Source organism: Camelina sativa, chromosome 17, assembly GCF_030686135.1.
Source record: "Camelina sativa cultivar CO46 ecotype springtype chromosome 17, ASM3068613v1".
Lineage (NCBI taxonomy): Eukaryota > Viridiplantae > Streptophyta > Magnoliopsida > Brassicales > Brassicaceae > Camelina > Camelina sativa.
In genome coordinates, this window is record NC_141896.1 from 16,277,788 (window position 1) to 16,346,588 (window position 68,801).

General features: G+C 38.9%; 8 protein-coding genes and 2 pseudogenes across 12 annotated transcripts; 5 read left to right on the plus strand and 5 right to left on the minus strand.

Moving 5' to 3' along the window:
- Positions 1–5,991: 5,991 nt before the first annotated feature.
- On the minus strand, positions 5,992–14,208 carry LOC147923866 (uncharacterized). The gene is made up of 5 exons (XM_087496555.1): positions 13,600–14,208; positions 13,272–13,470; positions 13,069–13,187; positions 12,775–12,955; positions 5,992–7,805 (listed from the first exon to the last, which is right to left on the minus strand). Exons 1-5 carry the CDS (start codon positions 14,206–14,208, stop codon positions 5,992–5,994), a joined length of 2,922 nt encoding a protein of 973 aa, XP_087352681.1.
- Positions 14,209–17,796: 3,588 nt separating this feature from the next.
- Positions 17,797–22,602, plus strand: LOC147923867 (protein BREVIS RADIX-like). Its single transcript, XM_087494043.1, has 7 exons — positions 17,797–18,016; positions 18,622–18,770; positions 20,161–20,326; positions 21,122–21,513; positions 21,716–21,845; positions 21,953–22,275; positions 22,377–22,602. Exons 3-7 carry the CDS (start codon positions 20,213–20,215, stop codon positions 22,453–22,455), a joined length of 1,038 nt encoding a protein of 345 aa, XP_087350169.1. The 5' UTR covers positions 17,797–18,016; positions 18,622–18,770; positions 20,161–20,212; the 3' UTR covers positions 22,456–22,602.
- Positions 22,603–23,920: 1,318 nt separating this feature from the next.
- LOC147923868 (aquaporin NIP3-1-like) lies at positions 23,921–33,167 on the plus strand. Of its 3 annotated transcripts, XM_087493552.1 has the most exons (4): positions 23,921–24,117; positions 31,921–32,145; positions 32,306–32,586; positions 32,688–33,167. In XM_087493552.1, exons 1-4 carry the CDS (start codon positions 23,983–23,985, stop codon positions 33,019–33,021), a joined length of 975 nt encoding a protein of 324 aa, XP_087349678.1. In that variant the 5' UTR covers positions 23,921–23,982; the 3' UTR covers positions 33,022–33,167. The 3 variants fall into 3 exon arrangements, with proteins under 3 accessions (XP_087349678.1, XP_019095051.1, XP_087349679.1); XM_019239506.2 differs by lacking the exon at positions 32,306–32,586 and having other exon boundaries at positions 32,688–33,149; XM_087493553.1 differs by lacking the exon at positions 32,688–33,167 and having other exon boundaries at positions 32,306–32,590.
- Positions 24,614–27,296, plus strand: LOC147923869 (uncharacterized). The gene has a single exon (XM_087493551.1). It carries the CDS (start codon positions 24,742–24,744, stop codon positions 27,031–27,033), a length of 2,292 nt encoding a protein of 763 aa, XP_087349677.1. The 5' UTR covers positions 24,614–24,741; the 3' UTR covers positions 27,034–27,296.
- Positions 33,168–34,919: 1,752 nt separating the features above from the next.
- On the plus strand, positions 34,920–38,217 carry LOC104757559 (phosphomevalonate kinase, peroxisomal). The gene is made up of 11 exons (XM_010480310.3): positions 34,920–35,120; positions 35,339–35,393; positions 35,562–35,712; positions 35,840–35,937; positions 36,092–36,198; positions 36,292–36,344; positions 36,464–36,841; positions 36,916–37,020; positions 37,142–37,369; positions 37,459–37,581; positions 37,772–38,217. Exons 2-11 carry the CDS (start codon positions 35,386–35,388, stop codon positions 38,036–38,038), a joined length of 1,518 nt encoding a protein of 505 aa, XP_010478612.2. The 5' UTR covers positions 34,920–35,120; positions 35,339–35,385; the 3' UTR covers positions 38,039–38,217.
- Positions 38,218–38,299: 82 nt separating this feature from the next.
- On the minus strand, positions 38,300–40,348 carry LOC104757560 (pentatricopeptide repeat-containing protein At1g31920 pseudogene; annotated as a pseudogene). Its single transcript, XR_015586951.1, has one exon. The product of XR_015586951.1 is annotated as a pentatricopeptide repeat-containing protein At1g31920 pseudogene (transcript).
- Positions 40,349–42,884: 2,536 nt separating this feature from the next.
- LOC104757561 (extra-large guanine nucleotide-binding protein 3) lies at positions 42,885–47,206 on the plus strand. Of its 2 annotated transcripts, none has more exons than XM_010480313.3 (9): positions 42,885–43,238; positions 43,727–44,799; positions 44,896–45,033; positions 45,137–45,241; positions 45,334–45,513; positions 45,593–45,767; positions 45,859–46,115; positions 46,204–46,376; positions 46,463–47,206. In XM_010480313.3, the coding sequence occupies exons 2-9, from the start codon at positions 43,858–43,860 to the stop codon at positions 47,067–47,069; spliced, it is 2,577 nt and encodes an 858-aa protein (XP_010478615.1). In that variant the 5' UTR covers positions 42,885–43,238; positions 43,727–43,857; the 3' UTR covers positions 47,070–47,206. The 2 variants fall into 2 exon arrangements, with proteins under 2 accessions (XP_010478615.1, XP_010478616.1); XM_010480314.3 differs by having other exon boundaries at positions 42,971–43,466.
- Positions 47,207–48,139: 933 nt separating this feature from the next.
- LOC104757562 (uncharacterized) lies at positions 48,140–49,618 on the minus strand. The gene is made up of 3 exons (XM_010480315.3): positions 49,127–49,618; positions 48,650–48,829; positions 48,140–48,554 (listed from the first exon to the last, which is right to left on the minus strand). Exons 1-3 carry the CDS (start codon positions 49,190–49,192, stop codon positions 48,324–48,326), a joined length of 477 nt encoding a protein of 158 aa, XP_010478617.1. The 5' UTR covers positions 49,193–49,618; the 3' UTR covers positions 48,140–48,323.
- Positions 49,619–52,067: 2,449 nt separating this feature from the next.
- On the minus strand, positions 52,068–54,074 carry LOC104757563 (GDSL esterase/lipase At1g31550). The gene is made up of 5 exons (XM_010480316.3): positions 53,740–54,074; positions 53,223–53,435; positions 52,999–53,147; positions 52,601–52,874; positions 52,068–52,504 (listed from the first exon to the last, which is right to left on the minus strand). The coding sequence occupies exons 1-5, from the start codon at positions 54,011–54,013 to the stop codon at positions 52,224–52,226; spliced, it is 1,191 nt and encodes a 396-aa protein (XP_010478618.2). The 5' UTR covers positions 54,014–54,074; the 3' UTR covers positions 52,068–52,223.
- A 13,420-nt stretch (positions 54,075–67,494) lies between these two features.
- LOC104759602 (ACT domain-containing protein ACR5-like) overlaps positions 67,495–68,801 on the minus strand; it is a 1,663-nt pseudogene continuing 356 nt past the window's right edge.

Here is a 68,801-nt window from a genome sequence, read left to right on the forward strand (position 1 = left end):
GGAAGCGGAGAAGGGAGCAGGGGGTGGGCACAAGCCACCAAAACCACAGAATCATAAATGAGGATTTTAAGCTGGAATTGTCAAGGGTTAGGGAATAAAGCAACTATTGGCTATCTCAGGGATTTGTGGGGGAAGCACAGGCCAGAGTTTTTGTTTCTTTCTGAGACAAGGCAATCTTTTTCTGTTTTAGAACCTTTTGTTGGTCATTTTGGTTTTTCTGATTTAAAAACGGTTGAACCCATTGGTTGTAGTGGGGGTCTTGCACTTCTTTATAATAATAATAAGAATAAAATTAATAATGTTTCAATTTTATCTGCTTCAAACAGACTAATTGATGTTGAGTTATTGTACAAAGGGAAATTAATTTATCTTACTTTTGTTTATGGTGATCCGGTTCCCAAGAACCGGGAGCTGGTTTGGGAACGGTTAACACGGATTGGTTTAAACAGGGATTCCCCTTGGTTTTTAATTGGAGATTTTAATGAACTAAAAGGAAATCATGAGAAGAGAGGTGGCAAATTGCGACATGCTTCTTCATTTGTACCTTTTAACACCATGATTCGACATTGCGGTCTCCTAGAATTCCCTTCTCTTGGGGATAATCTTTCGTGGCGCGGATGGCGCGACAAGAAACCAATACGATGCCGGTTAGATCGGGCCCTCGCCAATGAGGAATGGCATGATATGTTTAAGGATTCTTTTACCGAATACTTAACAATGATTGCATCGGATCACAAACCCATAATTGCGGTTATTGAAGATAAGGTACATAGGGGGCGAAGCGGTTTTCATTTTGATAGACGTTGGCTTGATAAAGAAGGTTTTTATGATGTAATAGCTGACGGGTGGGACACAAATAAGTCTGCTACTCCCACTTTGATAGATAAGATTACCACATGTCGGAGGGCGATCTCTCGTTGGAGAAAGGCACAAGTACCTTATGGGAGAGAGACAATTGAGGATCTAAAAGCTAAATTAGCGGCAGCACAGGAAAATGATGCCACTACGGTGGATGAACTTGCGGAACTCACTTGGAAATTGCGGGAGGCGTACAGGGATGAGGAAGTGTATTGGTATCAGAAAAGTAGAAGCCGGTGGATGAAACTTGGGGATCATAATACCGGGTACTTTCATGCTCAAACGAAGCAACGGAGAGCTCAGAATCGTATTGTGGGTCTTCATGACCAGCAGGGTGTTTGGACGACGGAGGAGAGTGGTGTCCAAAATATTGCGGAATCTTATTTTCAGGAGTTATTTACCTCATCGGATCCATCGGATTTTCAGGACATGTTAGAGGAAGTTCCTTCCTCAATTACTCCCGCGACAAATGATTTTTTGACACGTGAGGTTACTGAACAGGAAGTTAAACAAGCACTTTTTATGATGCATCCGGATAAGGCCCCGGGACCTGATGGTATGACTGCCCTTTTCTACCAGAAAGCATGGGCTACGGTTAAATCTGATCTGGTTTTACTGGTTAATTCTTTCATGAGGAATGGGGAATTTGACAACAGACTGAATATGACTAATATCTGTCTTATTCCAAAAGTGGATAAACCGACGAGGATGACGGAATTAAGGCCCATAAGCCTATGTAATGTTGGTTATAAGATTATATCCAAGGTTCTGTGTCAGCGCCTCCGCACCATTTTACCATCCCTGATTTTGGAAACACAATCAGCATTTGTTGCGGGCCGCTTAATTTCTGATAATATCTTGATTGCTCAGGAGATGTTCCATGGCCTGCGGACAAACCCGTCTTGCAAGGGCAAGTTTATGGCTATCAAAACAGATATGAGTAAGGCCTATGACCGGGTGGAGTGGTCTTTTGTTGAACATATGCTCCGGCAATTTGGTTTCTGTGATAAATGGATATCATGGATAATGTTTTGTGTTCGGTCGGTCCAGTATAAGGTATTGATTAATGGTCAGGCTTACGGTTCTATTATTCCGTGTAGGGGATTGCGTAAGGGGGACCCGTTGTCCCCCTACCTTTTTATTCTCTGCACGGAGGTACTTATTGCTCATTTCCGTAAGGCAGAACGTATGAAGTTACTTACTGGGATTAAGGTTTCGACTGCCAGTCCCGCCATATCCCATCTTTTATTCGCGGATGACAGCCTGTTTTTCTGTCGAGCTACAAAAGAACAGTGTGAGGTGGTTCTGGAGATTCTTAGGAAGTATGAAAGGGTCTCAGGTCAACAAATAAATTTTCAGAAATCCTCGGTTCAATTTGGACATACGGTGGTTACTGATCTACGGGAGGAGTTGAAAGGGGTCTTAGGTATCACGAACCTAGGTGGGATGGGTTCCTACCTAGGTATCCCGGAAAGCTTAGGGGGTGCTAAGACGAAAATTTTTTCGTTTGTACAGGACAAGCTTCAGGCTCGGGCAAGCGGGTGGCCAGCAAGACTTTTGTCCAAGGGCGGTAAAGAGGTAATGATCAAATCCGTTGCTACGGCTGTTCCTACCTTTGTAATGTCATGCTTCCGGCTGCCAAAGACGGTTACGAGGAAATTGACTAGCGCGATCTCCAATTTTTGGTGGAGCTCGTCTGATCAATCACGCGGGTTACATTGGGTGGCCTGGGATAAACTTTGTCATGGTAAAGATATAGGGGGTCTTGGTTTTCGTTGTTTGGATGATTATAACACCGCCCTGTTGGCAAAACAGCTATGGCGGTTGATCACGGTACCGGATTCACTTTTTGCACGAGTTTTTAAAGGACGTTATTACCGACACTCCGATCCTTTGGATCCAATAAAATCTTACTCTCCATCCTACGGGTGGCGGAGTATGATTTCTGCTCGCTCTCTGGTTAATAAAGGACTTATTAAACGGGTAGGATCTGGTGATTCCATCTCTGTATGGACTGACCCATGGATACCTGCTCAATCCCCGAGACCAGCACTAAGCACAGGGTTACCTTTTGATCCCTTGCTCAGAGTTACAAAATTTATTAACAGGAATTCCAATTCCTGGGATATGGCTCAACTTACGGCTACTTTTGTACCGGAAGATGTTGCTATAATTTCTGCCTTGCCGTTACGACAATCGGATGCCCCAGATCTCTTGGGCTGGCACTTTACTAAGTCTGGTAAATATTCGGTTAAGTCAGGATATCATGCCCTTCGCTCCAGTAAAATGACATCTTCTGGGTCGAAGGTCTTTGGACCCGATATAGTGCCACTGCAGGCTTTCGTTTGGAAAATCAAATGCCCACCAAAGCTCCGTCATTTCATGTGGCAAGTGCTTTCTGGTTGTGTTGCGGTTACGGCGAACCTCCGCAAACGTGGTATGAGCTGTGATGCTACGTGTGGTCTGTGTGGTTTTCAAGAGGAGACGATAAATCATACTCTCTTTACTTGTCCACCTGCTCAGCAAGTCTGGGCCTTGTCGCGCTTTCCGACTGGCCCGGGCTCATTTCCTTCGGAATCAGTGTTCACAAACCTGGACTTTCTTTTTTGGCGGTTTAACAAAATTCCGGACTATGAATTTTTCCCTTGGATTCTATGATATATCTGGAAAGCGCGTAATGATAAACTCTTTAGTAATCTCGACTCTAATCCCCTAGCTATCTTGCGTTTAGCAGAGGATGAGGCAAGAGCCTGGGCATTGGCCCAAATGGATGATATGGTATGCCCCCCGGAGACCCCGGGGGTGCAGGGACATAATGCCAGTGGAGGTTTAGGATTACCTAGATCTCCATCGAGCTATATGTGTTTTGTAGATGGCTCTTGGAAAGCAACAGATTGTTATGTGGGTAGAGGATGGTTCTGTATTTCGCCCTGGGGTGAGGCCCCTACTAAAGGTGCTGCTAACCATCGCCGTAGTCTATCTCCTCTTCATGCTGAGGTTGAGGCCCTTATTTGGGCTATGCGCTGTATGATTGGAGCGGATAATCAATCAGTAGTTTTCCTCACCGACTGCTCTGATTTAGTGAAGATGGTGTCTTCACCCGCTGAGTGGCCAGCTTTCGCACCATATTTAGAGGACATACAGATGGATAAGGAGGAGTTTACTTCCTTTTCTTTGGTCTACGTCCCACGCTCCCAGAATGGTAACGCGGATAATCTTGCACGGCGTGCTCGTACTTCACCGCAGTTAATTACCTTTGTTAACGATTTTCCTTCACATTGGCTCGTTTGAGCCAATCTTGTATTTGTTGTCAAAAAAAAAAAAAAAATATTGTTTTAGATAAACCTATATTAACACAAGTGCATTGTAATATATTGTTGGAAATTTGAAGATTTTGATGGTAGTTTAAAACAAAATTAAAAAGATGGTAGTTTAGGAATTTAATTTACATGAATATTATGATATTCAAATGTTTTCTTATACATAAATGGAATCTGATCTAATTAACTATATATGTAGTGAAAAATGAAAAGATGTCTAAAACGGAACGTAAAAAATAAAATAAAAGCCCTAAAGCTGAAAAACATGTTAGTAATTTTTATAAGTAAAACAAATCTAAAAGACAAAATATGATGTAAGACAAGATGGGAAACGTTTTTGGGGACATTGACTATACTTTTCTTGCAAATTAATCAAATCTCTCAAGTCTCAACTATAATAAACGTTAAAACAATTTGTATTTTACCATATAATATATTATTTTTCAAATGTTTGTCTATAGTCTATTTGTTTGCAAAACCTTTCGATCTCTCGTACATCTCTTCTTCATTGAAAGATTAATTAAAAAATTATATATATTCAAAGTTGATGCAGTTCTTTAATAAAAAATAGATATTTTCGACTTAAACTATTATGTTATAGTAATAACCAAAAATATAAGCTTTGAACCCAAGATGTCATAAAAATTTAGGTTTTGATAGAATTTCTTAAAATGATTAACATATATATATATGTATATATAGAGCTTAAATCACAGAAATTTTGTATTACAATTACTACACACATATATATATATATATATGGCATTAATATTATTTTTCTCACTCATGCTCATATATGTATTGGATATTTTATTTGGAGTTTTGCTGTCCCTCTGTTCGAAGCATTCTTTGCTTAAAGACAGGTTAGCCCCAGGAATAAAGCCAAGTTCCCACCCCCAACGTTTTGGGTTAAAGAGATGCATTTTATATTGATGTCTGATTTTATTTCTTTTTAAGAAAGTTTAGCATCGTCGAACATGCTTAAACTAAATTGCTTTTATACACTGCACCTTAGATCAAGTTTCCATGTTTATGATAACAGATCAAACGACAGTTCGATCAATAAAAAAAAAATTAGTTAGATGCTTGTAGTAAAATATACTACTGGATGTTTGATCAGAAGAAAAGTTGAACAACAAAATAAATCATAAATATTTACTGTAATTTTTTACTATTTATAGTATAGTAATATTCAGTATATAAATTTTCATTTTGTTTCACATACAAAACTTCAGTGATTAGGACAAACTAACAAACTTTGGTATTGATCATAAAATTTGATAAACGATCCATCCTAAAAGAACTTCGTCTTAATTTTACTGATGTAATATCATCCACAAACTAAAATAATAATTTTAAAATTTATTAAACTGATTTATATATATACATATTTTTTCATTAAAGTGTATTAGTTTATGACTTTATGTAGGTATTGACAAATTTATTTTGGTTTATGTAAGAATTTAGAGGAATTGACTACGATGTTTTTTTTTTATAGTGATGTTAAATCATTGTTTGCTTAATTCAAAATTTGTTATAAAAGGATTAACTAATTAGCTTACTTAGTGTACGGATTTACACAACTAGTTAGTTCATGTACAACTTTAACGTGATCATAAATCATATATTATGACAGAGAAGTCTAATGCCTATTACTTAACCGCGAATTAACGTTAACGATATTATAAGCCTATGAAACTTAGGAGAAGGATCTCCTAATGCCTACTAATATTTAGTAATTTTATAATCAAAAGTTTGTGTTTTAGTTTACCATGCATTTTTTTTTTTTTTTTTTTCAACCAGACTATAATAGTTAAAATAGAACTCCAAGATTGGTTGCCCAAACAGGAGGATACGAGTTTACAAAGTCAGATTCTGAAGATAGAGATCGTGAAGATCGAGCTAGGCAATCAGCTCGGGCATTTGCATCTCGTGGAATCTTGGTGAGGCTGAAGGAGGAATAGGAACTTCGAAGCAAAAAGAAATCCTCCAGCAGATTAGAAAAAGCCGGCCAGTCTTCCGGCGTCTGCACCATCGCTACTAACTCGACACTATCCGTCTCAAAAGCCTGACAATCTACTCCCGCCACCAGTAAGGACTCCATTGCCCAGATCAGCGCTTGTAATTCTGCATGAAGAGGGGATATACTCCGACGGTGGCTCCGTGCTCCCAAAAGGATCGTTTTAAGATCTCCATTACAACACCACCATCCCAAACCCTGGTAGGGGTCTGTACCTTTCCAAGAACCATCGAATTGGCATCGGGGAGAGTTACCCCTGTCCTCCGAAAAGGACGGAGGATCCAGAAAATTCACCGAGAAAGACTTGGCCTCTTCCCACAATAGTTTATCCGTAGCCGCTTGATTCAAGATCTCAAGAGGTTCTACCTCAACTCCCTGGAACACTTTCTTATTCCTATCTTTCCAAATTGACCAAATAATCCAAGGTAGTTGAAGTCCTATATCCGAAACCCCAGAATGCAATGACGCCCGCCAAAAAATAAAATCTAAATTTGCATAAATCGATGTGTATGGAAAACCCCCCGGGTCCAACCGGATAGGGGACAACTCCCAAATACATCGAGACCTAGGGCACTCAAAGAGCGTGTGATTTATAGTTTCCACTGCAGACCCACATCTCTTACACACGGTGTCACACCGAACCCCCCGATGTGCAAGACGCTCTAACACAGGTAAAGTACCTGAACCAATCTGCCAAAAAAAGTGTTGGATTTTGGAGGGTACATCAAGTTTCCACGATTGGGGCCGCAAAGCCGTACACGTCGGCCCATACTCTACATCCGTAATCAATTCCCGAGCTATCCGGTATCCTGATTTGACGGAATATTTCCCAGATTTAGTATAATGCCATATTAATCTATCCGGTTGATGCGTTCTACTAACCGGCATACTCCGAATTAGTTGTATATCCCCCGGATCAAAAAACTCCTCCAAAGTAGGTAAATGCCAATCCTTAGTCGCCGGATTAATTAAATGATTAACCATTAAACTCGGAAGCCACATCTTCCCTCGACCATTCGCTGGTCTAGGACAAGTATCCGGAATCCATGGATCACGCCAAACCGAGATGGATTTACCGGTGCCTACCGCCCATCGCGCCCCCTGATCCACCAAACCCTTGGTGGAATAAATATTTCTCCAAGCAAAAGACGGGTTATATGGTTTTTTTGCCATAAGAGGATGTTTGTTCCTAAAATATCGACTTTTCATCACCTTAGCCATTAAAGACGTTGGATAGTGGATTAGACGCCAAAACTGTTTGGCCAACATAGCCTCATTAAATTGTTCCAGAGCTCGGAAGCCAAGTCCCCCTTCAACTTTATCTTTACATAATTTGTCCCACGCAACCCAATGCATACCACGAGCTTTATTATTGGATTTCCACCAAAAGGTGGAAATTGCACTTGTCAACTTAGAAGTCAATTCCTGAGGTAGTTTATAGCACGACATAACATGGGTCGGTAATGCCAAAGCCACTGATTTAATCATAATTTCCTTTCCGCCCTTCGACAGACACTTTGCAGACCAGCCATTTACACGATCATCAAGCCGATCCTTAACGTAGCTAAAAACCTTAGTTTTTGAACCTTGAAGATTCTCAGGGATACCTGATATATCATGGTTTTTGTGGTTTTTAACCATGATATAAGGAGTCTTTTAGTGTCTTTTCATTTGTTTCTAGATTGTTTTTGAGTCTTTACAGGTTTTTAGCATGGATGGAGCAAAGTGGAGCGATTTGGATCAATTTGGAGCAATAATTTGGAGGAAAGGAACTTGGAGTCAGAACAGAGAGGGAGTGTCGATCGACACTGCCTTAGCATCGATCGACACCCTCTTTAGGCGATGAAGAATCACAAATTTGGAAGTTTTACAAATCTGCCCCAAAGTTTTCCATAATTGCAAAACAAGTCCCTGACGTGTTTTAGGACATATAAATAGTGTTTTTAGGTTTTCCAAACCCTCAAGTTTCATTCTATCAAATTTTGGCGCCGTTGTCGGGGACTCTCTGATCTACCATTAGATTTAAGTTTTTAATTTCGTCTAAACTTTTCTTTTTATTTTCTGCTTACACGTTTTTGTTTTTCTTCTCTTTGGTGTTTCAGGTGCATGCCTCCTAGACCTCACACAAGGAGCAACAAATCTGGTCCTACTTTGAATTTGACAAACAAAGAGTTGGGAAAACTGGAACGTGAGAACAGAAAGGCAGCTAAATCTCTGAAGATGGTTAATACAATCATTCTTATGCGTGATGAGGCTGGTGTTTTGAGGGATCAAGAGGGCCACTTGCGCAATGAGCATGGCCAAAAGCTTGATGCAGAAAGGAACGTGATCCCTGAACCTGTTGTCAACGAGCAGGCTGTTGTGAACCAGCAAGCTGGTGTCGTTGATAATCCGGATCTGGGTGTCGATCGACACCAACCAGGTGGCATCGATCGACACCAACCTGCAGACGTGCGTGGAGCTGCCAACCACGTACATAACCCAGTTCGACGACAGGAGAACAACCGGGATCTGATCAGGACCATTGCTGACTACAATCAGACTGATCTGGTGTATGAGAACCGGTCTGCTATTGTTCCTCCCCCTTTTCAGAGGAATGATTTTGAGTTGAAACCTGCGTACTTTCAACTAGTTGGGCAGAGACCTTTCTCTGCTTTGCCCAATGAGAAGCCTCTAGACCATATTGAGCATTTTGAGGATCTTGTGACCAGTATCAAGGCTAGTGGAGTGACTGAGGACTTCATATTCTGCAAGCTCTTCCCATACTCACTTGCAGGAGAGGCATCTCAGTGGTTGAAGCAGTTGCCAGCTGGATCTTTGACATCTTGGCAACAAGTCAAAGTGGCTTTCCTCAACCATTTCTATGATTATGCAATGTCAGATAAGTTGAGAGTCAAGCTATCCACTTTCAAGCAAAGACCAGATGAAGCTTTCAAGGCAGCTTGGGTGAGATTCAAAGCTTATCAGAGGGACTGTCCACACCATGGTTTTTCAAGGGTACAACTGTTGAGTATCTTCTTCAGAGGGTGTGACTGAAAGTATCAGTTAGCTTTGGATGCTGCAAGTCATGGAAACTTCAAAACAAGATTTCCAGAAGACGCTGAAGTTTTGATTGAGAATTTAGCTTCTAGCAATAGCACTAAGGGAGCAGATGCTGAAAGGAAGAGATTGCATGGAGGATTTGATTCAAACCAGTTAGCTTCTGTTAATGCTAAGCTGGATTCAGTGCATAATCTCCTTTTGGGTAAGAAATCTGTTCATTTTGCTGCTGAGGTTGAGACATATGAGCCAGAACCTGATCAAGGACACCAAGAGGAAGATGTGAACTATGTCTATGGGAATCAGGGACAGAGATTCGGTAATCAGCAAGGAAACAGACCTTACAATGGTGACCAGAAGCAGCAACAAAACAATGGCTATACAAGGACCTATGGGAACTCATCTTATCAGTCTCCACCTCCTAAGAATTCTTCAGAGAGTAGAATGGAAGCCATGCTTGAGCAGCTTTTGCAAGGACAAGAGAATTTGACAGTGACATTCAATGGAAAGATTGACAATGTCTACACTGAGCTGAATGGAAAGATAGAAGCATTGAATGTTCATGTTAAGAAGCTGGAGGTTCAAGTTGCACAGACTGCTGGGTCTGTAAAACGGCAAGAGAATTATCTTCCAGCAAGAACTGAGTCAAACCCCAGACATGCTTGCAGTGCCATATCAGTGAGAGATGAAGATGATGGTGAAATTTTTTTCTGCAGAACAAGGAGAAAAATCGGCCAATCTCTCGGTTTCAGATGATGGCATCGATCGACACCACCTGGGTGTCGATCGACACTCATCTCAGATGGAACCAAAAGCTGCGAAATCTCAGGTTCCAACAGTTGAAAGGGTCTACAAGCCTAAGGTTCCTTTTCCCAAGCCAATAAAGTCTAAGCAAGAGATGGAGGAAGCTAGATGCAAAGCAATGATGGACAAGGTGATGATTGAGATGCCTTTAATTGATGCAGTAAAGCTTTCACCACCTCTTAAGCGGTATGTGAGGAGAATGGTATCCAATGGTTTGAGCCCTGAAGAAGGAGCACTTCTTACAAAAGATGTCAGTGCAATTCTGTTGAACCAGCCTGTACAGAAGAAGAAAGAGAAGAAGCAGGAGGTGGTTGTCTCTAAGGAAGTGAGTGCAATCATTCAATGTAAGACTGCTAAGAAGTTACCAGATCCTGGAAGCTTTGTACTTGATCGCTCTATCTCTACAGGAAGGTTTGCACACTCACTTTGTGACCTTGGTTCTAGCATCAACTTGATGCCACATTCTGTTGCTGTGAGACTTGGGATGACAGAATTCAAGCCAACTCAGATTTCTCTTATCTTGGCTGATCGCTCCCGAAGAACTCCTGAAGGTGTTTTAGAGGATATTCCAGTTAAGGTTGGAAATTTCTTGATACCTACTGACTTTGTGGTGCTGAAGTATGACCAAGAGCCTAAAGATCCTCTCATCGTAGGAAGATCTTTCTTGGCTACAGCTGGTGCAGTCATTGATGTGAAGAAGGGACACATAGCACTGGATGTGGATGGTTTGAGTATGAGTTTTGAGATGGATACATTGAGGAGGGCTCCTACTATTGATGGACAGACTTTTTCTGTTGAAAAAGTTTCTGCAATACGAGCATCAGGCTCAGTGTCGATCGATGCCACCAAGAGAGTATCGATCGACACCCCTCCACGACCGCGACAAAGCTTGTCCAAAACTGATGCTCCAAGTTAGAAACCTATTCCCAAACAGAAGAGTCATCAATCCACACTCCAGAGCCCTCAGGTAAGGCCAAGGTATGCATCTTCTTATCCTAAACTTCCTCCTATCATCAACAAGAATTTCAAAGAGATAAAACTGTTTTGCAGTTAACCAAGCCACGAGATTATCGTAGAGCGCTTGTTTCTTCTGTTGATGATTTTGCAGGACAGAAAAGATACCCTCCCATACCTAAGTCCTGTCCTGGTCCTGTTCCTAACATCCTTGGCAAGCCTCATGCACCTAAAGCTTATACACCACCTTGGATGAAGAGGACTTCAATGCCATGTTTTGCTCCTACGGATGCCTGAACTCCAACACAGTCAAGCTAATGACTGAAAACAAGCACTTAGTGGGAGGCAACCCACTGGTAGGTTTTTCTTTTTCTTTTGCTTTTGATTTTTATTTATTTTATTTTATTTTTGCTTTCCTCTTACTTGATAACACTGGGGACAGTGTTGTTTAAGTCTGGGGGAGGTTAGTTACTAACTATGTTTTTTTTGTTTTTGAGTTTCAGTTATGTCAGTCAAAACCATAAAGTTTGAGTCAAATTTTTCAAAATTTTTCTTTTTGTCTTTGGGAATTATGATCTTGACTAATGATTTCTCTTATTTGGCTAACACTCTAATGATTATTTGTTTATGCTTGATCTCAGAACTGAAGCTTAGAAAGACTATGAGCCTTATCAACAATCCTGAAAGCCCTTATTCAATGGATATCTGATTGATCTAACGTTGTCTCAACTTTTATCAGGATTTTAACCGGACTTAATCTCTTACTTTGGGGTTGGAAATCAGTGGACTAGACTTCTTCTTCAGGCCATACAAGACAATGCAATTTTTCAAAGTATTTCTCCCCTCTCTCTTCCCTTCAGTGCTTTTAAAAAAAATATAAAGAGAATAAAAGATGAGATGATTTTGATCAGTTTAGAGAGGTAGGTAAATTACCAGTGACCTCATTATTCTACTCTTGAGTCAAATGATCACACAAAGCTTGGAAGCGAGGGGTAGGTAAATTACCGATGACCCCGGTATTCGCTACACCTTTGCTTAAAAAAAAATTATATCCAAAAAAAAAAAAAAAAAAAAATGGAAGTGAGAAAAGGAAGAGGAAAGGAGATGTAAGAAGAATGTCTTGCCTGAAGAGAGTCCACATGCCACTGATCAATACATCCAAGGTAAGAATTCACCTTATTTGTGCTTTAATATTGACTAATGAGATGACAATGGAGATTTCAGAGATTCCAGAGGATTGTGGGATTTGAGTAAGGAATGTTGATGTTTATCATGGTTAAGTATAAGAAGTAAGTTCTTGAGTCAAGTAAATGAAGAGTGCAAATAAGAATCATCATGCAATTGAGTGAGTTCCCTGTTTTCAAACTTCTTTCACAGGTCTAAGTTTTTGTTTTGCTTGAGAGCAAGCAAAGGCTAAGTCTGGGGGAGTTGATATATCATGGTTTTTGTGGTTTTTAACCATGATATAAGGAGTCTTTTAGTGTCTTTTCATTTGTTTCTAGATTGTTTTTGAGTCTTTACAGGTTTTTAGCATGGATGGAGCAAAGTGGAGCGATTTGGATCAGTTTGGAGCAATAATTCGGAGGAAAAGAACTTGGAGTCAGAACAGAGAGGGAGTGTCGATCGACACTGCCTTAGCATCGATCGACACCCTCTTTAGGCGATGAAGAATCACAAATTTGGAAGTTTTACAAATCTGCCCCAAAGTTTTCCATAATTGCAAAACAAGTCCCTGACGTGTTTTAGGACATATAAATAGTGTTTTTAGGTTTTCCAAACCCTTCGACAGACACTTTGCAGACCAGCCATTTACACGATCATCGAGCCGATCCTTAACGTAGCTAAAAACCTTAGTTTTCAAACCTTGAAGATTCTCAGGGATACCCAAGTAAGAACCCATGCCTCCCTCCTTATCAATCCCAATAACGGATTTTAACTGGGATCGAATATCCGTAGTAACCTTTTTCCCAAACATAATAGATGATGTAGTCAAATTAACCTCTTGACCTGAAGCTTTGCCATAGGAACCGATTATATCCATAACCGTCCTACACTCCTGGAAAGTTGCTTTACAAAAAACAGACTATCATCTACAAACAGCAAATGCGAAACAGTAGGACTATCACGGGCGATAGTAATACCCGTCAATTTTTCCTCCCTTTCAGCCTTCTTAATATTAGCTATCAAGACTTCTGTGCAAAGGATAAATAAATATGGTGATAGTTGATCCCCTTGTCGTAACCCCCTCTGAGGTCTAATAAAACCTCTGGGCTGACCATTCAGAAGAACTTGGTACGAGACCGACGATACACACCACATAATCCACGAAATCCATTTCCTATCAAATCCCAACTTGACCAGAACCGCCTCTAGAAAATCCCACTCTACCCGATCATATGCCTTACCCATATCCGTTTTAAATGCCAAAAATTCCGAATTACACCGACTATTAGTATTTAATCCGTGGAACATCTCCTGAGCCACCAGGATGTTATCAGTAATTAACCGTCCAGAAACAAAAGCTTATTGTGTTTCTGAAATCAAGCGAGGCAATAGGCGTTTTAAACGGAAACACAACACTTTTGAAATAATCTTATAGCTTACATTACATAGGCTTATAGGCCTAAACTCCGTCATCCGCTGAGGCCGATCCACTTTAGGAATAAGACATATATTAGTCTCATTTAAAAGCGGATCAAAACTGCCAGTGCGAAAAAACTCAGCAATTAAAGCCACTAAATCTCCTTTGAGAGAAGACCAGAATCTTTGAAAGAACAAAGCTGTCATCCCATCAGGACCTGGAGTTTTCTCCGGATGCATAGCAAACAAAGCTTGTCTGACTTCCCTTTCCGAGATATCCCGGATAAGATCTCTGTTCATACCTGCCGTAACTTTCGGATCAATTGCTTGGAGCATCTCAGAAATACCTCCACCGTCGGATTTCTTGAACAGATCCTCAAAATATGTTGTAGCTATATGTTCCATACCCGACGCTGATTCATCCCAAACATTATTTGCACCAAATAAACCAATTATCCTATTCCGAACCCGCCTTTGTTTAGTGGATGCATGGAAATATGATGTATTTTTATCCCCAACTCTTAACCGAAATTTTCTGCTCTTTTGTTGCCAATAAATCTCCTCATCCCTGTATGCCTCTTTCAATTTCCTCTCAATTCCCCGAATATCTTCCAGTGAAACTGAATCATCCATCTTCGCATCATGCAGAGCAGTCTTCAAAGAAGAAATAACCGATGGACCAGTCCTGACATTATTTTTCCTCCACCAGGAAATTGAATTCCTACAGTTCCTTATTTTATCAACAAAACCCGGAGTCCTAAAATTCCGTGTACGATTCCATCCAAACTCAACCGCTCCAGCTAAGCCCTCCTTCCCAACCACCGCTTATCAAACCGAAATTGTCTTTGCCTCCTTCGGACCGCCGTCAAACAAGTTGCTAAGATTGGACTATGATCCGAACCTATCATCTCCAAATACTCTACTTTCGAGTTGGGATAGAGAGCATGCCAGTCTTCATTACCTAAAGCCCGGTCTAGTCGGCAACGAATCACTTGATTATTACACCGATTCCCACGCCAGGATAATTGATCCCCATAACATGGAAATTCAAGCAACCCACAATCCTTAATCATTGAAATAAAAGGTTTGAAGGAAGAAGCTGACCGCAAGGCACCACCCTGCTTCTCATGATTACCAATTAATTCATTAAAGTCTCCAGTAAGAAACCAAGGATCAATGCGAAAAGATCCAATATCCGTTAATTTGTCCCACACTTTTCCGCGATGTTGGGGAACCGGGTCACCATAAACAAAAGATAAATAAACCAAATGATGACCAAAAACAGCTTTTGTATCAATTATACGGTCATTATGAAATAGAACTGAAAGATTTATTTCATCCTTATAAAATAAAACCAAACCACCACTAGCCCCTCGGGGTTCAACAGTAAACAATTTATTAAAACCAAATTTAGATTGAAATTTTTGTAAATAAGAAGAACATTTTTTTGTCTTTGATAAAAACAAAATATCTGGTCGATGCTTCCTCCACAAATCCCCCAAATAATTCTCTGTCAGATCAACCCCAATGCCCTGACAGTTCCAACTAAGGACCTTCACGTTTTAGCCGGCGGTTTCGGGAGAGCCCCCATCCCTGTTTTCGCTGGTCTTACTCCAATGCCAGCAGACTTGCCATTCCCAGCCTTGATCCCTTCTTTCCCCCTCCCAGTCTGTTTGTTACCTTCACCTGCAGGTTTAGATAAAGCTTTAGCTAGCAAACGTTTACCAGGGGATGCTAAAATCAAACTAGGGTTTCTAACTACTTTTTTAGATATAGTAGTAGGTCTCCGTAACCCCTTATCTCTCTTAGTGCTTATGGTGACCTCTTGCAGAGCAGATTGAACTACATTCACGTCCAGATCAAGCAATAAGGAGGAAGAGGAAATACCTTTCAGATCCTCCACATTGAGGGCAAACTCACCCGCACCCACATCTCCCAAGCCCCCAGTGGTTTGTGAGGCCGCAATCTCCCCCTCTTCTGGAGGATTAGCAAACAAATTGTCACCTTCCTCAAGAAGATCATCGTTTGCCTCATCAAACTCTGATCCTATCAAATCCTGGTTAATCCCGTGAGAAGGTGAACTCTCCATAGCTGTTTCTTGTTGAGCAGTCCCCTGATCAATCGCTTCAGAACCATCACCCATCAACACTTGAGATTGCTTCTCAATGAGACCACTTTTAGCCTTGTAAAGTGGTTTTGGCCAAGCCTTCCCTTTCCCCTTACGGTTAAGAGGGAAAGAGTTAACCTGTCCCAAATAGCTCCCTTGTCCCCTTTGAACCTCTCGCTTATCTCCCGAATCCCTTGTAACTGCACTATACGTCCTTTTCTGATCTCGAACTGAACCATGGGATCGAGCCTGCTGATAAGGACCCGCCCCACTCGCACCAGCAGTAAACTCAAAGGCTTGGAAGTCCAAAGCTCGCTTCACAACCTTCCTCGGTTTCTCCCAACCCCCTGGATTCCCACTACCTTGTTGTCACTGAGCTCCTCTCTTGTCAGTTTGCTGATCTAAGACCTGCTTCCCAACATCCTTAATCTTCTCTGGACAAGATTTCTCATCATGTGTAAGACGAGAACAAATCCCACAAAAGCCAGAAAGCTTCTCATACTCGAGAGTCACCACCACTTCATCTCCAGATTCAAACGGCACCAACAACTGGAAAACAATGGGATTAAAATCATTGACAGTAACACAAACACTGCCAGATTCTTCATCAATATCCCGGATGATACCAATCTTCTTGCCAATAGCCTCCAAAGTAGCAACCTCCCAAAGAACGAATCAACCTACCATGCATCTTTTTATATATAGGAATCAAGTGAGTTTTTTTTCTACAATTTTTATCTAAAAGAACGAAAAAAAAATCGATGAACAACACGACTAAGTAAAGTCAAGCTCGTTCACCATCATATTATCCTACAATTTTTAAATGATTCGGACTATACATACTTACTTTCAAGCTACATATGATTATGTGAAACTTCTCATGCATGGTGATTAACCTTTTATGTTATAGCTAAATATGATTTTTAATTTGTTATAGAGTTCCAGTTCAACTGTGTACTTTCTTCGGAAATTTTATGATTAGTATGTTAATTGTAACGTTCAGTGAAAATTGAAGTAATATCTTTATTAATATTTTTTTGCATCTTTAGATGATACCATAACCACCATCACTGTTTTTATCCCAAATATATCATCATTATTAATTATCCCCAATATTAAGAATGCTTGTCCGGAAAACTCATTTCACATTACACTTTAACTTTTAATAATCCCATAGTTGAGTGAAAGTATCAAATTAAGTGTTTGCTTGTCCGGAGTATATTTTTGAAATTACATAACATATGGTATGAGATAAAAAAAAATATATATATACATAACTAAACGTCAATTTTGCAAAGATCTTGTGTACTAGAGAAAGTTTTGGTTAACCAATCAAGAAAAAGACATAAATAAGAAACACTCGAAAGCATTACAGTGCATAAATGTACCATAAACATTAGCCTAATAAACATGACAAAAAAAACCACATCACATGTGGAAAAATAAATAGAAATAGTTGTATATGCATCCCATACTTAAATTCTCTCATCCACCATGCCAACATTAATCCACGATGGGGACACTATCTAAGCTAAGCAAACACACTTCAACTTGAAACACTTTCACACTATGAATTCATCGTTTCTCTCTATTCATCACAAGCGGATGCTTCTTTACTCATTTTGTAGAAACATGATAAAACAAAATTAAAAAATATGTCACACACACATGGATCATAACCAAAACAAGACAAAACGATGAAAACATATGTATATAATAATCTTAAATAACTAAAAAGAAAAAGAAAGAGAGAGAGAGATGATGAGATGAGAGAACCCACAACAACAACACACACACATGTACATGACAAAACAAAAGCAAAGCGAATGGTGATGCGACGGTTCCCTAAGCCTTGTCAAATATATCGTGACCAAAACCCGACCCGGTTTCAGCTGTCTTAAACCAATGGTAAACCGCCACGTAATCAACTTACAGCACACGTAAGCCATCTCCGTCACCGGGTGGACAACATGGGCCCTCGCTGCCGTCTCTCCCCGAGACCAACCTTTCATCGGCACACCAAAAAAACAAACTCCGTTAAGTCACGGTCTTTTAAAACATTTAACGCCGTTAAAAATAGATATATAAATACTCTTCGAACCTCTCTGTCTCTTCTCTTTCTCTTCGTCCTCTAGTTAAGTAAACAAAACAAAACTCAGAGCTCCGTTTCAGTTCCCGGGTCACCCGATAACCCGAATTCTTAACCCGGTTTCGTTCCTTCGTTCTCGTTAAAAATTTATCTCCGAGAAGATGAAGGTTTCTACTTTCTAAAGATTTTTTGATTTGGAGCTTCAAATACAGATTCCATTTTTACACGAAGAAGAAGACGTTCAGGTCAGTACTACTACACAGAGGTGTTATGAGAAATTTTCTCGGGAAAAATAATAAAACAGAGAGATTCGTTACTTTGTTCTTTTTTGTTTTGTTTTTTCTTGTTCTGTAGAAACTATTAGACACTGAATTTTTTTTTTACCGATCGATCTTTTCATAAAACTGTCCCGGAAAAAAAAAACAAAAGAAAGATTCAGAGAGATTTTTTTTGCTGTCTTTTTTTTTTTTTTTTTTTTTTAAATTACAGTGTCACACTTTGATTGATTTGATTTTTTGACAGATTCGATTCGTCGTTTCTCTCTGATAAAAACCAAATAAGTTTCCATAAAATTTTCTCACTAAACCCAATTAATCAGAAGCTTTCCAGGAAAAAATGTTACATTCAATTTGAATAAAAATAAATTCAAAAATTTCCCGGTATTTATTGTTGTTCCATTACTTTTAATCCTTTTTTTTTTTTGAGAAAATAAAACGCTGCTAAATAATAATAATAATCATAAATTGTATTCGTCCTTTTGTTTTCTACTATACATTTATTACAGAACTACTGTGTCTGTAACACTACACAACACAACACACTAATCTCTCTCTCTATTTACTCTCTGCAGCCATTGATGGTCTATTTATAGGCTTAGACACAGAGCCGAACCCCACTCGTGCCGGCGTCCTAAATAGACCAATCCTTCCTTCCATAGAGCAAAACATAAATCTTCCAGTCAACTTTTTTGTTGTTTCTCAGATATCGAAAAAATAAAAGGTTAGTAGTATTCCATTCTAATCAAAATTTAATGTTTTAGGTATTTGTTTTTTGATTAAAATGATTTTTTTTTTTAAATAAAAAATATTCCATGAAGAAGGAGTCGTTTTCTAAGGTGAGAATAATAATGGCTTTTGTATCAGTTTTTTTGTTTGCCTTTGCTTTTGATATATCAAAACAGAGTTGTTTTTTTTTCGTGATTCGCGAATGTTTTTGCAATTTTTGTTTTGTTTACTTTCGAATATATATATCCAAAGAGCTTTTCTCATGTCGCGACACGGTTTAGATTGGTCCATCATCACTCATAAACCCTAAATATAGTAACCAAACTCCTTTTCTTTTTCTTAACACGTGACTGTCAATATTCCTTTTTCTTGTTAAAAACCTTATTTCATTTTTCCTTTTCCATTGATTCGAATTATTACTATATATTTTTTTTAATTCATCGGTTCTAAATTGTGTTAAGCACGGGGATGGGAATCAGAACATATTATTTGAGTAGACTCATAATAATATTTAAGTTTTTGAAAAATGTCAGAAAATTCGGCTACTGCAAAAAAATAAAATAAAAAAATGTAATTATTCTTCGAGCTTTTGTGTTAGTTGAGGGATCGGATCTTTGCTGCACACATTTAAAGTAGAATAAAGAACCATTGGTCTCTGTTATGATCTTCTTTAGACTATAATATTACTTGTAAAATAATGTGTTTTATATACCATTTCAGGTGTTTGGATTTGCACATTTTTTTTTTTTTTTTTGCACTGGGGTCCTATCCTCTGATCCCCAAGCTCTTTTTTTTGGGTTCTAATTATAACTTCTTTTTTTTAATAAAGAAAAGTGTAACTTGTAGTTTTAACACTTTTGTCTCTATCAAGATCACTCCACTAATTTAAACATATATTGATTTCCCAAATTTTTTTTTTGTTCATAGATGGATTTAGTTCTTGAGATATTTATATAGCATTGGTTCTTTATGAGAGTTTATCAATCAAGTTTCATTTTTCTATTTATAACATGAGTAGTAGTTGTTTCCTGACTAGAGAGATATGTCATCAACAACTTTGTCCTTTTCTGTTTGTGTGTTGCGTTATAAGAAAACGACAATTTTAAAAATCCAACTTCTCTTTTTATATGTATCCAACTTCTCTAACTAATGTTTACAATTGTCTTGTTACTATTGTAGGACAACTCTCATCATTTTCCCTATATTTATTTAAATGTGTACTATGATGATTACATAAGCTCTCTCTACCCGTGTTATAATGTCGGATTGTGGATTTAGCACTACTCTACGTTTTTTTTTTTTTTTTTTAATTATTCATTTTGAGTAGAGTAGTAGAGGTTTGGTTGTGAGATGTGTTTTTAAGTAGTAGACTCTGGTTTTTATAGGGGCTGAAAAGGCAGAGATAAACACAAACACAAAAATAAGAGAGGGGCAAAGATGTTTTCTTGTATAGCTTGTACCAAAGCAGACGGAGGTGAAGAAGTTGAACATGGAGCGCGTGGAGGCACCACTCCCAATACTAAAGAAGCCGTCAAAAGCCTAACCATACAGGTCTCTCTCTCTATCTCTCTCTCTCTGAATCTCTTCTTTCTTTGTTGATCCTTCTCTGCTTTTTTTAATTTTCTTTCACTTTATTCTATTGCTTTTTTTTTATCCCTTGCTCGTGAAACAACAAACTTTAGATATAAGTAACGTACGGTCCATAGATTGACTCATATTCGTTTCTTTTATCTTAGAGATTCTATTTACCAAAGGATAGATAGAGGGTTACTACTGTTGTTTTAGGACAGAGAGATCTTACAATGATGCAACTTCACTTCACTTTGGAATCTTGCATCCAGATCTCTCTCTTTTAATAGTTTTTTATGTCAGTGATTGTTTCCTCCTTAACGTGACTAGACATGAAAGTCAAACCAACTACTACAACAATTTAAATTTATAGGATTATATAGTTGCTGATTAAAGCTTATGATGGGGTCATGCATGCTTTGATGAATATTGCTAATTAAGACTGATCTTAATACCTGCTTTAGTAGATTGAGATTCTTCTTACCTAGACAGGAAATAAAGAAAGGGTTTAAGGGTGGGGGTAACTATTTTAGTAAAATCAAAAGACAAAATTCAAAATAAAGAGTGGGCCGGTATGATTGTGTTTTTGCATACTGAGAAGACAAGATGAAGTATTTTTATAATACTTATGTTAGCTTTACTGATTGTTCTTTTAAGAATGACCAATCATCATAGTAGACATCCTTTTATACTTCGTTAGGCTTAAAAAAATATACTTAGTCATGGTTAAAGGCCTAATTGGTTTTTTTTTGGATGCCTATTTATTATGTTATGCAGATCAAAGATATGGCTTTAAAATTCTCTGGTGCTTATAAACAATGCAAGCCATGCACTGGTTCCTCTAGCAGCCCCTTAAAGAAAGGACTTAGACATTTCCCGGATTATGATAATGCTTCTGAAGGTGTTCCATATCCTTACATGGGTGGAAGTGCGGGTTCAACTCCTGCTTGGGACTTCACAAACTCCTCTCACCATCCAGCTGGACGGTCAGACTCAAAATTTACATCAATCTATGGAAATGATCGGGAATCTATCTCTGCACAGTCTTGTGATGTGGTACTGGACGATGAAGGGCCTAAAGAGTGGATGGCTCAAGTAGAACCTGGTGTTCATATCACATTCGCTTCGCTTCCTACTGGAGGAAACGATCTCAAACGGATCCGCTTCAGGTATTTGAACAACTCAAAACAACAACCTCTATGTCTATGCTCATTTTATCAGAGTCTTGAACAGAATCTGTATGTCTTGTCTACTGTTTGAATATGTATGTTGGTGGGTTTAGTTGGACATTGCTTGAGACACTTAAGATATATCTCACTTCATGACATTCTAAAGCTGAAACTAACCATTACTTGTGTCCTCTTTTGAAAGCCGGGAGATGTTTGATAAGTGGCAAGCACAACGGTGGTGGGGTGAGAACTATGACAAGATCGTTGAGCTTTATAATGTACAAAGATTTAACCGGCAAGCTCTACAAACGCCTGCAAGATCCGAAGATCAGGTCTTTAATCTTGACCATTACATTTTAAGTCTTTCTTTTCAGGCAAGAACCTTTGTGAATCTTGTCTTTTATTCACTAAAGAATGTAAACACAAGTTTATTTTTCAGTCACAGAGAGATTCAACTTACTCAAAGATGGATTCAGCGAGAGAAAGCAAAGACTGGACTCCAAGACACAACTTCAGACCACCAGGAAATGTCCCGCATCACTTCTATGGCGGTTCTAGCAACTATGGACCAGGAAGTTATCATGGAGGAGGACCTCCAATGGATGCAGCACGAACCACCACTTCTTCAAGAGATGATCCACCCTCCATGAGCAATGCTAGTGAAATGCAGGCTGAGTGGATCGAAGAGGACGAGCCCGGTGTTTACATTACCATCAGACAATTAGCAGATGGGACAAGAGAGCTACGTCGAGTCAGATTCAGGTATGAATAAAAACATCTACTAAACTATGCATTTAGGTTGGATTTTTCCATAATCATACGGTAACTAACTTGACTATATGCTTTTTGGTTAAATATAACAGCCGGGAACGATTTGGGGAAGTGCATGCAAAGACATGGTGGGAGCAGAACAGAGAGAGAATACAAACACAGTACCTCTAAGATAAAAGAAACATTATGGTCTCTCTCTACCAAATCTTTGATTAATTAAATCTCTGTCACACAACAATACAGCTATACACATTTTGCTAATCTTTTGTTCATCTTAATTAGCTTAACATCTATACATAAATCAAATGTTTTGAACCATCATCTGTAATCAGAGCTGACTACATATACTATCGTTAACAGTTAAAAGTATAATACAGACGAAAGCTTTGACCATGAGGAATATAATCATACTATGGACTATAATGCCATCAAACATACTCTCAATTCTACGAGGCTAACTCAAACCCTATCCAGAACTTAAAAAAAAAAGTACAGAAAAAAACCAACGCAAACGATTATAATTAGGAGGAGGATCAAAGAAAACAAATCCAAAAAACTTGTGAATTTCTGAAGCGGTAAATACAAGAAGCAAACATACATGTAGGCAAAGCTTCCTATATTAACCCAAGTCTCTTTGTTGGAAGTTCATTTCTTATTGATCATAAGATCTGAAAAAACACTCCCCTTCTCGACTAAGAGCTAGAACTACGGGTACGTACGACTGTCCTTTAGTGTTGCCATCACACTTGTTCAACCACTCCATTTATGATGTGCACATGTCTGAGCCGCCGCCTCCTCCAATATTTGCATGTTCTGTGTCTTCTCTTCCTTCAAGTATCGAGGTGTTGCCTTCTTCCATAACATCCATGAATGCAGTATCATGGTCATCCTTCAAGGCCTCCTTGGCAACCTCTCATTACATCTAATAATCTCTTTAAAAGTATATAAAAACGATGTCAAGCTACACTAAATATTGTTAGGTCAATCGGAACGGTAAATTAATAACACTAAATTCGGTTAACTCTCATTACAAATTATATTTTTGTTCCCGTACGTTCGAATGTTGATGATGTCTGTCTATGACTATAACCAATAACGTTTTTACACTTTAATTTGTTGTTACACATCTATTATAAATTCTCTCTGCAATTCCAACCCAAGCTCTATGGAGACAAATTAGCCTAGGTTCTTCAGAGAAGATGATGAAGATGATAGATAGTAGTAGTAGCGCGATCCAATAGGCAATAAGAAGAAAATATATATATATGTATATAATAAATTTGACATAGTTTCCGATATTTTGAAATACAAATCTTATTTCTATTCGAAATTCATTAACATAAAAATCTTTCAGCGGTCAAAAACATAAAAAAAAAAATCTTCCTAGAATTAATTGTAAATTATTTAGTTAGCTTGCCAGATTTTTGTTATTTAATTAATTCTAGGGTGATTTTTAATGGTTTTTGTTGCCAAATATTGTTACTCCTCTTAGGGGGTTTAAAATATATGAATTTTTAGTTCTTGTTCTCAAAGAACTGATCAACATGTTGTATAGAATAATAAATAAAAAAGTCAACTTTAGTATTTGCTTATTTTAGCTATTTATATAAGTTTTAATCGAATACAAACTAGAGTTGGTTGACTCTTATTGGAGATTTTAGAAGACATGTTTGGAGAACTGTCACCATAGTTCCATCAATGGCGCCCGAGATCTCTGATATTACTACTCAGACTCAAATCACCGTCTTGGAAATCGAAGATGGTCAATCCGGGAATCATTCCTCGTCACAGGATGTCTCCGGTCCTCTTGTATCCGTATCGTTCGTTCAAAAGGTGAGAGACAAGTTTTATATTGCGACATGGTTTTCTAAGTTTTATCCTTGTTAGACAAACTTAATCTTGATTTTGGTTCTAATTTTTGGTTACTGAATTTTCTTAATTTATGATGTATAAAAGTCAAACCAAACAAACATCTATTTCAAATCTCTTTGTTACAAATGATGGATCTACCACTTTGTGATCACGTTTAAAATTTGAATCTTATATTTTTATCGTTCATAAGATTTGATAGATTTTGTGTTTTCATGTTTTTGAAAAGTATTTCCGTTGAAATGCATATGTTAAGATATAACTAGAATTTATTTTAAAATTAAAACAACCAAAACAACAAAAGTACAAATAGTAGCTTAAGTGTCGTTATAGGTTCAATTCATTCTTATCGAACACCTTGAATTTTGGATGTTGCAGGCTTGCAGCATTATGTGACTCAAAAATGAAATAGTTTCCAAAGAATCTTATTATAATATAATATAGTATTTAACATATCTTATTGTTGTCTAAATATAGTACATATATGTAGAGATAATAGGAGAAAAACTCTCTCTCGAAGATATGGAGTTTGGTCTTTAAGGTTCTGAGGGTGTCGTTTTGGTTGTGATTCGGTTTCGATTGGGTTTTATGAGGGTGGATCTCGCCTTGCGATCCTCTTTGGCTTCTTCGGTTCGTCTGGATCAGGATCTTTTTGATCTGCAATGGGGATTTTCAGGATCTGGAGCTTTCTCGTTGAGGGTTTATCGGTTAATTCCATATCTCTGGTTGCTTTCACGGGGAGGATTTACGGGGATGTATTTAGCTTTTAATTCCCTTGCTGCCTTGGGTTTTACTGGAGCTGATTTCGGATTTGTCGATTTCGTATGGATACGGTGTGATTGGATTGAGAGGGTGTTAACTCAGGGGCTTGTGGAGTATGTTTCGGGGAATCTCTTGTCATTTCTGGGCTTGGATGGTGATTTAGTCTGCGCGGTAATTCAGTGTCGAATTGTGGGGGATTTCGGTAGCGGATCTTGCGGGATGGAGATTTTCTATCCTTTTGTGGATCCGACTCTGAGTGACGTTGTGGTTTGGCTTTCCGGTCCACACTATAAAGCCTCCTCATGGTCTGTGTGTATTCTTCATCCTCTCCTGTTTCGACAAATCTTTTTTCTCAGTTTTCTTCGTTTCTCTTTGTGGTGTTACTGGGTTTACCTTCCTTCTTGGTTCGGGTGTTTCTTACGGGTTTGTTTCACAACGCAAGTCATGTCTCAAAGTACTTTGTTGCTTCAGGGTATGAAGGGGGTTTCCTCCGGGTCCGGCGGCAAGCTAAAGATAAAGGTTCCACAGTTTGATAATACGGCTTTGATTGAAGGTTATGCTAGGACTCTCATTGGGCGATGTATGAATCCCATGATGCAAGACATGAAGGCGTTGCTGTTTATGCTGCCAAGGATTTGGAAGATGGAAGAGAGAGTGGTAGGGGCTGATCTGGGTTTGGGAAGATTCCAGTTCGATTTTGATCATGAGGATGACATTCAGGAGGTCCTGAAGATGGAGCCTTATCATTTTGATCATTGGATGCTTTCTTTGGTCCGTTGGGAGCCGGTGGTGGATCCACGATACCCTTACCTCATCAAGTTCTGGGTTCGTGTGATGGGGGTTCCTCTGCACTTTTGGGCTGATGAGACATTCCGTACCATTGGGGCTGATTTGGGTGATGTTGAGGAGGTCGATTTGGACAATGGAAGGGTGAAGATCCTGCTGGATGGCTTCAAACCCTTGATTTTCGATGCCACAGTCGAATTTCATAGTGGTGAGGAGACGATAATTTCTCTGAGGTATGAGCGGCTCTTTGGGTACTGTAGGCGTTGTTACAGTCTTTGTCATGATGTGTCCCGCTGTCCACTTTTTGGTGACAAGGGGAAGCAGCGGGTAGAGGATGGTTTCGAACCTCGGCCAGAGGACAAGCTCCAGAGCTATAAGGGAGCAACGGTGAATGGTGTGTCTAGTGGGAATGGTTCGGGTTTGAGTGGTGGTAGCTCAGGTGTGCCTATTCAAGGTTCTGCTATTGGGAAGGGGCGTGGTGCAGGTTCTCAGGCGGTGAATCATCGTTCTGGTCAGGGTTTCAGTGGTAAGTGGAGGAAGCCTAAGAGGGGAGTTCCTGTGGAGGCGCGGTTTGAGAAAAAGTCGGTGCCTGTGGTCCCTGAAACAGCTTCAACCTCTCAGGTTCCGATCTCGGAGAATGATCAGATTCAACATAGCACAAGTGCTGTGGGACTTACCTTTACTGCAGAGGAGCAAAAGATGCTTGATGATTTTTTGGGTCCTAATGTTGAGGAGGCTGTCGTTACTGGTAACTCTTCTGTAGAATCTTTGTCAGCTCTTGCACAAGGTGTGGACAAGAGGGTGTGTAAGGATTTATTTCCTGCTACTGGTGATGCGAATGCAACAGAGCCAAGTTCTAGGGTTTTGGTGCAGCAGGAGGTGCTTTTTTCGGATGATCTCAATGCTTTGTTAGGGCCTGAGTTCCCTTCTAGGGACACTCATACATTGGGTTTTATGGACGAGATCATGGAGGAGCAAGGTGCGGTGACAGAGGAGCTTTCCCAAGAGGTTATCCTATCGGATGTGCAAGTTGTCGAAGAGAGCTCAGGGGAGGTAAACCTCTCTGATCAAGCGGTAAGTAAACCGGCTAGTGCTGTTGTGGAGGAGGGCTCTGGGGATCAGTCACGTAGTGACGAAGCAGGGGGAACAGTACCGGCTCTGCGGGTCAAACAGGTCAAGCAAAAGGGTGCTCTCCCGGGGGCTAGTACCAAGAAACGGAACTTGTGCTCCTTAACATCTCCACGCAAGAAGGTTGTTACAAAGGGTGCTGGACTGACTGGGAAAATCAGTTCTCACCAAGGAGGAAAGCCTCCAACCCCATCGGTTGATTAATGTGTTTAGTGTGTCAAGGCCTGCAAGCGTTTGTGGAGACCGGTCTTCTCTCTTGGTTGTTATTCCGGCTGCAATTTTTATTTTTTGCTTTGTTTTCTTTGATCTATCATATGTTAGGTTTCTGGAATAAGTGTTTAACGGGAGTCCCGTTTGGTTGTTTTTGTTTTTCGTTTCTGTTTTTTATTGTACCTTTGGTGTGTACTTTTCAGGGTTGTACCCGATGTATCTCTCCTTCCCGAGTAATAATATTTCCTTGCTGGCCTTTTTCTGGGTGTTTTGTCTCCTTCTGTTTCTTGTTTTTGTGTTGGGTTTGGTATGGTTTTATTCAGGTTGTGATCATGGTTAATTTGTGGACTCATGATTACGGGCTTTTAATGGGCCTGCTGAGCCTTGCATTACGGTTAATGTTAAGTTTCACCCGGTTGCTACCTTTGCATGTTTCTTTTTCTCATTCTCGGGTTTCTTCTTCACTGTTGGTAGAATTTGTTTTTTTGGGCTTTGGAGGCCTCATGGTCTTCGTGTGGTCTGGTTTTATTGATATGGATTTTGTACATCTGACTTTAGGCCCTTTTGGTGGTACCAAGGTTTTTTCGGAGGTTTTGTTTTTTTGGGCTTTATGCAAACTTTTGGTGGGCTTGTTTATTAATATGTCTTCTTTACGGTGGAAGGAGGCGTTTTTGGGTGTTTTAACTCCCATAATATCTTTTTATTTTTCATGAATATTGTGAGTTGGAATTGTCAAGGCCTGGGTAATAAGGCCACAATTGGTAATCTTCGGGATTTATGGTCCAAACATCGACCTGATTTTTTGTTTCTCATGGAAACCAAACAACCTACCCCCATTCTAGAAAAGTTTGTTGGTCATTTTGGGTATAAAAATTTAAAAACAATAGATCCTATTGGTTGTAGTGGTGGTATGGCTCTGTTTTATAATCAGGATGATTTTCAGGTCTCGGTATTATTTGAATCTAACAGATTAATCGACATTGAAGCGGTTTTCAAAGGCCGAATAATCCACTTAACCTTCGTTTATGGGGATCCGGTCCCCAAAAATAGGGATCTGGTGTGGGAACGGATTTTAAGAATTAGTTCTAATCGGTCCACCCCTTGGTTTTTGGTTGGGGATTTTAATGAGATGACAGGGAATCATGAAAAAAGGGGAGGGAAGCTACGTCATCCTTCCTCTTTTCTTTCTTTTAACGGGATGATTCGGGATTGTGGTTTTTTGGAGTTTCCTTATATTGGTGATTGTTTGTCTTGGAGGGGTTGGCGGGATAAGAAACCCATTCGTTGTCGGCTGGATAGAGCTTTAGGGAATGAGGATTGGCATGATTTGTTCCCGGACACGGTAACAGAGTATTTACCAATGATAGCCTCTGATCATAAGCCTCTTGTGATTACTATTGGGGCTAAAAGGCCGCGGGGGAAAAGGAATTTTATGTTTGACCGCCGCTGGATTGGAAAGACGGGGCTGATGGATGCGATTGCGTCAGGGTGGGCCGGGGACAGGGACCAGGATTCAGGTGCTTTTGTGCATAAAATTGTGAGTTGTCGGAAGGCCATTTCAAAGTGGCGTAAATCACAAGTCCCATATGGTAGGGAAACTATTGAGGATTTAAAGCGGCAGTTGGAGGTGGTTTTGGCAGATGATTCAATTCCTCCTGATACAATCTCGGATTTACAAAATCGCTTACGCCAGGCGTATGTGGATGAAGAGATTTACTGGTATCAAAAGAGTCGGAGCAAATGGATGAGATTGGGGGATAAAAATTCCAGATATTTTCATGCCTTAACAAAGCAAAGACGGGCTCGTAATCGGATCACGGGTTTGTTTAATAAGGATGACATATGGTCAACCGAGGACGTGGATATATGTAATACGGCGGTCTCTTATTTTGAGGATTTGTTTACTTCAACAAACCCGGAGAATTTTGAGGAGGTCCTACGGGAGGTCAATACGGTTATTACAGCTGAGGATAATGAGCGGCTGACAACACCCGCTACAGAGGCTGAGGTCAAGCCTGCTTTATTTATGATGCACCCGGATAAAGCTCCTGGCCCAGACGGGATGACAGCTTTGTTTTTCCAAAAAGCATGGGGTATAGTTAAGACGGATCTTGTAGATTTGGTTAATAGATTTTTAGGGGAGGGAGTTTTTGACAAAGGCCTAAATCGAACCCATATTTGCCTTATTCCAAAGGTGGCCAAGCCAACTAGAATGGCAGAATTACGGCCGATTAGTCTGTGTAACGTTGGATACAAGATTATATCAAAGATTTTATGTCAACGTCTTAAGAGGGTTTTACCAGGTCTTATCTCTGAGACTCAATCGGCTTTCGTCCCAGGTCGGCTGATCTCAGATAACATCCTTATAGCTCAAGAGATGTTTCATGGTTTGCGCACAAACCCGTCTTGTAAAGGAAAATTTATGGCCATCAAAACAGACATTAGCAAGGCATATGATAGGGTGGAGTGGGATTTTGTGGCAGCTCTGTTACAGAAGATGGGTTTCGCCGAGTCATGGGTTTCCTGGATAATGTTTTGTGTCACTTCGGTAGAGTATAGGGTTCTTATTAATGGTCAGCCGAATGGTTTGATAGTTCCACAGAGGGGGTTGCGACAAGGTGATCCTTTGTCTCCTTATTTGTTTATCCTATGCACAGAGGCTTTAATTGCTAATATACGGAAAGCAGAAAGGGATAAACTTATTACCGGGATCAAAGTGGCAAATAAATGCCCGCCTATTACGCATTTGTTGTTTGCCGATGATAGTCTGTTCTTCTGTAAGGCGGATAGAGGACAATGTCGGGTTATTTTAGATATTCTAAAACAGTATGAGTCTGTCTCGGGTCAACAAATTAATTTTACAAAATCATCGGTACAATTTGGGCACAAGATTGATGAGCAGACAAGAACCGAACTTCAGGACGTTCTCGGGATCACAACCCTGGGTGGTATGGGATCGTATCTGGGCTTACCTGAGAGTTTGGGTGGGGCTAAGACTAAGGTTTTCTCCTTTGTTAGGGAGCGGATTCAGCGTCGGACGAATGGTTGGACAGCAAGTTTACTATCAAAAGGGGGAAGGGAAGTGATGATTAAATCTGTGGCTACTGCTGTTCCAACTTTTGTGATGTCTTGTTTTCGTTTACCAAAAACAATAACATCCAAGCTTACCAGTGCAGTGGCAAATTTTTGGTGGAGTACTAGTGGTCAGACAGGGGGCATGCATTGGCTTGCCTGGGAGAAATTATGTGTTAGTAAACAGTTGGGTGGTCTTGGCTTTAGGAATGTGGATGACTTTAATTCGGCATTATTAGCCAAGCAACTATGGCGTCTAATAGACGTTCCAGAGTCGCTGTTTGCCAGGGTGTTTAAAAGTAGGTATTATAGGAATACGCATCCTTTGGATCCAATTAGGTCATACTCTCCCTCCTATGGGTGGAGGAGTATATGTTCTGCTCGCTCTCTGGTTAATAAAGGGCTTATTAAACGGGTTGGCTCTGGGGACACCATTTCTATATGGTCTGACCCTTGGGTACCAGCTCAATTTCCGAGACCAGCTTTAAGTAAGGGTCCGTTAAAGGACTCTTCTCTTCAAATGAATCAATTAATTGATCGACAAACTAATACTTGGCGTTTGGATATGCTTAATGAGCATTTTGACCCACTTGATGTTGCATTCATAAGGGCTATACCTTTGGGTGGTAATCAAAAGGATGATCCTTTTGGTTGGCACTTCACGAAAACAGGGAAGTATACAGTCAAATCTGGCTATCACACTGCACGTCATGACGTGTCTCGGACTTTTGCGGCCACTGGCTCTGGCCCGGAAATTACCCCCCTGCTGGCTAGCGTGTGGAGGGCTCGTTGCCCACCTAAGATCCAACATTTTATGTGGCAGGTCTTAACTGGGTGTATTTCGGTTTCGGCAAATTTGGGACGACGGGGTATTGCTTGCGACTTACGGTGCGTGCGATGTGGCGCGGATGTGGAGACTATCAATCACGCAATCTTTGTGTGTCCTCCGGCCCGTCAGGTTTGGGCTCTAGCTCATGTACCAGTGGGACCAAATTCTTTCCCGACGGAATCAGTATATGCAAATGTTGATCATTTTTTGGGTCAGCAGAATCCTGGGGCCCATGTTGCGGCGTTTCCGTGGCTTATGTGGTTTATTTGGAAAGCACGGAATGCACGTGTTTTTGAAAATATTGTGGAGCGGCCGGAGGATATTGTTAGCTTAGCAGAGGGCGAAGCTGCAGCGTGGCAGAAGGCTCAGGTCGAGGACGACCCGGTGTCATATCCCACCATTCCAGCAGTTTTGGAGACCCCGGCTAGGGTGGCCACAACCTCCCTTCCTTCGGTTTTTTCGGGATACCGATGCTTCATAGATGGATCTTGGAAAGCAGGGGATTTGTATGCAGGTGCTGGATGGTGTTGTACCTCCGCCCAGACAGGTTTGCCGTTTTTGGGTGCCAAGAATTTCCGACGAAGTCTATCTCCATTACATTCTGAAGTTGAAGCGTTCCTTTGGGCGATGCGCTGCATGATTGGGCATGACTTCAGAGAGGTGGCTTTTTATACCGACTGCTCAGACTTGGTGAAGATGGTGTCTTCTCCTTCCGACTGGCCAGCGTTCTCGGCGTACCTTGACGACATCAAGACTGATAGGGAGGAATTCTCTTCTTTCTCTTTATCTCTAATTTCTAGAAATGCTAATGTAAGGGCGGATTCTTTGGCACGCCAAGCGCGTACATCTCCGCACCAAGTTTTATTTGTAAACGATTTCCCAACCAATTGGCTCGTTTGAGCTGATCTTTTGTTGTCAAAAAAAAAAAAAAAAAAAAAAAAAAAAAAAACATATCTTATTGTTGTATTCTCTATATATAGTTGATTGGAGAGTTCGTGGGAACATTCACTATGATATTTGCCGGCTGCTCAGCCATCGTGGTAAATGAGACGTACGGTAAACCGGTGACACTTCCTGGTATAGCTTTGGTATGGGGACTAACCGTAATGGTTATGATCTACTCAATTGGTCACGTCTCCGGTGCACATTTCAACCCTGCTGTTTCTATTGCCTTTGCTTCTTCTAAAAGGTTCCCTTTTAATCAGGTGAATAACTAAAAAAAAACATCAATATCGCTAGTAAAAATGCCTCATACTGTTTTCTTTCATTTCACATACTTTTTTTCATTGTCATAACTACCATAGTACGTACCAACAAGACCCACAAATTGTATATGTAATGTCGTTGTAATCGATATCTTTATAGGTTCCAGGGTATATAGCCGCTCAAGTTCTCGGATCAACTTTAGCGGCCGCAACTCTACGGCTTGTGTTCAATCTCAACGACAACGTCTGTAGCCTCAAGGGAGATGTTTATGTGGGAACATATCCCTCAAACTCCAACACGACATCGTTCATAATGGAGTTCATCGCTACTTTCAATCTAATGTTCGTTATATCTGCTGTTGCTACTGATAAACGAGCAACCGGGTCATTCGCAGGAGTTGCTATCGGCGCTACCGTAGTACTCGACATCCTTTTCTCCGGGTAATTAAGCTATAAACCCTTCTAACATTTTTTTCAATGGATATATATATTGTAAAATGTATGATAAAACATTATATTATGTCTTTCATAAATTGGTTTAGGCCAATTTCGGGAGCATCTATGAATCCAGCAAGAAGCTTAGGGCCTGCACTTATATGGGGATGTTATAAGGACTTATGGTTGTACATAGTTTCACCGATCATCGGGGCATTATCAGGTGCATGGACTTACGATATGTTACGATCCACAAAAAAATCATATAAAGAGATTATTCGTCCAAATTGCAATAAAGTTTCATCGAGAGATCGCCAAGAAGCTTCTAAAGATGAGAATTGTCTTCTACGAGTGGTTGATCCTTCAAACCAGAATTATTTTATATGTTCATCACCTACTAAAATCGACGACAAATGTAATGTCACATGTAAGTTCGAGTGAAAGATTGATGTACTTATCTCCACACACCACACTAGTACCCATCTTACATTCGGGTTTTGATCTCATATATTTGTTGGTGTGTTTGTCTTTTCTGGTTTAATAAAATGATGTATATATATATATATATATATATATATTTTTTTTCATTTTTTTCATTATATATTTTTATTTTATATGCGCGAAACAATAACAATAAAGAACCAAGAGAACTTATAGACTCTTGATCTAGTAGTTTCATTGAAAAAGAGCATAAACACACGGATACAAAATCATGAATTCGGTATTTTAAAAAAAAAAAATATTTAAAGGTTGAAATCTAAATTTTGCAGTTATAACAAAAAAATGATTAAGAAGCGGAAGCCTACGAAAATTTATATGTTCGAAGATTTTTTCCAACATTCAACTTTATATGATAAAAAATACTAAAACGAAAAAATATTTTCTAATAAAAAATTGGGGCATTCTCAAAAATACCCCTTTTTCCATATCTCTTTTTAAAAATACCCCTTCATGTTGACCATTTTTAAAACTACCCCTCTTTATATACAAAATGACCAAATTACCCTTTTTGAGTGACAGCAAGAATGTACAGTCATCAAAATCGAAAATATTTTCCCGCCAAAAAAATTTCCCGCCAAAATTTTTTTCCCGCCAAAATTGAAAATTTTTCCCGAAAAAAATATTTTTTCCCGCCAAAAAAAAATATTTTCCCGCCAAAATCGAAAAATTTTCCCGCCAAAAATATTGAAATTTATACCTTTTAAAAACCTTGTAAATGCTTTTAAAAAACTTTTAAAAGCGTTTACAAGGTTTTTAAAAGGTTTTTAAACACATTGTAAACGCTTTTAAAAACCTTGTAAATGCTTTTAAAAAGCTTGTAAATGCTTTAAAAGGTTTTTAAACACCTTGTAAACGCTTTTAAAAACTTTTTAAAAGCATTTGAAAGGTGTTTAAAAACCTTTTAAAAATTTTATAAAAACTTTTACAAGGTTTTTAAAAACATTGTAAAAGGGTTTAGAATGTGTTTAAAAACCTTTTAAAAACCTTTTAAAAATCCTTTTAAAAACCATTTGAAAACCATTTAAAAACCTTTTAAAAACCTTTTAAAACCTTTTAAAAACCTTTTAAAAATCTTGTAAAAGCGTTTACAAGTTGTTTAAAAAACCTTTTAAAACTCTTTAAAAAATCTTGTAAAAGCCTTTACAAGGTGTTTATAAGGCTTTTATAAGGTAGAAACCTTATAAAACCTTTTAAAAACCTTGTAAATTTTTTTTGGCGGGAAAAATTTTGGCGGGAAATTTTTTTTTTTCGAAATTTTTTATCAAAAGTTTTTTGACAAAAATATTTTTGGCGGGAAAATTTTTTTGAAAAATTTTTGGCGGGAAAATATGTCGGAAATTTTTTGGCGGGAAAATTTTGTTTTTCTTTTTATTGAATAAAATAATTTTCATCTAAGGGTAAAATGGTCATTAAAAATTAAAAGAGGGCATAAATAAAAATGACCAGAAAAGAGGGTATTTTTGAAAAGGGGTATATCAAAAGGGGCATTTTTAACAAATTCTGTAAAAAATTTATTTTAATGTGGTCTTTTGTTTGTTTTTTAACTCTGAATTTATTATTGATTGCAATTATGAGAACTTATGATCTACCATGGTCAAGAATTATAAATGTTAATAATAAATTAAAATAATATTACCAAAGAATTATAAAATGTTAATAATTGTTTTGTTGGTCACATTAAAATGGTAATGGTAATAACCATATTATAAAAAAGCTAACAGTAAATAATATTAATTATGCTCCAAAACAATTTATGAGTCAAAACTTAATTGACTAAAAAAAAGAAAAAGAAAAAAGTGTCTGTTATTAATTTGGTTTTCGTGGTAAGTTCCTATTTTATCCTTATCAATACTTTAAGTAAACCCATAAATATATATCCCTAACCACCTTACCTTTTCTTGTTTCTTTCTCCTTCCCTGCGCCCTGATTAGTCCAACAAATCCGATCTACCACTCTTCGTCCCGCCGGTCATTCACTGCCGCCGATTCCAAAATTCCGATCACTTCCGGGAGATATCCAATCGCAGACAGTGGTTATCAGTAAGTTTTCTTATGCTTACCTTATTACTACTTCGATTAAATTGTTCATATTTTAACGAAATCAATCTAGCGAATGGTTTTCAAGGTTGCTCGAGTTCTAGGTCTTCTCAATCGATTATGTTCCGCTGTTCACTGTATATGTGGATTTATGCATGCGCTTTGATTAGTTTTTATCTCGCTTTCGCTTTAAGAGTTTTGCAAATTTGTTTTGATCTTAGGGTCAATCTGAGCTTTGATCAGCGATCATCTTTGTCACTCTTCGGATATGTCTGTGTGAGTGCTTCTCTTCTCTCAACCTATTTTTAGGGATATTATGCTGCCTTTTTATAAGAAATCTCCCAGTCTGATGAATCCGCGAAATGGCTTATTCGATTTAAGAGAGTAAAAGGGATCGGATTTTTTGGAAATTTTTTTTTGTTCTTAAAAGATCTTTTGATGCAGTGTTGCTTCTGCTCCTGGGAAGGTGTTGATGGCCGGAGGCTACCTCATACTTGAGAAGCCAAATGCAGGACTTGTGTTGAGTACAAATGCACGCTTCTATGCGATTGTGAAGCCGATCAATGAAGAACTTAAGTCTGAAAGTTGGGCATGGGTATGCATCTTCTTTCCCATTTGTGTGTTATTCGAGAAGTAATACAGTTGCAGTTTTTATGGGTAATACTGTTGTGTGAGACGGCTGATAAAACAATTGTTGGTATGTTTGTTTACATATTTTCCAGCAATGGACAGATGTGAAATTAACATCACCACAGCTCTCAAGAGAAAGCATGTATAAACTGTCACTTAAACAGCTGACTCTTCAGTGTGTGTCTGCGAGGCAAGACCCGAAAGACTTGTTCAATTGTCACTTCAATTTTTTACCTTAAGTCTTTTTTTTTTTGGCATATCAGTATGTGTCTGTAGCGAGATGTCACTTGTCAAATATAGGTGGTGATAGAGCACTTACATTTTTTTTTTTTTTCCATTATCAGTGATTCAAGAAACCCCTTTGTAGAGCATGCTATTCAGTATGCTATAGCTGCTGCCCATTTGGCAACAGACATAGACAAAGAAGCATTGCACAAACTCTTCTTGCAAGGCAATCTTCAAATCCCTACTTTTTTTTTTTTGTAATCATTTCTAACGAAGACAAAGAAGCATTTCTAACTGTTTCTCTAAATGTGTTTTGCAGGTCTTGATATCACAATCTTAGGCTCCAATGACTTCTACTCATATCGGAACCAGGTTATTTCTTTGCTGAAAACTGTTGAAAGTACACTTGCATTTGTTGATCTTTCCTTTGATTATTCAAATCCTCTTGAGATGATTGTACAAATTGTTGATAATCTTGTTTATTCTCATAGATAGAATCACGTGGGCTTCCATTGACACCAGAGTCGTTGGGTTCCCTTGCACCTTTTGCATCAATCACATTCAACGCTGCCGAGTCAAATGGTGCTAATAGCAAGCCTGAAGTAGCAAAAACTGGCTTAGGTTCTTCTGCAGCAATGACTACAGCTGTGGTTGCAGCTCTGCTACATTACCTTGGAGTAGTTGACCTATCTGAACCATGTAGAGAAGGAAAATTTGGTTGTTGTGATCTAGATGTTATCCATATGATAGCACAAACATCTCATTGTCTTGCACAAGGGAAGGTCGGAAGTGGGTTTGATGTCAGCTGTGCTGTGTATGGGAGTCAGCGTTATGTTCGCTTCTCTCCAGAAGTCTTGTCATCGGCTCAGGTTCTTATCCAGAAGTTTGCTGTAATATATATTTTCACTTAGGATGGAAGTATTCTGACTCCCAAGTTTTGCAGGTTGCAGTAACAGGTCTGCCATTACATGAAGTTATTGGCAAAATATTGAAGGGAAACTGGGACCATGAGAGATCTGAGATCTCTTTACCGCCACTGATGAATCTTGTAAGCAAACAATCAGACCTAAACTTACACCCTGGAAAACCCCGATGTGAACCTCACTAACTTCTTATTTCCTTGACTTTTGTGGAATCTGGTGTAATAACAAAAGTGTTGTCTTATATAGTTCCTTGGAGAACCTGGAAGTGGTGGATCTTCCACACCATCAATGGTTGGTGCTGTAAAGAAGTGGCAAATGTCTGATCCAGAGAAGGCACGAGAAAATTGGCAGAAGTTGTCAGAAGCAAATTTAGAACTGGAAACTAAGCTAAACATTCTGAGCAAATTAGCTAAAGACCACTGGGATGTTTATCTAGGAGTCATTAAGTCTTGTAGTGTGCTTACTTCTGAACAGGTATTTTTCAGTAGTTGAGTATTGATTGCATTAGATATGTTACATCAAGGAGAAGCTTGGTTGATTTCCTTCTTGTATCTCATTTTTAGTGGGTGCTACATGCTACTGAACCCATCAATGAAGCGATTATTAAAGAACTCTTAGGAGCAAGAGAAGCTATGTTGGGGATCAGAATTCTTATGCGTCAGATGGGTGAGGCTGCTGGAGTGCCGGTAAGTTAGTTTTTAATTCTGTTTTGATACTTGCTTCAGATCTCAACCGATCATTTGTGCATGACAACTTTGTGTTGATGCATAAAATACTCGGCTGGCTGTAGAATTATAAGGGGTTCCCATTTCGTGCATTAGAACAAATTGACTTGTTTTGCATCTTCATTAACCTGGAGGGACCATGGAATTGCAGATAGAGCCTGAATCCCAAACTCAACTTTTGGATTCTACAATGAATGCTGAAGGGGTTCTATTTGCTGGTGTTCCTGGAGCTGGTGGATTTGATGCCATATTTGCAATTACTTTAGGGGATTCCGGCAGCAAACTGACCCAAGCATGGAGTTCACAAAATGTTTTGGCCTTGTTGGTGAGAGAAGATCCACATGGCGTTTGCCTAGAAAGTGGTGATCCACGCACCACAGGTATTACTTCAGGCGTTTCATCAGTTCATCTTGAGTAATCAACATTGTTTGGTATAGGTGCATCACCGAGTTCGGTTGAGTATACTGTTTTGCATATAGAGACTTGGGTGCTAAATTTCTTGGTGTAAGCACTTTACTGTGCAATTTTCACCCATTGTAAGGTCTTTTTAACTCTTGGAAAACTTGCGGGAAAATAAAAGTAAGGTTGATTTTGAAATGTTCTCGTTTGTGTTTGTTTTCATTGGCTGCTTCTCTTATTGGTATATATTCATATGCTTGTAAAGAGTCTGGAACAATAATTTAACAATAGAGATAATAAACGAATGATCCAAATCTACCAATAATCTTTACAGGAACAAGTTCCACCTTTAAACAGGTGAAATTTGTTTCTATCTCTTACAATAATCTCTCTTTCATAGATTATGGAGATTTTCTTTGTATATGTGTGACAGTCACTACACATCCTGAGGTTTCTAGCTATTTTAATGATTGACCCTGGAGGTGTATACAAAAGTGCAAAGGCAATAGCCACCTTTTGGCTGTGTCCTTTTAGTCTCTCTCTTTTCTCTTCTTCATCTACATTTAGCAATATCTGTGTCAAGTCCGGTGAATATCCTTCAAATTTTAGCTGCCATTCCATCTGGTTTAGCATCTTGTAGATATCTTTGCATCGAGGGTGCGATCGATCTTGTGAAACAAACCTGTGGGTTTTACCTTTTACCTCGACGATGCTAAAACCAGGGGTTTGCTTTAAACCCTTGGTAGCAATTTCTGTTCGAGCTCTAGCTACATCATCCCACATTCTAGCTTGTGAATACATGTTAGAGATCAGCAAATAGTCACCTGGGTTGTGTGAGGCTAACTTAAGCAGTTCACGAGCTGCTATTTGGCCTAGCTCAACGTTCTGATGAACTCTGCACGAGCTTAAGAAGCTTCTCCAGACAACATCATTAATTTTCTCGATAGGCATGTTATGGATAGTTTCCAAGGCTTCCTCGAGCAATCCGGCTCTTCCGAGAAGATCTACAAGACATCCATAATGTTCAGCCGTTGGCTCTACCTTACCTTCCTTTAACATTTCCTCAAAGACTCGACGGCCTTCTTTGACAAGACCAGAATGGCTACAGGCATTGAGAACACTGACATAGACAACATGATCTGATTCTAAACCTTCTTGGATCATCTCTGAGAACATTCTTAAAGCTGCTTCTCCTTCTCCGTGCAAAGCAAGTCCTGAGATCATTGCGCTGTAAGTCAAACTGTTCCTACTTTCCATCTTCTTAAATATCTGCAACCCCTTCTCTAAGCATCCACATTTAACGTACATATCTACAAGCGAAGTTTGAACTGCTATGTTGAGTTTGCTTATGTTTCTCAGCAGGAAGCCATGAATGCTCCTTCCCAAATTGAGTGCACCTGTGTTGGCACAAGCCGAGAGAACACTAACCATTCCGCTTTCTTCCGCTTTCAAATCCGTTTCTCTACACATTTCACGGAATAGCATCAAGCATTCGCTCCACATTCCCATTGCTGCACGAGCTGAGACCATTGAGCTCCAGGAAGCAGCTGTTTTAAATTCAAGTTTCTCAAAAACAGCAGAAGAGAGTTCCATCTCTCCACATCTTCCATACATACTGATCAAACTGTTCTGAACAAACACATCATCATCAAGACCAAGCTTAAACACGTGCCCGTGAATCTGCTTCCCTTCTCCAATCGATTTCAAACGAGTGCAAGCCTTGAGAAGACACGGGTACGTGAAATGATCTGGCTCAATCCCTCTCTCTATCATCTCACTGTAAACACATAAAGCTTCCTCGAAACACGTTTCGTTAACATAACCTCTGATCATTGTATTGAAATCAAAGGTACAGGGATCATCGAATCCTCTGAAAATGGAAGCTGCGTAATTCATACTGTTGTCCCATCCGGAGTGAGCGCATTTTGCTAGAACGCTGCTAGCTGAGAATGATGAAGAAGAACAGAGAAAACTTAGCTTGATGAATCTGGCGTGGATTTGCTTGAACTCGTGTACGTCGTTGCATCTCTTCAAAAGGTATAAAATTTCTTGCTCTTTACCTCTAAAGGTGTTGACTGCTTCTGGGTTATGAGTTAAATCGTCTCTAGAAGAAACTAGAGACTGTAGAATTGGTGACTTAATCATCCTCTCTCTCTCCTCGTAACCATGGGTGTCCGGAAAAGATTTGAATGTTGTTTAGGGGAGGGGTTTTGAATCTCATCTTCGTGAGATTTTCATGGCAAATATGAGCCACTAGTAAATTATTTGGAGAGTTCTGATAAGTTTGTGATGGGGTGTGAGAGAATAGAGACTAGAGAGTGGGTGCTTTAGATTCTCTCTCTCCATGCTTTGTCAGTTTTTGGGACCTACCTTAAAAGTTGAGATTCAAACACGATTCACCGGTTCGGTTTTTTTGTTTGTCAAGCCTATTTCGGTTCGGTTCTAGACCAAAAAACTAATAGAAACAAGAAACATGAACGCACAGGCTTTATTTAGCAGTCGGAAACCAAAACCAGATTATGTTGACAAATGAATCCTCTCACAACCTGTAGAACTGAAATAAGTTCAAAAGCCTTGTAAAATAAGAATCAAATCACATGGGTTTCTTTTGGAGTCAGACATAGGTTTTGTAGGTTTTCGGGTATTTTGGATATGAAAATTTGGTAACCATATAGGAACCAACTAAAATTTGGTTCAGTTTGGTATGGGTATTCAAATTTAAATAGAATCAGACCCGTAAAAGTTATGATTCCAATGAGTTCGGTTCTGATTGGTTACAAATCCAAAGGTAACCAAACAACCGGACTGGAAAAACAATAGTAAAAAACCAAAAAACATGGTGAAAACTTTTGAATCCGAACCAAACCAAGAACTGTGAGTAATGTTTTGTATTAGTTTTAGGTTTTTGTGGGTACTATTGGTTCTCGGGTTTTACCCGAACCAAGAACATTTTGTTCTTGTGTAGTACTCGAAATCAAATGGAATCTCAAAATTTGATTTGGTTTGGTTTTGTTCGGTTCTTATGTAGTATCCAAAACCAAACCGAATCCCGAGTATTGATTCGGTTTGGTTTGTTTGGTTCTTATGTAGTACTCAAAACCAAACTGAATTCCCAAATTTTGGTTCGGTTTGGTTTGATTCTTATGTAGTAATCGAAACCTAAGCGAATCCCAAAATTTTGATTCGGTTGTTGCCGTTATCTATGTTTTGTTAGCTTTTTTTTTTTTTTTTTTTTTTTTTTTTTGAAACACTATGTTTTGTTAGCTAAACTTTAAGATAGTACTATGAAATTTGTGTAAGCTCTTTACAAATAGAATGTCAATTTTGTGTTGGTGAACCGTTTTTTTGTTGATATCACATAGATATTTATAGTTAAAGAAAAAAAAAATAGTGAAAAGATAATAGACAGGGTGGGTCGCCCATTAAGCTTGGTACTAATTACAAATTTGACTAATGATAGTGTGTTTCATCTAAACTGGCGCAGAACCTTTTGTGTTTTCTGTCAACATTTGAACTCCCACTACCAGAAAGTGAATCAAACTGCTTTTTTAATCACAACATTTCATTATTTAGGCTCTCCCGAAGATTAAGATGAGAGAGAATTAGTATGTAAACAGAGAGATTCTTAATACGGCCAAGAACAACAACGTCACAAACACAATAATAATGTCACCTCTCACATGCTCTTTTTGATTTAAATGACGCAAATATCTAAAAGTCGACAACTCTTATGCGCATATTAGTTAGCATCAGTGTTCTAAATCGCGCTATACGCTTGCTACGCGGTGGACAAACGCCTAGCGCCTAACCGTATATGCGGGTGCCTAAGCAGAATCTAGGTGGATTATATATTTTAGATATATAAATATATATTTACATAAAAATAATATTTACATATATATATAGGATGAAAACTTATACACTTTAATTTCAGAAAAACATAAAACAAAACTCTTATCTATCAAAATAGTTTAGAATCTATAATAATCTCACAATTTAAACAAAAAAAAACATAATCCATTCAAAAATTTGTAAAATTGACAAAATGTAAGTTTATAATTACTTTGGAAGCAAATTAAATTTCATAAGTTTAGACTTTAGAGGCTAATTATAATATTTATTTGAAACAAAAACAATATTTTAAAAAATATTTAATTACAGTACTTTTTATCATTTTAGTCAACATACCGCCTAGAATCCGTACAGGCGTCCGCGTAGACCGCATAATATCCGCCTAAATGCTATTAGGCGTCCGAATTATTTAAAACCGCATAAATTACCGCATAGCTAAAATTCGAGACGCTCAATCACCGCATAGCGTATAACCGCCGCCTAGGCACCCGCGTAGGCCGCATTTTAGAACACTGGTTAGCATATACAGTCCCTTCTTGTAATTAAATTCTCAACGGTTTTCAACTTTTCATACACAAGTGGACAACTAATTCTATAAACTGTAAGTTAATTACAAAGATAAAAATCATTTAAACGTTGACAATTAAAAAAATTTAAAAAGATGCAAAAAAATATTACTCCCTCCGTTTCAAAATATAAGATGTTTTGGAGAAGTTTGTTGTTTCATAATATAGGATGTTTTCAGATTTCAATGCAACTTTTAGATTAGTTTAGTATTTTATATTATGCAGTATTGTTTCTGATTGGTTGAACTTTTAAAAGTAAAGACTTCTTAATCTGCGTGCTTTGCTTAAAACATCTTATATTTTGAAACGGAGGAAGTATTAAGCTGTGAGTGTTTGTACATTTGTAGTGTAGAGACACGCGCGTAAATGCGCGTGGGGGTAAACGTTAACTAGTGTGTGTGTTTGGAACCAAATAATTAGATTGGTCGTGAGCACTCGCTAGAAAATAAGAAGTGAAAGACACGCGCATCAGAGAAACCCGTCTCCATCGTCACGAACTATGTAAGGGAGAGAGACTCGTGGGTCCTTTTATCGATTTCATTTCTCTATAGATTTCACCGTCTCTCTCTCTCTGTTCTCTCTGCCGTCTCCTTTCTCCCTGTTTTTTTTTTATTTTTTTCTTTTTTCTCAGAGAGAACAAAAACAAATATCACAGCAACCAAAACAGATTCGTTCCTCCTATTACTTCTTCTTCTTCTTCTTCTTCCGAGTTCTCGTCTTCTCAGATTCAGCTTCGCTTTTTTTTTTTTTTTTTTTTGTTTATTTATTTCCACACTTTTTTTTCTCTCTGGCAAAAAAAAGGTAAGATTTTTTCATCTTCTTTCACACAAAAGATTAATTTTGTTCTATTTAGCTTTAATTGGTGGCTTTGTGTCTTTCCTTGAGACAGCTAGCTAGCTTAACTTTGGTTTCATTCTTTCTCAAAAAGTTGTAATTTTTTTCCTCTTACTTAAATTTTGCTTAATCTATAAACAACAAAACTCATGATCTGAAAATTTGTTTGCATGTATCCTCAGCAATTTCGATTTGGTAAGTGGTCTAGTGGGTTTGGTTAGATGTTGAATTATATTTTTCCATGGACCAATTGATTTGACCAATGAATTTGTCAAAATGGTATTTAAAAGTATTTTTTCCTTTTTAGGTTTCAATGAAACGTCCATATTTGCCGGCTCTTTGACTTTGATTTTTATAGAATGTATGACAAATCCAATTTGATTTCATTTAATTACATATCCTGTCCTAATCTACTCTTCTCGTTTTTATTGTCTTTGTGTCTGATGATGAACCAGGAACCTTTGTTTTGTTTTCGAAATCAGAGGCTTTGATTTTGACATGGTGGTGATGTGATTTGAGAGATTTCAGGGTGTCATCTTGTAAATTTCCCAATTTGGTGGTTACTCGTTTGATTCTTTGTAAAAACATGGAGAAGAAAGAAGAAGGTGAAAGCTGGAAAGAGATGGTGAGAAAGATGCTTCCACCTGGAGCTCCTTTACCTGAGAACCCATCTGAGTTTGATTACTCCATAGCTTTAGAGTACACTGGTCCTACTCCTGTCCACGATATCCCTAGAGTAGCACCTCTTGAGGTTACTTCTCGTGTGAACAATCCCATCCCTTTACCTGTTTCTCGTATAGCCGGAGGAGTCACAAGCTCTTCAGGTCAGAGCCCTAGAGGTTCACCAGCTAGCTCTGAGTCTGTGGTCTCTGTGTTGCATAATAACCCTGAGTCATCATCTGGCTCAGCTTCTGTATCACCAGTTTCTGGTCATCATAGGCAGAATGGGAATCAGATTCGGAGACCTGTTGTGAAGTTCAAACCTGTCGATGATCATGATCAGGTAGAAGGTAGAGACGCTGCTGCAGAGGAGGAGAACAATGTGGAGACAGAGAGGGAGAGGGAGAGGAAGGTACATGAGTTTACGAATAGGAGTAAGAAGAAGAATAAGAAGAAGAAGAAGAGAGAGTGTTATAGATGTGGGAAAGCAAAATGGGAAAATAAAGAAACTTGTATTGTGTGTGATGAAAAGTACTGTGGGAACTGTGTTCTTAGAGCGATGGGTTCGATGCCTGAAGGAAGGAAGTGTGTGAGTTGCATCGGTCTAGCGATTGATGAATCGAAACGGTCTAAGTTAGGGAAGCATTCGAGGGTATTGTCACGGTTGCTTAGTCCGTTGGAAGTTAAACAGATAATGAAAGCGGAGAAGGAGTGTACTGCTAATCAGTTGAGACCAGAGCAGCTGATTGTGAATGGGTATCCGTTAAAGCCTGAGGAAATGGCTGAGTTGCTTAATTGTCCTTTACCACCTCAGAAGTTGAAACCTGGTAGATATTGGTATGATAAAGAATCTGGTCTATGGGGCAAGGTAATACATATATGCATAATGATGGTTTTGGTACTTGTTTTGGGGTTGGAGTCGCTTTGTTTTGGTGTTTATTGGCTATAATGTTGTTGTGAACAGGAAGGAGAGAAACCTGATAGAGTAATAAGCTCGAATTTGAACTTCACGGGGAAGCTGTGTCCGGATGCTAGCAATGGGAACACTGAAGTTTATATTAACGGTCGGGAGATCACAAAGCTTGAGTTAAGGATTTTAAAGGTAACTTTTGATATTTTTCTTGTTTGTAAGTGTCACATGTCCAAAAACAATTGAAGATAAAACCTTGTGTGTGTGTGTGTGTGTGTGTGTGTATATGTTTCAGCTAGCAAATGTACAGTGTCCACGAGATACTCATTTTTGGGTATACGATGATGGGCGTTATGAGGAAGAAGGGCAGAATAATATCCGAGGAAACATTTGGGAGAAGGTAATATAATTAACTCTTCATCAGATCCTTATAAAAGTGTGGCTATTTTGAAAGAAGTATTCATGAATTTTTTTTGTGTTTGGCTTAATCAGGCATCTACGAGGTTTATGTGTGCACTGTTTTCTTTACCTGTTCCTCAAGGACAACCTCGCGGAACGGTACAACCACCGAGCAATTATGTTCCTGTTCCGAATTATATAGAGCATAATAAGATTCAGAAGCTTCTACTTCTTGGTATTGAAGGGTCTGGAACTAGCACTATCTTCAAACAGGTATTGTGGAAAACACTAAAGAGATAACCATCTGCGGAATCAATGGTTGCTTATGGATATTTCTTGTTGATTGAATCAGGCCAAGTTTTTGTACGGGAACAAGTTTTCAGTGGAAGAGCTCCAAGATATTAAGCTGATGGTACAGAGCAATATGTATAGATATCTCAGTATCCTACTTGATGGAAGAGAACGATTTGAAGAGGAAGCTTTATCTCATACTAGAGGTTTAAGCGCGGTTGAAGGAGATTCAGGAGGTACCATTTTTTTGCGTTAGATAACGATGAAATTTGATTTTTTGTTGATGTGTTGTTTCTTGATTTTCTTGAAATGTTTTTGTTCTTGCAGGCGAGGAAGCAAATGAAGATGGAACTATCACTACACCACAATGTGTATATACCTTGAACCCGAGGTTGAAGCATTTTTCGGATTGGCTTCTAGATATTATAGCAACTGGTGATCTTGATGCGTTTTTCCCAGCCGCAACACGTGAATACGCTCCCTTGGTTGAAGAAGTTTGGAAAGATCCAGCGATACAAGCAACATATAGACGAAAAGATGAGCTTCATTTCCTTCCTGATGTTGCGGAGTACTTCTTAAGCCGGGTATGGGATGGAACATGGAACTGTGGGTTTGTGTTTTGGTGTTAAGCTTTCCATATTGGTTCAAATGTTAACAAGGCTTCGTTTTCAGGCCATGGAAGTATCGAGCAACGAATATGAGCCTTCGGAGCGAGATATTGTATACGCGGAAGGTGTTACACAAGGAAATGGTTTAGCTTTCATGGAGTTTTCTCTCAATGAACATAGTCCAATGTCTGAATCTTATCAAGAAAACCAAGACGCATCTACATCTCCGCAGCCAAAGTATCTACATGGCTCTGACCTTCAATTTTCACAATCTTGAAACGTAAATTTTGGTACTTACTATCACCAATCCTTTCTGTTTTCAGGTACCAGCTTATCCGCGTAAACGCAAAGGGGATGAACGATAGCTGCAAATGGGTAGAAATGTTTGAAGATGTACGAGCAGTCGTCTTCTGCATCAGCTTAAGTGATTATGATCAGATAAGCATTGCACCTGAAAGCAGTGGAACAGTCCAGTTTCAGAACAAGATGATCCAAAGCAAAGAACTTTTCGAGTCAATGGTTAAGCATCCGTGTTTCAAAGACACACCTTTCATCTTGATCCTAAACAAGTACGATCAGTTCGAGGAAAAGCTGAACCGTGCGCCGTTGACATCTTGCGACTGGTTCAGCGATTTCTCTCCCGTGAGAACGAACAACAACGTGCAGTCACTTGCTTACCAAGCTTTCTTCTACGTAGCGATGAAGTTCAAGCTTCTTTACTCGTCTATCACGGGTCAGAAACTGTTTGTGTGGCAAGCTAGGGCTAGGGACCGTGGGAATGTGGATGAAGGGTTTAAGTATGTGAGAGAGGTTTTGAAATGGGATGAAGAGAAGGAAGAGAGTTACTTAAATGGTAATGGAGAAGATTCATTTTATAGTACGGATATGAGTTCTTCCCCATATAGACCGGAGGAAACTCTTGATTCATGATTTGTTGTGTTATTTTAAACATTAAGTAGAGAGATGATGTGGGAAGAGGAAGAATAAAATTATTTGTAATCTTTGTGTTAAATTCGGTTATTGGTTCGTAGAATTTTTTTTGTTTGAATGAAATAAGGTTTTGTAAATATTAATGAAATCGGCAAACCAAATTGTTACTTTTGAGATTTTTTTCACACATAGTATATGTGAAGATTTAAGAAAGAAGTAATAAAAAGCTAGTATAGTGATTAGTAATTTGTCTAGAGAATAAAACATATCTAATCTTGTAGGATGATCAGTGAATTGTTGTGATCCTTTTGGACAAAGAATAATATGATATTTTATACAACTTTAAAAACTAGCAAAGAGTAGGAGAAGTTTGGTGAACTGTACAAACACTATCATGTGAGTAATGAGAGTAACTTCAATGCAAAGCAAACTTTTTTCAATTTCCATCTTATCTTCTTTTCTTCTTTCTATTTATTGTCATCATTTCAACTCTCTCAAACCCATATTTTGCCAATTCTTAGTCTAGAAAGAAAAGAGTAGTAATGGGTCACTTGAAGCTCTCATCTTCTACAACAACTCTTCTTCCTGTTCTCTTGATCCTTTACCTTGTTTTGGTTTCTGCAGATTCTACGAGAACTCGAGCTGATAATGCAATGGACCGTGAAGCCACCGAGGGAAATCAGGCCGTTGGATTGCATAGAAGAGCGAGGATTAATCACGGGAGCAACCGTGGGCCACGGAAACATCTAGTGAATCCCACAGTGGCAGATGTTTACACACAGGGTTCCTGAATCCTCAGTTTGAGTTGAAGAATCCATTATACAAGATCAGTTGTTGCAAGCAGTATAAGAAGGAATAAAAAATTCTATGTATTTTCTTCATGTTGAAGTAAAAACAACCAAAGCGGATATACAAACTACAAAGTTGGTTTGAGTTTAATAAGTACTTTTCTCTTTTACCATATAAAGGCTGATTTAGTGTAATTTACTTGAGGAGAACTCCATGTATAATCCACAAGTGCAAAAGTTAAAAGTCTGAAGGGCAAATCAATCCTGATATAGAGCATAAGCTTATTGAACCTTTAACTATATATTATATATAACATACACTATGATTTGGTTTTGTATTGTCACACACATAAATAAAATCGTAAAGAACGATACAATAGAGATTCAAGAGGGGGTTTGAGGAACAAGTTTGTATCGGTGTGATAATAATATATTATGAACTATTTGAGTTTAAGGAACTTTCTATTCATCCATTCTTAGATGTTACCGGCGGCATGGCATTGCATTCTTCTAACAGATTTAGCAAGTTGTGTTCAGGGGCACTGAGTGATGGCAAGATGGAACGGTTTTGCTGAGGCGGGCGAGGCGGTTTTGGTGCGGATCCATCAGATTCAGAAGCAGCCTCATCTTTCACAATCTGCAAATCACCTTTTCTCATCATAGACGCGGATACTCTCTCCTTCCAGATTCTCCCATCCTGTTTTTACGAAAATATATACAAAACCAAAACTTTAAGATGCTTTTTACACATATCAACAACAAAAAGAAAACATTTTTGCATAGAAATGTTACATTTAGAATGGATGGTTCAGGCAATGGACACTGAATGGGTAGATCGTTATCCAAAGGCTCTACCGGATGTTCAACAGGTTTAAACTCTGTAGCTACTTCAATCCCATGAGTAGCAGTTGTTGCAGTTGTGGTAGTTGCTGCAACAACTTCAGAATTTGGAGCTAATACTTCCTTATCATCCTGATCAAAAGAGAGAATGAGACATCTTCAATAACTCAGATTAACCAACACCAAAACCCAATTGAAAAAGGCCCAAGCTTTTAAGGCATAATCATTATAATCAGTAACACAAAAAATGCATCCTTTGGTTGAATCTTGAAACTGAAACTAAACAATTTCAAGAAAATCAAGAAGACTACCTGTAGAAACTAATCTGGGTATATCAAATCCTATCTAAAGAAAAGATTTTTAAACCAAGATCCATAGATTGAACTTTCATGAGAAACAAACCCAGAAGTTGTAAAAGAGAGAGCTTACGATTGCACTTTGTGTTCGTCGATGACTGCTTCTACCAACAGAGAATCTTGAAAATATACCAACCATGGCTTGATTGAAAATCTGAAATCTTCTTAGGACTTGTAAAGATTTAAAAAACTCCCTTGATCTTGATTCTTGACTTGGTATGAATGAGCCCAAGAGGTTTTATATATAAAGAAGATGAAGAAGGAACAACTTATAAGAAGAAGGTTGCTTTATATCTCCACAAGAACTTGGTGAATGAATGGTTGATAAATGCTTTTTAATTTTTATTTGTGTTTGTTTGTTTAAAGCTTTGCTTTTTTTTTTTGATTTGCTTAGCTTAAGCAGATTATTCTTACTTATGCCTTCACTCTGTTTTTGTTTACCTTTTGTTTGTTGTCCTCCTTTAATTTCAGCTTTTCTTGGATTTGGAAAATCTAATAATCATTATTCTAATGAATGTATATTTTGTTGTGTTTAATTGAAGAATTAAGAAATCATAACTGTAATAGATTAGTGTCTAGTGGGGTTATAATATATACTGTATGTTGAGTAAAGATAATTTTTATTATTTATGTCACTGTCTAATTCAAACTGATTGAAATAAAGAAAATTAATTTTTGGAGTATAAAGGGAATAAAGGATTTATATGGATATCAAACACTCAATATCTATATTAACATTTTTGAATTATATTTTGGTTTATACCCTTTACCTTTAAGTTTTACTTATTTTTTTTTTTGTAACATTAACCCATAAAACAATTCCATAAATAATATTACAGAGAAACTCAAATACTAAACTTTCTTAAATTGACCAACATTTGTTACATTTATTGCCATAAAATTTTAACAACATCTATACATTCCGATTTTTCCAAAAACAACTCTACCCATTAAAGTTTTAACCCATTAAATCTCCAAAATTATTTTTATGGATGCAAGAATCTCTCAAATTTAAATGATATACAACAGATTTTCCATAACAAAAGTTTACAATATCCATAATTATATTAATATTAATAAATTTCCTGAACCGAAAATCTAATTATAAAATATCACATTAAATCTGTTGAAACCCCCATATAATTTGGTTTATTTTATATTTTTTGAGGAATTACCAAAAAAATTAAAATTCTATTAATTATCAGAAACTATATATATTGACATGGAAAAATTATAAACTATAAAAATATGCTAATTTGGTAAAACAATTAACATAATTAAACTTGATAAAAAAACTTATTTTGATTATTTTTTTTACGCAAAAACTTATTTTGATTTTGGTGAGACGGGTTGGCATTAATCTCATATAGGGAGTTAAGTGTAATTTTTTTTTTTAAAAACACTTTTAGATGTATACTAGGAGATAAATGTATTACTAGAATATACATATACCACACGAGTTAAAACCTTGAAAACACTACAAAAATCATATACTTTGAATACTTATATCAAATATCTGTAAAATTTTATATCTTTTAAATTAATAAAACAATAATAAAATAACAAATAAATACAATATAAATTTTAAATTTTAAAATTAAAAATATTGTCCCGTGGTGTACCACGGGTTAATTCCATAGTCTAACTGTAAAATTGATTACTCTACTTTACAATTCAATTAGTCTGTGTTGTTTGCTAAAAAATGGATATTATTATGTATTCAAGAAACTAAATTTGATCTTATGTAAAGTTACAAGCTGTAATTAATACATTCATAAACATTTTCATATTAAAACAGTTTACACTTTAAAATTTTTGCATATCATTTCAAACTCCATGTAAAGTGTAGACTAGGTTCTAAAAACGTTTTCTATTTAGTCCACTCCAATCCAAAATCTATCAATTATAAACTTCAGAATTGGACAGATTTTTCTTGTTTTTTTTCTTCTACTGTCTATATTTTTAGATTAAATATTTTTTTAATAAATTTTAGACGACAATAACCTGATTTTAATTTTACTTCAAAATTAACATGTCTGTGAATGAAGCCTATATTGTCTTAAATAATTTGGCATCAATTATTTTTTCAAGGTTAATATATATGGTCTGTGGAGGAAGTCCCAGAACGCAAAATCTCCTTCTAGGACTCACGATGCAATTACTTTTCATCCCAGAGTAATCTACTGTATGTTTATGAAACACATTGGATTAGTGTTTAATACAGCATATATGTTCTTGGTAACTAGTCGTTGCCAATACAACTCCCAACCACCAAATTTCAGGAGCTAAATATGTACTGCTTACTATAATATAAATTTTGCTATAGAATGTTAACATATTTTATTATATCATTTTCATGCCTACCTAATGGGTGTGACATTACCTAGTAATAAAATACAATATCTAAACCAAGGTCTTTAAACAATATCTGGTTTTATCATTATATAAATCTCTCTTGTCTCCAAAAGATTTAATAAGCTTGTATACGCTAATTATCAAAGAATAGTGTGTCTAGCTAATGACTCCTTTGTTCTTAATTTTTGAGCCTAGGCACATACAGTCCCTTGAGTAATCCATCGGCTATTCATTTGTACGCAACCTGAATCATATGAATGTTGTCCCAATTAGCATGCTTTGAAGGATCAATAGTTCAATACAATTTTCGCTCCTACACCCCCCACATTTTCTACTTAAGGTGAAGCTATGTGGTCCTCCTAAACCATATAATGCGAAAATATCACATGATCTCCGGGCTGACCTGACGCATGACAAATCCAAAGGAGAAATTGGGTACGTTCATTTGAGTATTATTACATCAGCTATCCATATGATTGCCGTTTCAATTCACATACTTTGAAGGTTATTTTATCTTTAATTTGTTTGCCCAAAAAAAATTGTATCTTTCATTTTAACTACCATGTATCATATGTTTAAAACATTTTTTTCAAAAAATTAATATCTCTTACCAGCTCAAATATAGAATATCATATATAAGCATATAGTATCTTTTAGTCTTTTAGTTAACATCGACAGTTCGATCATTCAACTTCAACCACTTTATCCCAACAACAATACAATATAATACGATACATAATCCAATACAAGAGAACGCACTGTATATTTTCTTATGGTTATCTCTCATGTTATTTAATGTTTCAGACAAGCTTATATCAGCTGCTCAGCAGAGAAGTTTGTTTGTCTAATGAATTCTTGTTCTTAATCTTTGAGCTGAGGCATGACCAATTGAAAGGAGGAGTCGCATATGGTCCTTTGAGTAGTCCATCAGCCATTGATTTGTATGCAGCCTCAGTCATATGAATGCCATCCCAGGCCACATATTTTGAAGGATCATTGCAAGATTCCACTTCTACACTCCCACATTTTGTATTAAAGTTGAAGTTGTATGGTCCTCCTACACCGCAACAAGCGTACAAGGGTTCCTTTGTGAATCCTGAAAATATCATTAATTTGGGAACTTGGTTACTTAAAACCTAATCAATCAATTGGTTGTGAAGATGCATGCAGTGGAGGTATCGAGAAGGCTAACCGTATTTCGATGGTTCTTGGTTAAGGCGCAACAAAGTATTGTAATAGTCAGCAAATATGATGTTGACATGAGGGTTGAGCTTCCTAAGTCTCTTGAGTTCTGCTTGAAGCTGCTCGTCGTGGTATTCTGAAAACTTGTTCAGCCATTTCAGACATCCTAAAGAATCGTATTCTGCCAAGTTTGATGTTTGATATAATGTCAAATATGCTACCGAGCATCCCTTAGGGAACTCTCCGGGCACCAGAAATGTTCTTCCCCCCATACCAATCAACTCCTGGATTCAACAAAGTCCCCAAGGCAACCAACACATTATAGTTTTTTTGAGAAACTAATCAGTTTATTTTAGTCGTTATTGCGACTAGAAGATCAAGAATCCTATATATTAAAAAAACTGTTACCGTAATGGCAGAAGAAATAGTACTAATCACCAACGGAACTAGCTCTTTGACCTCGTGAAAGGGTCTGCGTTTGAAGAATAGCAAATTATAATCATTTGCTCCAATATCTCCCATGAGAATCAAAGCATTTCCAATCATATCTCTACAATCTAAGAACAAATACAAGTAAGCTCAAAACTACTCAGTATATATACAATTACTCCCCTAATGTTGATCTTCACTACCTGATGGCAAGCCACATAGATTTGGTAAACTCTCCTTGAAGATCTTAAGCTGAACTCGTAAACTGATGTTGTTACGACAATGGTATCCTCTCTCTGCGAGAAAAGAACATTCCAATGCCGTTGCTGAGGCTACGGCAAAATTAACTCCTTTCTCAAAGTTTCCATTTTTAGATCCGAAGTAAGGAGGCACATAAGGAAGCCCCAAAAATTCAGCTGTAAAGAAAAAATTGTAGCATCACTTAAGGTTTCACACTATTAACTTGCAGTTCAAGAAAAAAAAACAAAATAATATTTTACATAAGATTTAAGTGAACTGAACCCAAAAATATATTAAAAAAAACTAAACTCGAAAAAAGCTGCGCCAAAACTAGAAAACAGAGAAAAATTTCACATGAGACAAAACAGATTAGGAAGAAGAAAGATCCCAAATTAGTCAATTAGTAAGTCATCTCTTTTGATTCTTTCTCAGAGTAGTTAAAATACAGACTCAACGTATCAATTATATAAAGAGAAGTACCGATGAAGTCAATGATGAGGCGGCCATCAGAGAAACGACCGGTTGGTTGGTGAAAGAAAGTTTCACCGTAGGGTGGATAACCGCTCAAAGCAAGATTGTTAGGATCATCCGAGAGACCGAGCAAGTTTCCAGTGTCGCCAATCGAATCACCGAAACTGATGATCGACTCGAAATTGCGGCATTGCGATTCCGAGCCTACCATAGTGACAAAAAGAGTGGATAAAAAGATCAGGCTAATTATCCCCATTAACACATGTGAATCTACCGAAGCCATGCGAAGAGGTCCTAAGTGATTTTCAAAAACTAACAGAACCAAATTATATATAACTAATTGGCTGGTATGGACGACGGACCACATGAACTAATTGTGGCTGGCATGGACCGATGACTTATGGACCCATTTCTTGTTGCCTTATCAATAATTGGTGGGGCAAGACAATTTACTTTCTATGGCCTTAAAATAATTTGTAACTACTCTCTAGCAAATATCTTTTTTGAGTGTACATAGATCTGTTATAATAATTGTAGTTAATTTATCGTTGAGTATTATCTCGTGTACTTTATATATATAGTACATCATTAACCTAAAGTATTCAGACCATCGTTGTACAGATTATTTTGTCCCATTTCTATGCAGTGTTAGTCAGACCATTTTTAAGTTTCTTTACGAATTATTTGCATGATTGCATGCTTACCATCACTCAAGTGAAGAGATGTATAGTGCTGGTTTCAGTTTGCCTGCAAAAAACAATTGATGCTATTTAGAATTACTTGATAACAAGTTTTTCATTTATTATGTGACTTAACATTTACCATAAAAATTGATATCTATAGTCAAAGATTTTAAAATCGAACGAGAAAACTGATGCAAAATCGAACGAGAAAACTGATGCAGCTCAAGATTAATTTGTATCCTTTAAACAAAAGCAAAACTGAAGTTATTCTACCCAGTCATATATATTTGTTTGTTTGTCCAAAAAAAAAAAGAAAGATATTTGTTTATGTTTAAACTAATTAACACTTTATCAATTCCTTCTACAGTGGAAAAAGTAGAGAGTTAAAAAATTTGATTTAATAATTCTATTATAATAGTTTATTTTGTTAAAAAATTGCATACTTTTAAAAATAAAATAAATATACATGAATGAAGATGATTTTTTTAGCTTGACTCCTTTATTGGGCTTTAATCGAAATTAGTATTGTTGAATCTACATCGATAATTGTTTTTACAGCCACCAAAATTTTATTATACATATGTAATTGAAAATTAAAAATAATTAGAAGACAAAGAAGGAAGAAAGAAATTGTAACACCCGCAAACCAAATTTTGGTATTTTGGTAGGGGTGTCGATCGACACCTCCTAGTGAGGCATCGATCGACACCAATTGTGGTCGGTTTGGTCGGTTCAATTTTAATTGTCCGGTTTGCGTGGTTGGTTTAGGGAATCCCTAAATCGAGTTTTAAAGGAAGAAAACGACCTAGGGTCGTGTGGTTTTGTCTTATTCGCCGTTTTTGAGAGAAAACACAAAGAGAGAGTGTTCTTGAGCTTTTGGGAAGAGATTGAGAGATTCCTTGCTGTTCTTGGGAGATCCAAGGCTGGGAAGGTGCTAGAAGCTTGCTAGGAGTGAGGGAATTCGTTCTTGTTGGTCAGAATCTTCCTGCAAAGAGGTGAGTGCATGACCATGGCTTATCTAAGCTAAGATCTCTAGATTCTATGTGTTTTGGTGCTTATGTGGTTGTTTCTTTGAGTTCTCTATGATATTTCGTTGCTGTCTGGGCTGGGTTTGGCTTCTGGGAGTGCAAGGAGCGGATTGGAGAAGATTGGAGGCGAGATTCGGAGTTTCTGATCGAGGGAAATCGCTGCTCGGCATCGGTGTCGGTCGACACCAGTTGGGGTGTCGGTCGACACCAACGCGAGGACGGCTCGGGACTTTGGCGAGTGTCGATCGATGCCATGTGGAGGTGTCGGTCGATACAAACTAGGGTTTTCGGGAGTGTCGGGCAGGGTGTCGGTCGACACCAGATAGTCAGTGTCGATCGACACCATCTGGTGTCGGTCGACACCCCTTGTTCAGTTACGATGGATGTTGCATGCTATGTATATTGCCTGGTTTGTTTTATTGATTGTTGTTTGTGGCATGTAGAGATCTTATTGCTTGTGTGTATAGCCCAGTAGATGGGAGGATTGCCTCACTGAGTGTTTATCAAATACTCATGCATCTCAATTTGTGTTTGTGGTGCAGGTAAAGGCAAAATGTGATCGTGGAATCAAAGGCAATGAAGAGGAGGATGTTCTAGGGACTTGATTGTATGGTTATCTGGCATTGTTAGGTGGCTAGAATTGAGTCTTAGAGCATTGTTAGGATTGCTGGTTGTTTGATTTATGCTGTTTGGGATTAATGCTGGATATTACTTATTTGGTTATTGGATATTGTTTTATTGGATATCTATTGGTATGTTGTTCCGCTGTTGGATTGTGAATGTGGTTAGGTGGCTAGTGGGTATGGGACCACTAGTTGTAGTTATTTATTATATTATTATTTATTATTTATTTATTAAAAAAAAAAAAAAAGGGTCGGTTGTTTCATTTTGGTATCAGAGCCCTTACGGTTCTAGGTTTGGGTTCACTAGGTTTCTGTTGTAGATGTTTGGGATTGCATGTCTTGATTGATTATGTGAGTTAGTCAATTGTGTGTGGCATGAAGTCCTAGAACATCCTCTTCGAGCCGAGTGTGTGATTCCATGGTGAGTTTATGTTTCTGTGTTATAATAGGAATTGTTTGCTTAGCCTTCTGTTCATGGTAGTGCAGATGGTTAGAGAGGATGCTGTGACTGGTCGAGGTCGTGGACGCGGACGTGGTCGCGGACGTGGTCGTGGTAGGGGTAGAGCCCCAGTGGTTAGTGAGACCGAGGACCAGAGTGTGACAGCTGAGGGTGTTGGCGAGTCGCAGGATGTTCCGGGGGATTCCGTGAGTGTGGCAGGAAGGGGCGGTATTGATGCCCCAGTGGCCGGTGATGCTAGGGTCCCGGGTGTGGGGGTCCCAGCGGGTGGAGTCCCTGGTGTTGACGTTGCGGCTTTGCTAGCACAGGTGTTAGAGCGGTTACCACCAGTGGTACCGGCTCAGGCTCAGGTAGTGCCACCAGTGGTGGCGGAGGAGCGGCAGCCAGTGGCTGCGGATGCGGGGGTCCATGCTCGTTATCTCAGCATGTTGACAGAGATGGGTCGGTTGCGTACTGAGCAGTTTTCAGGAGGTGTAGATCCTACTGCTGCGGATGCGTGGAGGACGAGAGTGGAACGTAACTTCCATACTCTGAGATGTCCTGAGGAGTTTTGGGTGGACATAGGAGTCTACTTTTTGAGTGGTGATGCTGAGTTGTGGTGGAGATCTATGGCTGTTAGGAGGGTGCAGCGGGAGATGACTTGGGCTGACTTCGTTTTGGAGTTCAACCGCAAGTATTTTCCTAGAGAGGCATTGGATCGTTTGGAGGTGCAGTTCCTTCAGTTGTCTCAGGGGACACGGTCAGTGCGGGAGCTGGACTTGGAGTTCAGTCGACTTCTTTGTTATGGGGGTCGGGCTATGGAGCCTGAGGAGGCTCAGATCAGGAGGTTCTTGAGGGCTCTACGTGATGACTTGAGAGTTCACTGTAGAGGGAGGAGTTATGCTACGCGTGCAGAGCTGGTTGAGACTGCAGCGGAGATTGAGGAGGATATCCGAGCACAGTCAGTGTCGGCTACTCCAGTGGCTCAGTCTAGTAGGGCTCAGCAGCAGGGTGGTTCAAGCAGGGGCGGTAGGCCTGCACAGGGAACCAAGAGGAAGTGGGAGGCTACGCAGACACAGAGTGGTCCGAGTTGCTACAAGTGTGGGAGCAAGGATCATAAGATTGCTAGCTGTCCCAAGAGGAGTGCTCCGACGGTGGGGCCTCGAGTATGTTATCATTGCAGGGAGCCAGGGCACATCAGGCCCTTGTGTCCCAAGTTGCAGCCGGCAGCAGTGGCAGCGTTGCAGCAGGTGCAGCCTGGAGGTCAGCAGGTAGCACGGATTGAGCAGGCGCCACGGGTTTACACGACAGCAGAGACTGGTGGAACTAGTGCCGGAGCGATCACAGGGACCTTGTTGGTGGGCGGGTTTAAGTCCCACGTTATGTTTGATTCTGGAGCTTCGCATAGCTTCATTACTCCAGAGTGTGCAGAGTGTGCGGGGATCAGCGGGAACCCTGGAGAGCGTACAAGAGTTGTTAGAGTTGCGGGAGGCAAGTTCCTGAGAGTTATTAGACGAGCTAGAGGAATTGATATTCAGATCGCAGGAGAGTCTTGGCCAGCGGATTTGCTTATCAGTCCAGTGGAGCTGTATGATGTTATTCTCGGGATGGATTGGATGCATCGGCATATGGTGCATTTGGATTGCTGTCGGGGTAGAGTGGAGTTTGAGCGTCCAGGAGGGAAGTTGGTTTTTCAGGGTATTAGACCGACTTCGGGGAGTCTCGTGATTTCAGCCATTCAGGCTGGGAAGATGATCGAGAAGGGCCGTGAGGCTTATTTGGTTACTATATCTATGCCAGAGTCAGTGGGGAAGTCTACGGTTAGCGGTATTCCGGTAGTGGAGGAGTTTGAGGATGTGTTTCAGTCTTTGCAGGGATTACCACCATCTCGGTCGGATCCTTTTACCATTGAACTGGAACCGGGGACGACACCGTTATCCATGGCTCCAGCAGAGATGGCAGAGCTGAAGAAGCAGCTAGAGGATTTGTTGAGTAAGGGATTCATCCGTCCTAGTGTGTCACCGTGGGGAGCGCCGGTGTTGTTTGTCAAGAAAAAGGATGGGAGTTTCCGGTTGTGTATTGATTACAGGGGTTTGAACCGGGTCACGGTGAAGAACAAGTACCCTCTCCCGAGGATTGACGAGTTGTTGGATCAGTTGAGGGGTGCTACTTGGTTCTCCAAGGTGGATCTAGCATCGGGTTATCATCAGATACCGATAGATGAGGCAGATGTGAGGAAGACTGCTTTCAGGACGAGGTATGGGCACTATGAGTTTGTGGTGATGCCTTTTGGATTGACTAACGCGCCAGCAGCGTTTATGAGATTGATGAACAGTGTGTTTCAGGAGTTTCTAGATGTATCTGTCATCATTTTCATCGACGATATCCTGGTTTATTCTAAGAGTCCTGAGGAGCATGCAGTGCATTTGAGGGCAGTTATGGAGAAGCTTCGGGAGCAGAAGTTGTTTGCTAAGTGGAGCAAGTGCAGTTTTTGGCAGCGTGAGATGGGCTTTCTGGGTCACATTGTTTCTGCAGAGGGGGTTTCTGTAGATCCAGAGAAGATTCAGGCTATCAGGGATTGGCCTAGACCGCAGAATGCCACAGAGATCAGAAGTTTCCTTGGATTGGCAGGTTACTACAGGAGATTTGTGCAGGGGTTTGCAAGCAGAGCACGTCCTATGACTAAGTTGACAGGGAAGGATGTTCCTTTTGTCTGGTCAGAAGAGTGTGAGGAAGGCTTTGCAAGCCTGAAGGAGATGTTGACTACTGCGCCAGTGTTGGCTTTGCCTGAGCAGGGACAACCCTATGTGGTTTATACAGATGCATCCAGAGTTGGTTTAGGTTGTGTTCTGATGCAGCATGGGAAGGTGATTGCCTATGCTTCGCGGCAGTTGCGGGTGCATGAAGGCAACTATCCTACCCATGATTTGGAGATGGGTGCTGTAGTTTTTGCCCTGAAGATTTGGAGATCTTATCTTTATGGTGCAAAGGTACAGGTGTTCACAGATCATAAGAGCCTGAAGTATATATTCACTCAGCCTGAGTTGAATTTGAGACAGAGGCGGTGGATAGAGCTGGTGGCAGATTATGATTTGGAGATAGCCTATCATCCTGGTAAGGCTAACACGGTTGCAGATGCTCTGAGTCGGAAGAGGGTAGCTTCGGCTCAAGAGCAGGAGATGGAGTCTCTGGTAGGGGAGATCAGTGTTTTGAGCTTGTGTGCTGTTTCACAGGAACCGTTGGGTTTGGAAGCAGTAGATAGAGCAGATCTTCTGAGTAGGGTGAGGTTGGCTCAGGAGAAGGATTTGGGGCTGGTGAATGCCTCTAAGGATGTGGATTCAGAGTATCAGGTCTCAGATAATGGTACTATCTTGGTGCACGGTCATGTGTGTGTGCCCAAGGATGAGGAGTTGAGACAGGAGATTCTGAGAGAGGCTCATGCGAGCAAGTTGTCCATTCATCCAGGAGCGACTAAGATGTACCGTGATCTCAAGAGGTACTATCATTGGGTCGGGATGAAGAAGGATGTAGCTAGTTGGGTTTCGAGGTGTGATGTGTGTCAGCTAGTGAAGGCTGAGCATCAGGTTCCTGGCGGGTTACTGAAGAGTTTACCCATTCCGGAGTGGAAGTGGGATATGATTACTATGGATTTTGTGGTGGGATTGCCAGTGTCACGGACCTTTGATGCTATTTGGGTCATTGTGGACCGGTTGACTAAGTCAGCACATTTTCTGGCCATTAAGAAGACTGATGGAGCAGCGGTCTTGGCTAAGAAGTATGTGAGGGAGATAGTCAGGTTGCATGGGGTGCCAGCGAGCATTGTGTCTGATAGGGATTCCAAGTTCACTTCGGTGTTCTGGAAGGCGTTTCAGGCAGAGATGGGCACTAAGGTGCATATGAGTACAGCTTATCATCCCCAGACTGATGGACAGTCAGAGAGGACGATCCAGACGCTGGAGGATTTGCTGAGGATGTGTGTGTTGGATTGGGGTGGCCATTGGGCAGATCACCTGAACCTGGTAGAGTTTGCTTACAACAACAGCTATCAGGCGAGTATTAAGATGGCTCCTTATGAGGCTTTGTATGGGAGGCCATGTCGTACACCATTATGCTGGACTCAGGTGGGGGAGAGGAGCATGTTTGGTGCTAGTTTTGTTCAGGAGACCTCAGAGAAGATTCGGGTTCTCAAGCTGAACATGAAGGAGGCTCAGGATAGGCAGAGGAGTTATGCAGATAGGAGGAGGAGAGATCTTGAGTTTCAGGTGGGAGACAGAGTGTACCTCAAGATGGCCATGTTGCGGGGTCCGAACAGGTCATTGTCAGAGACTAAGTTGAGTCCGAGGTATATGGGTCCATTCAGGGTGATTGAGCGGGTTGGACCAGTGGCATATAGATTGGAGTTACCTGAGGTGATGCGTGCATTCCATAAGGTTTTCCATGTGTCTATGTTGCGGAAGTGTCTCCGTGAGGGAGAGGAGGTGTTGGCTAAGATTCCTGAGGATCTTCAGCCTAACATAACTTTGGAGGCGAGACCAGTGAGGGTTCTCGAGAGGAGGATCAAGGAACTTCGGAAGAAGAAGATTCCTTTGATGAGAGTCCTGTGGGACTGTGATGGTGTTGAGGAGCAGACTTGGGAGCCTGAGGCAAAGATGAAGGCAAGATTCAAGAAGTGGTATGAGAAGCAAGCCGCGACTTGAGCTTGTTTAGCCTGGTCCCATTTGTAATCCGTGGCTGGAGCGGGAATGGAGTATTCCAGCCCATCTCTCTTGTTACTCGGTCGCTTGGGGAGGTTGGTTGTGCGACTCAGTAACAAGATGAGGTGGTGTTCGGGGTACAAAGTTTCCGTGAGGCGGGGTTTTGGAAGAAAGTTTCCTGAAATAGTAGTTTCCAAAAGTGGAAAGTTTCCAAAAAATGGAAAGTGCTAAATATGGAGAGTTTTCCGGGAGTTGGAATTTGTCCATTTTAGCGGTGGAGAGCCTTGGAGGGGCTTGGGTGTGGCCTTAGTGGCGGACTTTTGAGTCAGTGAGCCCGTGTGGGGCGGTCTTTTTAGACATTTGTGTGGCCTTTGTGGCGGGTTTTTTAGCCAGAGTGTCTTTGTGATGGTCCTTCGGGACAGATGGTCCTTCGGGACAGACGGTCTTTCGGGACTGATGGTCCTTCGGGTCAGACGGTCTTTCGGGACTGATGGTCCTTCGGGACAGATGGTCCTTCGGGACAGACGGTCTTTCGGGACTGATGGTCCTTCGGGACAGACGGTCTTTCGGGACTGATGGTCCTTTGGGACATACGGTCCTTCGGGACTGATGGTCTTTCGGGACAGACGGTCCTTCGGGACAGATGGCCTTTGTGGCGTGAAGATGATACTTGTGTGGTCATGGGGTATCCCGGTGAGGGGATATGTGGTTGGTAGGACATTGAGATGCTTTACGCGAGCCACAGGAAGGAAACCTGGATAGGGATAGGGCTCAGACGTGTTCAGAATCGTTTGCTCGCGACTCTTGGAGGACTTAGGTTCTCCTAGTACTGCCATATTCAGAGACTTTGTGGCTCGGGAGTACGGGTGGTATATCGACTTCGGATGACAATCCGGGGGCGCGCAGTAGGGTGGCAACCCGAGAGACGAGTTTGGACTTTTCCTTATATATTTTGGCATGCAGACTTAGGTCTGATGAGGAGCCAATAAAAACTCAAGGTTTAGGCCTAGGAGTAAAGGAAAGTACAAAAAGTCAAGAGCAAATGAGCCTGGAACGTGAGTCTATCGCCTAGAGGTGACCTTCTGTAGATCGGTCGGAGGAGTGCAGGCCGTGGAGACGGTTGCACGGGAGTCCTTGACTGATGGTTGTTCGAGATTCGAGGACGAATCTAGATTGGTGGGGGAGAATTGTAACACCCGCAAACCAAATTTTGGTATTTTGGTAAGGGTGTCGATCGACACCTCCTAGTGAGGCATCGATCGACACCAATTGTGGTCGGTTTGGTCGGTTCAATTTTAATTGTCCGGTTTGCGTGGTTGGTTTAGGGAATCCCTAAATCGAGTTTTAAAGGAAGAAAATGACCTAGGGTCGTGTGGTTTTGTCTTATTCGCCGTTTTTGAGAGAAAACACAAAGAGAGAGTGTTCTTGAGTTTTTGGGAAGAGATTGAGAGATTCCTTGCTGTTCTTGGGAGATCCAAGGCTGGGAAGGTGCTAGAAGCTTGCTAGGAGTGAGGGAATTCGTTCTTGTTGGTCAGAATCTTCCTGCAAAGAGGTGAGTGCATGACCATGGCTTATCTAAGCTAAGATCTCTAGATTCTATGTGTTTTGGTGCTTATGTGGTTGTTTCTTTGAGTTCTCTATGATATTTCGTTGCTGTCTGGGCTGGGTTTGGCTTCTGGGAGTGCAAGGAGCGGATTGGAGAAGATTGGAGGCGAGATTCGGAGTTTCTGATCGAGGGAAATCGCTGCTCGGCATCGGTGTCGGTCGACACCAGTTGGGGTGTCGGTCGACACCAACGCGAGGACGGCTCGGGACTTTGGCGAGTGTCGATCGATGCCATGTGGAGGTGTCGGTCGATACAAACTAGGGTTTTCGGGAGTGTCGGGCAGGGTGTCGGTCGACACCAGTTTGGTGTCGGTCGACACTAGATAGTCAGTGTCGATCGACACCATCTGGTGTCGGTCGACACCCCTTGTTCAGTTACGATGGATGTTGCATGCTATGTATATTGCATGGTTTGTTTTATTGATTGTTGTTTGTGGCATGTAGAGATCTTATTGCTTGTGTGTATAGCCTAGTAGATGGGAGGATTGCCTCACTGAGTGTTTATCAAATACTCATGCATCTCAATTTGTGTTTGTGGTGCAGGTAAAGGCAAAGTGTGATCATGGAATCAAAGGCAATGAAGAGGAGGATGTTCTAGGGACTTGATTGTATGGTTATCTGGCATTGTTAGGTGGCTAGAATTGAGTCTTAGAGCATTGTTAGGATTGCTGGTTGTTTGATTTATGCTGTTTGGGATTAATGCTGGATATTACTTATTTGGTTATTGGATATTGTTTTATTGGATATCTATTGGTATGTTGTTCCGCTGTTGGATTGTGAATGTGGTTAGGTGGCTAGTGGGTATGGGACCACTAGTTGTAGTTATTTATTATATTATTATTTATTATTTATTTATTAAAAAAAAAAGGGTCGGTTGTTTCAGAAATACATAAAACAAAGAAATAAAATTGAACAAAATTTATAATAAATCTAACAAAATATATAATCACACTGTTACCATGAGTTTTGAATCCATGCAAGAACATAAACAAAACAAAAAAATATTTAGAATTTGAGATATGGTGGATGATGATGTGAAAATAATTATTTATATGATTTCAAGAGATGAAAGTTACATTTCTAAAATATTTATTATACATGTGTAATTGAAAATTAAAAATAATAAGACAAAGAAGGAAGAAGATATACATAAAAACAAAGAAATAAATTTAATCAGAGGAGTTACAATTATAATTTGTAGTGTGTTTGAATAAAAATGAATGGAAAAAATAGCCAATTCATAATTTATGTGATTTCAGTTACAATTTAGTAGTAAAGTGTGAATTTAAAGCATTGATTAATGTAAATTATTACATGTTTTGTCCACTAAATTATTACATTTTTATTTAATTAAAAAGAATTTTTTTTTAGAAATTAAATGCTAGATGAACCAATAAGGAGAGAGTGAAACCTTATAAAATCATGTGAAATGCAATAAAAAATCCCAAAGATTAGTTTAATTTTTAATCTCTTTTATTTTCACTTTAATTTAAGTTATGTTGCTACGTTAAATTCTAATGATTTCTTCTTTGTAGTAAATTTTGGAAATAGAATATCAAATTGTTTTTTTAATGTAGAAAATCATTAAATTAAATTTTTTTGAATTAAATAAACATTATAATGATCTTTATATATTTATATTTTGGATTACAAAAAATATTTATAAGATTTCAAGGAATGAAAGTTACATTTTATAAAATTATATATAAGAATGGTTATTTATATGATTTTAAGGGATGAAAGTTACATTTTAAAAGAAAGAGCTTAGTTGACAATTGAATTAATAGGCTTTTATGACTGAATATTAACCATTAACCAGTGGGACAAATGTATTTTCTATTGACCCCATGAAACAAAATCGGTTAAGGATCCAGTCCATTAGGATAGATACGCGGATCCATTAATGATTTTTTAACCTCATGCGTTATGATTTAGTGACTATAAAATTACTAGGATATTATTCGCGCTACGTCGCGGGATTGATTTTGTTTTTTTTTGTAATATTACTTTGTAGATTATTTTTGAATTGTGCTGTTTGTAATTAAAAATCATTATTAATATAGTTTTTGACTAAATATTCATTGGTTATTTTTTATATTGTCTTGGTTTTTGTTATTATTTTTAGGTGTTTTTTATTATTATTGTCATGGAATTGTAAGATATAATTAGTTTTGTATTTTCTTGTATTAGGATGTATTGGAGGACCATTAGTACTGTTAGTTGTTTTGTTTTGTTTTAATTAATTTTGGATGTTGATTTTAATTTGATGGCATCTCTACTCGGTTGTTTTTTTAATGTTTTTTATTATTGGTAGAATAGCTAAATCGCATTGTTTGTGTAACGTAAATACCTACTTGGATTTAGAATAACTGTACTGTTTGTTTTTTTTTTGATAAATTCCTCAAAATACCATTAAAAATATTTTTTCCTAAATACCACATTTTATAGTTTTCCCAAAAATTACCACAAAATTAATTTTCCAAAATTATCACAAAAACAAAATTTGATTTTTAAGGGTGTATATTTGTTTAGGTTTAGGTTGACAAGTTTAGTTTTAGGGTATAGTTTTTAAGTGATAAGGTTTAGTATTTAGAATTTAGAAATTAATTTTTAGTATTAAAACTTTACTTCAATTTTGTTGTATTTTTGAAAGAAAAAATATTTTAGTGGTATTTTTGAAAAAAAACTAAATATGGTATTTTCTCCAAAAAATATCTATTTTAGTGGTATTGATGAGAATGGCCATTGTTTTTTTACATAAAACCGTAGATTATGAAATAAGTTTTATAATAAAAAATAGTTGTTTGGAAAAGGTGAAATGTTATTTTTTCCGACTTAATTTTCTTCTTTCTTGGTTATCTTCACCTGCATTATATTTTTGTTTCATTTTGGTTAGTATTCGAGATATTTAATGGGTAAAGTATTACTATTATGTTTGGAAATACATGTGTCTTTGTAGTGGAGATTCTGTTGAATTCTCTTTGTAAATGACATTTTTGATTGATGCCTTCTTTTTTTGAGATGACTCTTAATAATGCATCATAGAGTTATCGATATACAGGTGTCTTGTTGGGTGGCAACCTTGTAATCATTAAAATAAAATAAAAAACATGATTAATGATTGAAATGACCGACCTTTTTTTTTATATAATAAATAATAAATATAATATATTAAAATAAACTACAGCTAGTGGTCCCATACCCACTAGCCACCTAACCACAACACATTCAACAGCGGAATAACATAAACAATATTCAATAATAAACCAATATTATAGCAAGGCAATATCTCAATACCAAACAACAAGAAACATGAAACCAGCAACCTAGCAATGTTTCTAATGACTCAACTCTAGCACCCTAGCAAATGCCAGACAACATCCAATCGAGTCCCTAGAACATCCTCCTCTTCATTGCCTTTGATTCCACGATCACACTTTGCCTTTACCTGCACCACAAACACAAATTGAGATGCATGAGTATTTGATAAACACTCAGTGAGGCAATCCTCCCATCTACTGGGCTATACACACAAGCAATAAGATCTCTACATGCCACAAACAACAATCAATAAAACAAACCAGGCAATATACATAGCATGCAACGTCCATCGTAACTGAACAAGGGGTGTCGACCGACACCAGATGGTGTCGACCGACACCAGATGGTGTCGATCGACACTGACTATCTGGTGTCGACCAACACCAAACTGGTGTCGACCGACACCCTGCCCGACACTCCCGAAAACCCTAGTTTGCGTCGACCGACACCTCCACATGGCATCGTTCGACACTCGCTAAAGTCCCGAGCCGTCCTCGCGTTGGTGTCGACCGACACCCCAACTGGTGTCGACCGACACCGATGCCGAGCAGCGATTTCCCCTCGATCAGAAACTCCGAATCTCGCCTCCAAGCTTCTCCAATCCGCTCCTTGCACTCCCAGAAGCCAAACCCAGCCCAGACAGCAACGAAATATCATAGAGAACTCAAAGAAACAACCACATAAGCACCAAATCACATAGAATCTAGAGATCTTAGCTTAGATAAGCCATGGTCATGCACTCACCTCTTTGCAGGAAGTTTCTGACCAATAAGGACGAATTCCCTCACTCCTAGCAAGCTTTTAACACCTTCCCAGCCTTAGATCTCCCAAGAACAGCAAGAAAATCTCACAAAAACTCCCAGGAACTCAAGAACAAAGCTTTCCTCCTCTTTCTCTCTGTTTTTGACAAAAGCGACCAAAAGAGGAGAAAAACTCGAGCTCCCTCCTTAAAAACCCGAGCTAGGGTTTTCCCTAAACCAACCCCGCAAACCGGACAATTAAAATTGAACCGACCAAACCGGCCACAACTGGTGTCGATCGATGCCTCACTAGAAGGTGTCGATCGACACCCTTACCAAAATACCAAAAATTGGTTTGCGGGTGTTACAATGATTCACATAAGCTCATGATAATTTGAACGTCTTGAATTGAATGACTTCCGTCATATTCCATTGGAAAATTTTGTAATATTTGTTGAACTATTTTTTGAATTAATTGATTTCATACTGTTTTTGTTTTCGTTTTTATTTTCATGGTTAAAAATCCAGTTTGCATAACCTCATTTGTTATTATTGTATTTCCATATTTAATCTATGGAAAATAATTCAGTAATTTCTTTTACAATGGTTTATGCAATAACCTAGATATAAGTAATTAGGTAGTTGATAAATACATTGAACTTCTTACTTTAGTACTTAGTAACAAAGATATAGTACTTCTGAACTTAGTACTTGGTACAACATAATTCATTTCCGTCAAAGAAAAGACGGTATCAAAAAGAAGCTTTGATATGTCTTTACATTTGATCATCACAATTGAGTAATCTAAATCATGCAAATTGGAGACATCCACATCTGGATTTACTCTTCCACATTTATCCTCATCATCAACATTATTCTCCCACTCATCGTCATCTCTATAAACAAATATCAATTGATGAAGCTTACGGTCCGTGTGAGTTTCATTGAGAGAAGAAGACACCATGGTTTCCAGTTCACATAATCTTTTGCCACTGCATCAACTTGTAAGCACATAACAAAGAAGTTTCCTGATTTTGGATAACTTATCTAGATCAGTGATTGCAGAGCAGGTTTCTTCTTCTGTTACTTGCAAAACCGCTGCTGCTTCATCGACAAGACGGTTCATCGACAAGACAGTTCGGAATCGACTACTCACGTTAACGGCCTCCCCCAGTTATGAGAGTGGTCTGCAGTACTGGTTTCATACCCATCCTGTCTAAATAGTTCATCTTTTGTGGTTTTGATTTATTCAGTTTCTTTTCAATTACAGTTTTAAAGAACTCTGTAGAATGGTTTTTTTGGTGAATATAATTTAACATTCATACAAAAAAAAAACCGCTGCTGCTTTTTCTTTATGCGTCCATATCTCAACATTTACTACATTGCATTGCAGATCCATCATAACAGCGAAAGCTCATACAACAAACCAGGTCTGTCAGTTCTTGTAAGCTCAATCACAGAGAAGTCGACATAGTGTTTGACACCAATAGATGATCTCATTGATGGACTGAAGCAAGAAGACTCATCAGGACAAAGAGACCGCAACAATCACACAACAAAAAAAGAGTTGATAACCATATTATCAAAACTAACCAAAACTGAATATAAACCAAGAAAATGATCGCTATTACTTAATGTACAAATATATTCAAGAACGAAATCATCGGTGACTTTCTTCCCTTCTTGATCAGTAACATTGAAAACATCCATGAACCAGCCACCATCAAATGAGATATAAGCTTTCTTAATGGTGAGATTAAGCTCAGTTAGAACTTGAACAACCTCCAGAAGTATTCAATGTTTTTTCGCACTATCTACCTGTAACAAAACACAAAATGTTTATACTCATTTCTTCTATTCTACTCAAACCAAATCTAACCCTATGAAAATTTTGATTACCTTAATGACAGTGAAATCAAATGAAAAACTCAGCCTAAAATC

Bases quoted from the DNA above. Each gene is read 5' to 3' on its own strand.
- LOC147923866 (XM_087496555.1), bottom strand. From the start codon at position 14,208: ATGGATGATTCAGTTTCACTGGAAGATATTCGGGGAATTGAGAGGAAA. The intron at 13,471-13,599 runs GTAAGCTATAAG...CTGGTGGCTCAG, and splicing joins GGCCTATAAGCCTATGTAAT to GAGATGTTCCACGGATTAAA. The intron at 7,806-12,774 runs GTTTGGAAAACC...ATGATATATCAG, and splicing joins TGCAAAGTGTCTGTCGAAGG to GTATCCCTGAGAATCTTCAA.
- LOC104757562 (XM_010480315.3), bottom strand. From the start codon at position 49,192: ATGGTTGGTATATTTTCAAGATTCTCTGTTGGTAGAAGCAGTCATCGA. The intron at 48,830-49,126 runs GTAAGCTCTCTC...TCTTTTGATCAG, and splicing joins GACGAACACAAAGTGCAATC to GATGATAAGGAAGTATTAGC. The intron at 48,555-48,649 runs GTAACATTTCTA...TCGTAAAAACAG, and splicing joins CTGAACCATCCATTCTAAAT to GATGGGAGAATCTGGAAGGA.
- LOC147923869 (XM_087493551.1), top strand. From the start codon at position 24,742: ATGAGGGTGGATCTCGCCTTGCGATCCTCTTTGGCTTCTTCGGTTCGT.
- LOC147923868 (XM_087493552.1), top strand. From the start codon at position 23,983: ATGGCGCCCGAGATCTCTGATATTACTACTCAGACTCAAATCACCGTC. The intron at 24,118-31,920 runs GTGAGAGACAAG...CTCTATATATAG, and splicing joins CCGTATCGTTCGTTCAAAAG to TTGATTGGAGAGTTCGTGGG. The intron at 32,587-32,687 runs GTAATTAAGCTA...AAATTGGTTTAG, and splicing joins CTCGACATCCTTTTCTCCGG to GCCAATTTCGGGAGCATCTA.
- LOC104757561 (XM_010480313.3), top strand. From the start codon at position 43,858: ATGGAGAAGAAAGAAGAAGGTGAAAGCTGGAAAGAGATGGTGAGAAAG. The intron at 45,514-45,592 runs GTATTGTGGAAA...TGATTGAATCAG, and splicing joins CTAGCACTATCTTCAAACAG to GCCAAGTTTTTGTACGGGAA. The intron at 46,116-46,203 runs GTATGGGATGGA...CTTCGTTTTCAG, and splicing joins CGGAGTACTTCTTAAGCCGG to GCCATGGAAGTATCGAGCAA.
- LOC104757563 (XM_010480316.3), bottom strand. From the start codon at position 54,013: ATGGCTTCGGTAGATTCACATGTGTTAATGGGGATAATTAGCCTGATC. The intron at 53,436-53,739 runs GTACTTCTCTTT...TTTTCTTTACAG, and splicing joins CCTCATCATTGACTTCATCG to CTGAATTTTTGGGGCTTCCT. The intron at 52,875-52,998 runs GTAACAGTTTTT...TGTTGAATCCAG, and splicing joins CTATTTCTTCTGCCATTACG to GAGTTGATTGGTATGGGGGG.
- LOC104757559 (XM_010480310.3), top strand. The intron at 35,713-35,839 runs GTATGCATCTTC...CATATTTTCCAG, and splicing joins AGTCTGAAAGTTGGGCATGG to CAATGGACAGATGTGAAATT. The intron at 37,582-37,771 runs GTAAGTTAGTTT...ATGGAATTGCAG, and splicing joins GTGAGGCTGCTGGAGTGCCG to ATAGAGCCTGAATCCCAAAC.
- LOC147923867 (XM_087494043.1), top strand. From the start codon at position 20,213: ATGTTTTCTTGTATAGCTTGTACCAAAGCAGACGGAGGTGAAGAAGTT. The intron at 21,846-21,952 runs GTCTTTAATCTT...TTTATTTTTCAG, and splicing joins CTGCAAGATCCGAAGATCAG to TCACAGAGAGATTCAACTTA. The intron at 22,276-22,376 runs GTATGAATAAAA...TAAATATAACAG, and splicing joins CTACGTCGAGTCAGATTCAG to CCGGGAACGATTTGGGGAAG.